The sequence below is a fragment of the Monodelphis domestica genome, chromosome X (genome assembly GCF_027887165.1).
Source record: "Monodelphis domestica isolate mMonDom1 chromosome X, mMonDom1.pri, whole genome shotgun sequence".
NCBI classification, from domain to species: Eukaryota; Metazoa; Chordata; class Mammalia; order Didelphimorphia; family Didelphidae; genus Monodelphis; species Monodelphis domestica.
Window position 1 is genome coordinate 18,732,179 of NC_077235.1, and position 72,089 is coordinate 18,804,267.

Below are 72,089 nucleotides of genomic sequence, written 5' to 3' on the forward strand. Positions count from 1 at the left end.
TTCATATTTGTAATAGAGTAATCTTTTAAAACCCCAACCCCCAATCATATAGCCAATTAATCAAGTGATCAAGCAAATGTTTTTCTTCTGCCTCTCTGCTCCCACAGTTCTTTCTCTGGATGTGGATAGTGTTCTTTCTCATAAGTCCCTCAGAAATGTTCTGGGTCATTGCATTGCTATTAATAGCAAAGCCAATCACATTTGATCATCCAAAAACAAAACAAAACAAAAACAAAAAAAAATAATGAGACAATTTGAGGGCCTTTGGAATCTAAAAGGAATTGGCAATACATGAAGAGGCTGGCTTTGGTGGAGACACGTTGAGTCGGAGATGGTTAGTGTCACAGACGGGAAGCAGAATATCAAGGAGACTGGTTGTTTATTGAAAGGGAGGGAAGATCTTGGTGACTTAGTCCCATCCCTGACTAGAGAAAAATGCCTCCCTTCCAGCTCGAGAGCAAACAGAAGTTTAGACATCTGGGCAGAGGTATGGACATGTGCACAGCTGGATTCTGACTTGCACGGAGGACAAAGACATGTGCCAGTGGGGTGATTTGGAATCAAGCAGGAAATGATCTATTAGGTACTGATTGCCTTCAGCAAAATTTCCAAACATGTTTCTTATCCCTCATTCCCTTTTCATCTGCAGCACCATTGTTAATACTGCCTCCAAGACTAGAAATGCCAGTCACAACATTCAATTCCTGTTAGACAGGAGAAGAACAAAATTGGTTATCCACTCTCTTTTATATACAGAATAGGGGGTAGTTGAGGTATAATTGTGAGAAAGAAATGCAGAGTTTCTGACCCTTTCTTACCGTAGATAAGACTCTAATGGGATCCATTTCCCCTGACCATTGGTCAAGCTTTCCCTTTCCTGGGGGTGGCCTTTTATCTCCTTCTGGAATTACCATATGGTATTCAGTGGTCTCATTGTGCTACAGAGTAAATTTCCTGTTCCCAGATGGATACGTTGAGAATTGGTTGAATTTTTGCAGTAATTGAATTTTCATCCATTTTTAGTCACAAGGGAGCTCTATCAAGTTTTCATTTGGAAATTGGTGGGAGATGAAATTCTATTTTGCTATGACCTAGAGTGGCCATTAACTACCAAATGCATGGGGAATGAAGCCTGTCTTCATAATAGGCACCTCAAAGCAAAGAACAGGTTGGAATGAAGTAGCCTTGTGAGGTTTCCAGTGAGAAGTCTCCTTACAATTTCTCTAGAGATTCAACTTCCAGAACCATTCAGTCTCTTGATCATTTCAACTCCGTGCCTACATTTTAACACTGAAATAAAAATATTTTTTCTCCTGGGTTTAGATATTTCATGCTGCCCTTAGGCTTAAGACCAGATGCTCAATCAATCCACTAAGGCTCAAAGATAAAAGACACACCAAGCTCCAGTGAGATTTAATTAAATAAAAGAAAATGATTGCACGCCTTAGAAATCCACACAGCACAATTAATTTCCCTTTCTCCTGTGTGGGTGTTTTTTGCCCTCTTCTTTTTGTCCAGTGGAGGCTTCCATGATCTTTCACAACATTTTAATTTAAAACCCAGACACTTCTTTGGGTGCCGCAGTACAAGCAATCAGTTAATTATCCGATAAAGATTAAAGGAGGCGTGCAATACCAAATTCAATTAAAATGAGTACGATTGCTTAATATGTTGAGAGCTGTTTCCACAGGCAACCAAAATTATAATTATGTGTAGCTAACAAAGTATTGTTTTATCTTCCATATCCATATTTCCTATTGACTCGCAGTGCTTCTGCTCCTTTTTAATGCCACCTCTTCCCAGCTGCTACCAAAAGCTAGAGCTATAGTCATTCTCTTCCTCATTTGAAGATAATGCTGGCTGGGGGGACCTTGTAGTATGGAAGCCAATGCTCAGTCATCTGGCTATTTCTGTAGTCATCTAATGACCCACACTGAGGTAGGTAGGTAAGAGGCACACTTGTTTACCAACTGATATTTCTTCATGTCTTTTTAAATAGATCACCAGTACACTAAGATTCTGTGCAGTCTTTGGAGAATCTCAACCTCTCTAAACCTGTTTCTCTTCTGTAAAATGGAAGTATCTGCTGTCCTGATTTAAATGACTTCATGTCTGTAAAGTGTTTTGTAAACTTTAAAGCTTAAATTAAATCACAGGATCATAGATTTAGAACTGGAAGGGACCTTAAAGACCACTGAGCCCATTTTCTTTATTTTATATACGAGGAAACTGAGGCAGACCGTAGTAAAGTCATTTGCCTGAGGTCATATAGCTAGTAAGGGTCTGAGGCTAGATTTGGTCTTGGGTCTAGCTTTCACCCTAGCACACTATCCACTGGGTTATTTGACAATTTTGAGAACTCTAAACAGATGTTCCCCATGGTCTCAGGTACTTTTTGTATTGAAAATGAATTGAAGAGTGACTGAGTAGATTTTCTTGTGCCACCTTTAAAGCTGCTGGATTTTCTAGTTTATCTCAAAGTACAGGATGACTCCTGCCAGCCAATCCCTAATGTCATAGAAGGGGAATCAACTGGAGATAGTATCTCTTTATTTATGTTGTTATGAAAAGTAGGAGCCTGTATGCTTGATGCCAGTCTTCCTCTGGTTCTTTATCACAGTGGTACTGAGTGAGCCCATACTAGGACAATTGTGAAGTTGGCAAAGTTTGTATCTGACCCTTTCCTACTCCCATCCTAGGTCACTGGGTCATAGTTGCCAGTACTGTGATAGAGGCTCTCATCACTTCATTCCTAGATTATTGTAGTAGTTGCTGGTGGATGCCCTTGCCATGAATCTCTCCTCACTCCCGTCCGTCCGTCAGTCAGTTGTCATATTGATCTTTCTAAAATGCAGATCTGATTCTGGCACCTCTGTGCCTTGCTCTCTAATTCCTGGAGCTCCCTGTTACCTCTAGGATCAAATTTGAAGACCTCTGATTGACTTTACAAGCCCTTCACAACCAGGCCCCTCCAGTCTTTCCCCTCCATAGTCTCTTCACATAACACTCCATATCCTGTCTTTGTTCCTTACACTGGCTGCTCCTTATTCTAGTAGTGCTCACCCTTCTTTCCCGCCAACTTTTAGAATTTAGTTAAATGCACAGATGAATTTGGTGGCTCCCTTTTTCAGGAAGCTTTTCCTAGTATGCCAGGTGCTAGTGCCATCCATCCATCTAAGGTTACCTTCTTTCCACTTTGTACATCCTGATTTTTATGTTGCTTCTCTGATTAGACTAAGGGCAGAGATGATATTTTGCTGTTTTCCCCCAATGCTTAGCTTAATACCTGCCACATGGTAGGTGCTTAATGCATGATTACTGATTGATTGAAGTGACTTTCCCAAGGTCACATAGGCAGTAAGCAACAGCACTATACTATAGAGCAATCCTCTTATCTTTAGTTACCTGCTTGTTCTTCCTTTCCTCCAACCTAGAGCAATGCACTATACCTTGCCAGGAAGTTTTGACCCCTTCCCAAATTTCCTCCCCTTCAAAACTTATGTGCTCTTTGTCGAATGAAATGACAATGTCTGCTGATGAAGTAGTCAGACAAGCCCCTATGCATTTGTGTGCGACTACATCATGGACTTCCTCTCCTCTGTAACCTGATGCCCTTCACAGTCTGCAGAAAGTCCCAAAGAGGCAGGTCATTTTGGATCATGTAGGGCATGACTGGGGGCAGGGATTTTTGCTGTGTACCTTATGTTGTTTCTTTAAACAAAATTGTACTGCTATATTTTCTTTTTTCATCACCTGTATTTCCCAGTATGTTTCCCCCATCCTTAACAATACTATGAGAAAAATGAAGAAAAAAACTCCACAAATTTAGACAACATATCAGAATAAGCCCGTCGTTTTGTGTGGTCCCCCCTCCCTTCTGCAGAGAAAGTCTTCTGTTTTTTTCTTTAGGGACAAACTTGGTCATGATTTCACAGCAGTTCGTTGTGGTGGTTGTCAGAGATTTTCATTTAGACTGTTGTAGTTGTCGTCGAGAGCGTTTTCCTTATTCTACTTGCTTTCCTTTACATCAGTTCATGGATGTCTTTTCATTCCATGAAGAATACCAAGAAGTATATTTCAAAAGGGAGTTCATGGCTTTATACTTCTAATTTGTAATCTAATTTGTGGTGATTCTGGGTTTTTTTAACTTGGAAAGCCTGATCTTGTTTTTGCACCTCTAACCCTGGAGCCAAGCATAGTGTCTAGTACAGACTAAGTGTTTAATAAAAGCTTGGAGTGAGTGAGTGAGTGAGTGAATGACTGCATGATTAAATGAATGAATGAAAGCACATTTATGGAGTGCTTCCTATGTTCTAAGCACTGCAGGATACAAGTAAAAAAGCAAGACAGTCCCGGCCTTCAGGTAGCTTACATTTAAATGGGGGAGCCAGAAACTAGAGGAGGGTTCTATTGCAAGGTATAATAGTTTATACTTATAACTCACTGCATCTATCTATTAAAGGTGGAATATCTAGAAGGGGTGAAAAGTCCTCTCCACCCACTTTAAGGTGCTCACTAAGTGAGAAAAATCTTTAATTCAATTCATACAGAAAGTCCATATGATAGACTCACAGGAACTTCTTCATTCTAGATCCAGAATTTTGTGGTTATGAATACTATCTTAATACCTGTGAATCATGACCTCTACTTAATTGGCTGAGTACCCCTGAAACTAGCTAGCTAAGTGACTAGCCCAACGTTGCTCAGATAGAGCCAGAATTTGAACCTAGGTTCTCTAACCCTGCCTCCCCTTTTCATAAGTTCATTCCAATGTGCCATGAAAGTGCAAAAGAAAGAGTAGTTAGATAAGTAGATAGGAAGAATGGAGTGATCTCCAGTGTGAAATGGGGCAGTTCAGAGGTGAACAGAGACTTTGGAGAGAGGGGTAAGCATAAGGAAGGAAGGACATCCAGGATTGGGGTGAGAGTCAGGGGAAACCCTTCATTTGGGGAGGAGGATGTGTGAGTGTGGCCTCCTCTTTCTAAAATCATGGTGGTGATGAAGAGGAGAGAGGGAATATAGCCTGCTGGCTACCAGAACCCAGGGAACCATTCAGCATTGGCCATTTTTTAGGCTAGACCCTGTTTGTAGGCAGAGAAGGAGAAGCAATAGAGAGGGAGACATTAAAGATGAAAGAGAGAGTGGGGATGATTGATGGAGCAAATAAATCCTGTCTATTTATGTATCTAGTCTATATTTAAATTCCTACTGTAGGTTCTGTCTGTTCCAGGTTCTGGTGGCTGCCTTGGAGTGCAAGACCCTGAATTGCTCTGCAAAGTACTTTGCCTGGGAGCACCAAACAAGCAGGCCTTGGGATCTTTATTTTCCATCTTGAAAGTGCTGAGAAGCTAGGGTAATTAGGTGCTATGTAAATTCAAGGTGGAATGGAATGCTTAGAGAGATAATCACCAGTTTGATTCATTAGCCTGTTTGCTGGAGGAAATAAATGTATGAATTGAAAAGCAGCCCAGGAGTATTACCTTTTCTACTCGCAGAAATGCACCGATCCCCTTACTCTTGTTTTGAAGTGGCAGGCTTCGTACAGTGAGAGACATTTGAGATCAGACAAATGACATTTTGGGTCCTCAATGCTTTCAGGAGAAATATAAAACCCATGTACTCCTGTGTGTTATTAGATAAAACCTGCTCTGCATCTCTGCTTCATTCTTAGAGATATTCAGATTCGGACTTCCCCATCACATGTGGTTCATGAGCCCTGGGGAGTGGATAGGGACAGGCTGGGGACAATAGAGCTTGGGTCCTGGAGCCCAATTAAGCGAAATGAAGGCTAGAAGGACCCCTCATTTGCTGAGGAAAAAATGAGAGGTAAGTGTAGAGGTGGGGAATTGACTTGCCCAAAGTCACAGAAGTAGTAAGCAGCTGGGGCTAACTTCACCATCATCACAGCCTAAAGCACTGAATCGCCATGTGATCATAGGCAAGTCTCTAAAGCATGGTTTCCTCCTTTCTAAAATGAGGTATAAATAATGACAAATGCATCATCTACCTCAGAGAAGCAATATTGAGAAGGCAGTACTTAATAAAACTACAGTATAACAGAAACGTGAATTATTCACAAAAAGAAGTCTAAATGGGCTGAACAATTTTCCCCAGAGTTTGTCCTGGGAATCCCTCCTAGACATTTGGGTATGGAGTGCCAAGGTTCAACAGAAGCAGTCAGGCACTTGACATCTAGGGAATTCCCCTGAAAGCTCCAGTAGGCAAACTGAGGCATCACTAAGTTAGAAGGGCCCTCATAGGCCCTCTGGGCACTCTGCCAGGCAGTTGACATCTAGGGAATTCCCCCCAAAGCTTCAGTAGGTAAACTGAGGCATCACTAAGTTAGAAGGGCCCTCATATGCCCTCTGGGCACTCTGAGAGACATCTGAGAACCTTCCTCTGAATGAGGACCATCCATTACCTTCCACAGCATCCCATTCCACTTTGGACTAGCTCAAATTGTCATGAGGTAGGTTCAGACATCAAACCTATATTTGCCATCTTGCTACTTGTATTACTTCTCTTCCCCCCTCTGGGAACCAATAGAACAAGTCCAATTTCTCTTACTTTGTCAGCCATTCAAATGCTTAAAGACAGCTTTCTAGTCCCCCCAAGCCTTCTCTTTCCCAGGGGAAACATCCCCAGTTTTTTCTGATTGATCTTGACATTGTTATATTGCCTTGCACTAAAACAAGACTTTGTATGTGGGGCTACAGAAGAACTGGAGGTGTTAATGTGCTGGCCTTGGTTTATGCATTACTATCTTTTCTTGCTCTGAAAAGTCCCCAAAGGAAATGGCTGGGTCTTTGGAGCAGATTTTACACAAAGCTAAAAGGAAGATGGTTTAGAAATATTTTTGATGATGATGAGCTGTGCAGGGGACCAGCACAAGGAGTAAAACTGGAGGCCTGACTGCTATTTATTTGAGGATCTATGGTTGGGGAAAGGAATTGCATGAACACCTGGAATTACTATGGCTGCTAAAGATTGTTCCACAAGCTGTAATAAGCCAACTGGGAAAATGAAGTTCCGGTGGAAATGTATTTTTCAGATAAGTGAAAAGAACAATCATTGATTTCCATTTTTCAATCATGACTGTAATAAGGTGAAGAAGAGGTTGTATATAAAGTACACTAAAAAGTAGAAAGCCCTTACACTTTCACATTAAAGCTATGGCTCCCTGAAGTATCAAATCACTTGTAGAACATAGAGGAAAATTTCTTTTAATGTCTTGTATCGTTCAAGACGTGAATGAGATCTGATATATGTGTACCTGTAAAATGGAATTCTTAGTTCAATAAACACTAACAAATAGCTAGAGTATTGATATGAAGACTCGCTTTAAGTGTCTCTAAGGAGAGAAGCTGGAGGAAGTTTTACCATTTCTGAAGCTAAGTGGTAGGAGTTAACCTCTTTCTAAATTGCCAATACTGAGGACCTGAGTTAAAATCCCCACTTAAAAAAAACAATAAAAAACCTTAGATTTTATCTTAGAATCAACACTGTGTATTGGTTTCATGGCAAAAGAGCAGAAAGGACTACAATGGGGGTAAGTGACTTGCCTAGGGTCACATGCCTAGGAAATGTCTGAGGCCATATTTGTACCGAGGACCTCTTGTCTCTAGGCCTGGCTCTCCATCCAATGAACCATCTTGTTGCCCCCTCCCCAACCTCTCTTTTAATAGTATATATATATATATATATATATATATATATATATATATATATATATATATATATATATGACTTTAGGGAAGTAGTAATCACATTTCCTTGGACTTCTATTTCCTCATCTAGAAAATGAAGGGGTTGGACTACATCAGGGGTTTTTAACCAAGGCTCCTTGAATCCCCTCAGCTACATGGGGATCTGTAAAGGAATTGACATGGGCATTGTAACCCCAGAAGCTCAGGTAAACCATTATCAGGAAAACTCCTTTGCTCATTTACATCCTTGTGACTCCTAGCCTAGAAACATCCAAGGACTCTTAGGTGATTTCCCTCCTTTGATACTCTTTTAGATTTAAGATGGACAAAGAGATGCACCTCCAGGATACACCTCAATTCTATCAGGCTACATATCAGACATCTGTCTGTCCCCTAAAACTAAGGAATCTTTATGAGGGTCATTCCCTATGTCTCCAGGCAGACCCCAGTCAGATGACAACCCCCCCCCCCCACGGAATGCCTGAGTGGCTACCACTCTAGAGTCATGTCCACACTATGACACAACATTTATTGTAAGAGTATAAAATCCCCAGAATTGATGGGTTCTGGGAGCAGCCTTCCATCTTGCTGTTCCACCTGTACTATCCTCCTGGCCATTCTCAACATTACTTTCTAAATTAATAAATTTCTCTTTTTATTTCTAAGCTAAGTTTTGGAGTCTTTCATTCTTGTAGAAAGGTATCCTTCCAAAGCCCCAGGGGTGTGCCTTCTCACCCCCACAACAGAATCTGTAAGTTTGGATGGGGGGAAAACCCTTTATTTTCATTAATCTCTGACTGAAATTTAGCATTGCCTTCAATTAATTAAAAATATTATTTAATAAGGATTTGATAGACTTCATCAGGTTGTCATAAAGGTCCATGACCTCAAAAAGATTAAGAACCCCTGGATTTGAGGAATTGTGTGGTCCTTTTCAGATATAGACCTGTGTTCCTCTGAAATCTGGGATAGTAGGCAAGAGTTTTCAAAATATTTACCAAGTCTTTCAACAACCCCAACATAATTGCTAACAATGAAGATGCCAATAAATGGGGTTTTTGAAAAACATCTACATACTTCAAAAATGCTTCAGTCCTTGCGGATGAATTCAAGTTCCTCTGAATGAGCATGCCCCTGAGCTGGTCAGATTGTGCTAAATAAATAGCTTTGAAAACATTAGCATTATCTCTATTGTACCAATGTGTTAACAGAAGTTTCTATGAACTTCTTTGAACTACTTGGTGAGATCCTGTGACAGCATTTGGCCATATTTTAAATCCTAAAATGTTTTAGCTAATGATTAATGCAAATCTCTCCATTTTTTCAGCTAGAAACTGCAACTAAATACTAGCTTTTCAGATACACATGCTTTGGCAGTTGGGACACAACCAAATAAAATGGTTGCTTCCTGAAACATTGCTTTATTTTGCCAATTCTATTTGGAATTTTGAAATTGACCCCAAAGTGGAAAAATAAATTGTAGGGTTCTGGCAAATGAGCTGACAGGGCTGGGGAGAAGCATGCTAATTTCCAAGAAATAAATGCTTTACCATGACATATGTAGAATAAACCATTTGGTATTTTGTACCCTGTCTCACCTCAGAAGAAAAAATATGTATATGTCTAAAACTGCTGATCAGTACACTACATAACAAAAAGATCGAAATAACCATTTGGATTGAAGAGATCTCTGGGTATCCGAGTTTGGATCTTTTCTCATTATCCGAAATATGAACTCTTTTTTTCAGCTTGGTGCCATCTGCTGATCTATTAAGCATTCCTTCTGCAGTCTTCACCAAGTAACTGATAAAAATTATTGAATAATACTGGTTCTTTGCCATTATCAGAGTCATATCTCCAGGTTAATATTGACCCTATCTTCCAACACTTAGGAATCATTATAGCTATTTTGTTATCCAACTCTCTTTGAACTCTCTTTATGGAGGCGATGATACTGGATTCCCAAAGGTTATAACAGTGGAGTACAAACTTATAGCTTATACCTAACCAGAAAGGCTCCTAGATCAAATGAGATCATATTTGTACAACAGTATAGTTTCTGGCACATAGTAGGTGTTTATTCCTGGAGATAGATGGTGTCAGGTATCTATGGGTTAGCTTATCTAAATATTCAATATTAGAAATATAGCCATAAAGTGATGAGTTTTATTTTTGTTTTACTATGGCCACTGCTAAATCAAATAAAAATGTGAAGTAGTCATAGTATTTTGTTCTAGCGATGCTAGGGAGAGGGTACTAAAATTCCTAATGTCTATTAAAAGTAATTTAACTTTTGCTATGCTTAACACTTGATGGCCATTGAGTTGAGAGACCAGTAGAGGAAAAGGCCCTATATCCAATTGCTATTCTCACTATTAAATGAGCCAAAGGGCATGAAGAAGTTGCAGCAAAAGTGGAAGATTATTCCTAGGGAGGCAATTGGTCGATGGAACTATAGTTACTATTTATCCAAAGGTAGTAAGAAGCATCATCATGACAAAGGACAGATGGTCATTGTCACCTGTATTGCTCAGGAAGAGGCTAAATGTCCAGTTATCCTTGATGTTATAGATGACATCCAAGGTCCTTTCCTGATCTAGAATTTTGATATTCTGCTCAGAATAAAAGAAAGTGATCAATATGGAAAAATAACAACTTGCAGGCCAATATTTGATAATGAAGATAAAAAAGTAGAGAAAATCTTTGAAGAACTTCACAATAACTATTATCCTGCAAAAAACACTAAGTAGGACACAGATGATTTAAGGAATTGGAAAGTAGCATATAGATTTAAGAACTAGGAACCTATAACATAAGAGAAAAGGAAAATGATAAATGACTGGAGTGGATGTAGACAAATAGGAACACTAAAGCACTGTTGGTAGAGTTGTGAACTGGTCCACCCATTCTGAAGAACAATTTAGAACTCTACCCAAAGGGCTATTAAACTGTGTATACTCATTTGATGTAGCATTACCAATATGAGATCTGTATCCCAAAGACATTAAAGAACAGGGAAAAGGACTTATATGTACAAAAATGTTAATAGCACCTCTTTTTGTGGTGGCAAAGAATTGGAAAATGAGGTGATGCCCATCAGTCGGGAAGTGTCTGAATATTCTGTGGTATGTGATTGTAATGGAATATTGTTGTGCTGTAAGAAAGGATGAATAGGATGATTTAAGAAAAACCTGGGAAGGCTTTTATGGCCTGATGCAGAATGAAGTGAGCAGAATCAGGAGAGCATTATACACAGTAACAGCAATGTTGTATGATGATCAACTGTGAACGACTTAGCCACTCTTCAGAAAATAATTATTCAAGATTTTATTGATGCGATTTGGAAAAAAAGAAAGTCTTAGTTACTCTGATCAATATAATACTGCAAGATAATTTCAAGTGACTCATGATAAAAAACGTTATCTAGCTCCAGAAAGAGAATTTATGATTTCTGAGTGCAGATTGCAGCATGTTTTTTTAAATTTCCTTATTTTTCTCTTTTTTGCAACATGACTAATATGCAAATATGTTTTGCATGACTTCAGATGCATAATTGATATATTGCTTGCCTTCTCAATGAGTAAGGAGGCAAGAGACAGGGAGAGAATTTAGAACTCAAAATTTTAAAACATAAATGTTAAAAATAAATTTGAAAAAAGTTCTTTAAGGAAGCATGAGCCTAATATCACATCCAGACATCTGCTGTAATGTGTAAGATAGAAGGTTCTGTTAAATTTGAACTAATAATAGAAATAATAAGAACAAGGAAGTGTGCATTCCCTTCCAATCGCATGACCAATCTGACATTGTAATGCTAAGTACAAATGGAGTGAATTCAGAATCAAATAAGAGGCTATTTCAAACTCACCCTATCTAAAACTGAACTCATCTTTTCTCCCAAACCCACCCCTCTTCCAGATTTCTTTATTTCTGGTAAAGCCACCACCATCCTTCTATTCTTTTGGGTCCTCCCTCTCCTCTCTTATCCAGTCAGTTGCGAAGTCTTGCTATTTACACCTCACAACATCCCTCATGTCTGATTCCTCTCTGCTCTCACAGTCACCACCTTAATTCACCTCTCATCTGGTCTATGACAATGATCTTCTATTGTTTTGAATCTCTGCCTGCCTTAAGTCTTTCTCTATTTGAGACTATCTTCTACTCAGCTGCCAAACTTTTTCCCCGTAAACTCAACTCTGACCTGTCACTCTTCTACTTAATAAACTCCAGAGGTTATGTACAGACTCGAGAATAAAATGTAAACTACTCTCTTTGACTTTTAAAGACCTTTCTGACCTAACCCCAACCTACCTTTCCAGTTTCATATATGACTCCCCTTCCTGTGTTCTATGATTCAGTCTATCTCTGTGCCTCTTGGAATCTCTTGAATCTTTCAGGACTAAACTCAAGCATCCCCTTCTACATAAAGCATTTCCCAATACCTCTAGCTGTGAATGCTCTCCTTCTCAAAATTACCTTATAATTATTCACCATAGTTTTACCTATGTACATGTTATCTCCCCTGATATACTGTATGCTATTTCAGGTCAGGGACTTTGCCATTTTTGTCTTTGTACTATTGCACAAAGTAGGCACTTAAATAAACACTTGTTGATTCAATATACTACTAATAGGAAACACTGGAAAGAAATATCAGGATGAAAAAGCCAAAAAGATCTAAAAAGATTCAAAATGCTAGGCTCCTTTAAAATTTATGATGTTCTGGCCAAATTTTAAGTATGCATATATCGAATAATTCTGTAGCAAAACTTGTGAAGGAAAATCTCACAGCCTTACAAGAAGATATATATTTTTAAAAAAGATAACATTCAATTATTTTAATAGCCTATTGCCAATAATAAATCTCCCCAAAAGATAAAGAACAAATTCTGGATACATGGTGTAGTAAACTAACTAAACATAACAGTTGCGTAGTGAGAACTTAATGATAAAAAGAAAAAATAACCATTTTTGAGCATGCTTGGAACTTACACAAAAATCTGATCTTATGCAAATATAAAAGATATAAAAAGGAAAGATTATAAACACTGCATCCCTAAAGCATAATTCTCTGACACTATTAATAGAAAATGATGCATTGAATAAAAAGAAACTCCAGAAATTAAAAAAATAATGTTAAATGACTAAATCGAGAACAACTCATGCCAGAATAACTGTTCACTAAACTTCTAGATGAAGGAAAATTTTTCTAGAGTTGCCTAGCAAAGCTTTTAATAAAGTAGCATTTACTACTTTTGTGGAGAAGATAGAGGGGTGGAACTAGAGGATAACATAATTAGAACTGGTTGGATGACAAGATTCCAAATGTAGTCATTAATGATTTAATGCCACTGTGGCTGGAGGTCTCTAGGAGAAGTTATCAGGCATATCCTGGGATGTCTTTTGTTTAGTATTTTATTAATGATTTGGATAAAACCCTGAATGCTATGCTTAAGAGATTTCCTTGATTTTTGTTTCTGAAAATGTCACCTATAAAAGCTTGGCTTTGCACGATTAAGAGATTTGAAAACAGAATTTTCTAACCAGAGTAAGAGTCTTCCAAGTGAAAAGTTTCATTTGATTTTGAACCCATTTGTCAAATTTTTTTTCCAAAATGCTGTGCTTTGTTACTTTGTTACTTTGTAAGCATAATGATTAAATCAGGAAATATAGAAGATTCCTAGCCAAAAAAAAACTTGTGCATAATTGGTGGATAGTATAGAAAAAAAATTATCCTGATTGTGCAAATGTAGTCAAAGAAATACTTCTGATTGGAACTACTTATTTCTGTGAGGTATTGTTTGTGACTGTATAAAATCAAGTCAAAACAAGTGTGAAAATAAACTGAGTCTAGAATTAGACTTTGGAATCCCTATATCACAAAGCAAAAAGCTTGATTTTAGAAATAATGAAGCATATTAGACAACTTTACTCCAAGTAAACCTTGTTAATATGATTAATCCCATCATTATTAATAATACCATTTATGAAGAACAAACAAGTTTTATACATTTATAAGTAAAACAAATTTTATTTAATCTTATTTCATCCTTTTAAATTTCATTTTATATATTTTATAATGTACCTAATCAGTTAGTATTTTGGAAATAACTATATGCATATGGAATGTATGCTCACTAGTGGTGATCTGAAATGTCTGTAGACTAGTGAACTAGCACATTGAGCTAAACCTGATAAGACACAATTCAGTAAATTTAAATGGAATGTCTCACTTGGGCACCAAAAAATCAACTTCATCTGTACAAGATGTGGGAAGCATAGAGAGGCAACAGGTTATCTGAAAATGATCTGGGACTTCTCAAGGCTCTGTAGATGAGTCAGGATTATGATGGGACAGCAAAACAAAGGTAATGCAAATGAGGGGAACATAGCATCCAAATATAGCAAGGGTACAGTCCCTCTGACCACTGCCATAATCAGGCGTCCTCTGGAAAATTGTGGCCAGATTTGGGTGCTACAGTTTAAGATGGACATTGATAATCTGGAGAGTATTTGGAGGAGGGCATTCAGGATGGTAAAGGGCCAAGCATGACATTTGGGGAACAGAATATGTTTATCCTGTAGAAGAGAGGAGTCAGTGAAGACATAAAGGCTATAATGAAGTAACAGAATGGTTTGCATGTGGATAAAGAATTAAACCAATTCTTTTTGGATCCAGAGGGCAGAATCAGGAGCACTGGGGGAAGTTTCAGTGACAAATTTAGACTTACTATGAAGGAAAAAGCTTCATAACTATGAGAACTGTTTAAAAGAGTAAAGGACTGCCCTGTGACTTAGTAAAATCTCTCTTCTTGGACACCCTCTAGCACAGACTTGATGAAGACTTTTTGAATATGTTATAGCAGAGATTACTTTTGTATAGAGATTAGGACTAGAGGACCCCTTGAAGCCCTTTCTAACTCCTAAATAATGTGATTATGTAAGTAAAGAGGAAAGTACATTGTGACTGATTACATTAAGATAATGACAATACAGATATTATCTATTGAAATATTTTGTTTGCAGCCAAAACTGTATTCAGAGGCCAATCCATAGTCCTGGATGCTTATATCAATAAAGAAGAAACAGAAAATGAACAAATTGAGTATGCACGTAGAAAAAAAAACTTACAAGAAGAACAAAGAAGCAAACCAACAGAAAATAGAAGAGAAATAATCATGTTTAGAGCAAAGATCAATGCAATCAGATGTAAGAAAAGAACTAAAATGATAAGACTAGAAAAATTGATCAACAATTAGCAAGTCTAATAAAAAGGGGAAGGGAAAAATCAATTACCAAAATTAGAAGAAGAGAAAGGAGATATCACAAATACAGAAATAAAATGATCAATCATTAGTCTATTTAGTCCCTATGCTTATACTCTAGAAGTCCTAAAAGAAATGGATGATTATATACAAAAATTATGGAATAACCAAATAAATGAAAAAAGAATTTCATGGTATAGATTTAAATCTGGAAAGGAGTATAAAGGCTGAGTTCAATTTCCTCCTTTTAAAGATAAGGAAATGGAGGCCTAGCAAAATTACGTGACTTGCCCAGGATCACTGAGTGAAACAGATAACTAGCCTAAGATGAGAAATCTGACATTCTATTAATGAGTTTCTGTCCTACAACACCATATCAATCCCAGATAGATATACATTCACAAGTGAATTCTCTCGGACTTTATTTTATTTTTTTTATTTTTAAAATTTTATTTAGTCAATTTAGAACATTATTCCTTGGTTACAAGAATTGTATTCTATCCCTCCCTCACTCCCGCCACCCTTCCTGTAGCCCACACATAATTCCACTGGGTTTTCCATGTGTCCTTGATCAGAACCTATTTCCATGTTGTTGCTGTTTGCATTAGGATGTTTTTAGAGTCTACGTTCCCAACCATATCCCCATCAACCCATGTATTCAAGCAGTTGTTTTTCTTCTATGTTTTTACTCCCACAGTTCTTTCTCTGGATGCGGATAGCTTCTTTCTCCTAAGTCCCTCAGAAATGTTCTGGATCATTGCATTGCTGCTGGTAGAGAAGTCCATTACGTTCAATTGTGCCACAGTGTATCAGTCTCTGTAGAATGTTCTCCTGGTGCTGCTCCTCTCACTCTGCATCACTTCCTGGAGGTTGTTCCAGTCTCCATGGAATTCCTCCACTTTATTATTCCTTTGAGCACAATAGTATTCCATCACCAACGGATACCACAATTTGTTCAGCCATAAGGCAGAAGAGTAGTAAGGGCTAGGCAATGGGAATTAAGTGACTTGCCCAGGGTCACATAGCTAGGAAGTGTCTGAGGTCAGATTTGAACCCAGAACCTCCCATTTCTAGGCCTGGCTCTCTATCCTTTGAGCCACCCAGGTGGCCCCTTCTCCAGGACTTTAAAAGAAAAACTAAATTTATGATATTATGACAATTTCAAAACATATGAAAAGATGATATATGATTCACCTCTTTCTAAGAGTCATTCCAAATGTCAATCCATAGTTTGAACAAAGATTAAGCTGAAAAATAAAACCATCATTAATAGATATTAGTAATCAATACTCAACATTGTAATGGATCAGTTATCTCTTGGTTTGGGTGTTCTGTCCAACCCATCCACACCTGTCCATGCTGTGCCATTCTTGTCCATGTCCTCACATAAGATGGCCTCAGGCCTTCTTTAGTCTCAGTGCTCTATTCACTATACCAATTAGCTGCCTCATCATGCCCCTTTATGATCAAGGAGGATTTAGAAATGGAATGCAAAGGGTTTTTATTACCCAGAAAACAATCAATATAGCAAATCTTAACAAAAATAAAAACGTTGATCATCCCTTTGATCTTGTATAGTAGTCTTACATTGCTAAGTGGATAATGCTATGCATAGAATCAAGAGGATCTAAGTTCAAATGCATCCTCAGATACTTACCAGCTGTGTGACCATGAGCAACACATTTAACTGCTGTCTTCCTTGGCTTACCTAACTGTAAAATGGGGATCAGGTACTGTCCCTGGTACATAGCAGGTACTTAATAAATGCATCTTTTCTTTCTTCTTCATTTATGACTAAAAAGTTAAAAATATAAGAAGTATCTTTTATATTATAATAAAATACATATTTAAAACTACAAAGTAACACACATGTGTATATATTTATATTATATACATAATATATATATATACATACATATAGAGAAACATTCATCTGCCTCTCTCTTCTTTTTCTGGTCTTCCTTGGATCTTTCTCCTATTCAGGTGCTCACATAGTAGGCCCTACTCAGCCTAGGACTGGTATTAATGCTTTTTTGTTTGTTTGCTAAAATTATTTATTTATTTAGAATATTTTCCAATTTTTTTGCCACCACAAAGAGGGTGGCTATAAATATATTTGTACAAGTATTTTCCCTATTATTTCTTTGGGGTACAAACCCAGCAGTGGTATGACTGGGTCAAAGGGTATGCATCATTTAAAGCCCTTTGGGCATAATTCCAAATTGCCCTTCAGAATGGTTGGACCAATTCACAATTCCACCAGCAATGCATTAGTGTCCCAATTTTGTCACATCCCCTCCACCATTTATCACTTTATTTTGCTGCCATATTGGCCAGTTGGTTAGGTGTAAGGTGGTACCTCAGGGTTGTTTTGATTTGTATTTCTCTAATTATGAGAAATTTAGAACACTTTTTCATATGCTTATGAATAGTTTTGATTTCTTCATCTGAAAACTGCCTAGTCACATCTCTTGATCATTTGTCCGTTGGGGACTGCCTTGATTTTTTGCACAATTGACTTGGATCCTTATAAATTTGAGGAATGAAATCTTTGTCAGAGGTTTCGTTATAAATGTTTCCCCAATTTGTTGCTTTCCTCCTTATTTTGGTTCCATTGGTTTTGTTTGTACAGAAACTTTTTAATTTAATATAATAAAATTATTCATTTTACATTTTGTAGTGTGCTTTATCTCCTGCTTGGTCTTTAATTCCTTCCTTTCCCATAGATCTGACAGATATACTATTCCATATTCACCTAAATTATTTATGATTTTGCTCTTTATATTTAAGTCATTTATCCATTTTGAATTTATCTTGGTAAAGGATGTAAGATGTTGATATAAACCTAATTTAATCCATACTATTTTCCAATTTTCCCAGCAATTTTTGTTAAATAATGAGTTCTTATCCCAAAAGCTGGGATTTTGGGGTTTATCAAACATTACCTTGCTACTGTCATTTACCCCAAGTCTATTACATTGATCCACCCTTCTATCTCTAAAAAAATATAGTTTTGATCACCACTGCTTTATAGTATAGTTTGAGATCTGGTAAAGCTAGGCCTCCATCCTTCACATTTTTTTCATTAGTTCCCTTGATATTCTTGATCTCTTATCCTTCCATATGAAATTTGTTGTTTTTTTTTCTAAATTTGTAAAAAGATTTTGTATAGCTTGATAGGTGTGGCACTGAATAAATAAATTGATTTAGGTAGGATTGTCATTTTTATTATATTAGCTCATCCCAATCATGAGCAATTGATGATTTTCTAATTGTTTAGATCTAGTTTTATTTGTGTGAGGAATGTTTTGTAGTTATGTTCATATAATCCCTGAATTTTTCATGACAAGTAGATTCCCACGTATATTATCTTGTCTAGAGTAATTTTTTGTAGTAATTGGCTTTATTTTTTAAATTTTAATTAATTAGATGATTTAGAATAATTTTCCATGGTTACAAGACTCATGTTCCTTCTCTCCCCTTCTCTGTCCCCCTCCTGTATCTGATGCACAATTCCACTGGGTTTAACATGTGCCAGTGGATGGTCTGTTTCTTTTTTTTCAAATTTAAACATTATTTTATTTGGTCAATTTCAAACTATTCATTGAATGCAAACATCATTTTCTTTTCCTCCCTCCCCTCCCGCCACCCCTCCCATAGCTGACGATTGTCTAGAGTAATTTTAATTGGAGTTTCTCTTTCTAACTCCTGTTGCATGCTAATGATTTGTGTGGATATATTTTGTATCCTGCAACATTGATAAAGTTGTTAATTAATTTAGTTAATTTTCTAGGATTCTCTAAGCATACCATCATATCATCTTCAAAGAGTGATAGTTTAGTTTGCTTATTGCCCACTTTAATCTCTTCAATTTCTTTTTCTTCTCTAATTGTGATTGCTAGCATTTCTAGTTCAATATTAAATGATAGAGATGATAATGGTCATCCTTGCTTCACTCCTGATCTCATTTGGAAGGCTCCTAACTTGTCCCTATTGCTTTATTTTTCTTAATTTCTTATGAAAATAATTAGTTTCTAGGTGGTCAATTCTGATTTTTAAGAACTGATTTTCCTTTGTCAGTTTTTGATTCTCCTTTTTCAATTGGTACATTTCTTCTTGCATCCCTTTCATTTCACTTTCCCACTTTTCCTCTGCCTCTCTTAATTGGTTTTTGAAGTCTTTTTTGAGTTCTTCTAGAATCTATGTCCAATCCATATTTTTCTTTTGGACTTTGCTTGTGTTTCCTTAGCTTTCACTGTCCCCTTCTATGTCTGTACCTTGTTCTTTGTCTCCATAAAAATTCTTTAGAGTTAGGAACTTTTTTGTTGTTTGCTTATTTTCCTATCAAATTATAGGTAGCCTCTGTTTTCTGGGAAATTGGGGTACCTGCTTAAACTTCATTCCTTCCTTGACCTTCTTCTTAGCTTATTTTTAGGTTGGTACTAGTTTATAGATGGTCTGAGGGTTGAGAGCTCTGAGAGTCCCTTCTGCCTGCTGATTCAATGGACTCTTGAGATGCTGATAACTTAAAGGCTTTCCTTGAGCTTGGTATAAGCTTATGTTTTTAAATCCTTACCTTCCATCTTAGAACCAATACTTTAGAACTAATTGGTTCTAAGACAGAAGAGTGGTAAGGGATAGGCAATGGGGGTCAAGTAACTTGCCCAGGGTCACACAGCTGGAAAGTGTCTGAAGCCATATTTGAACCTAGGACCTCCCATATCTGGGCCTGGCTCTCAATCCTCTGAGCCACTCAGGTCCCCACTTGCTATAAGCTTTTGATCTCACTCTGAACTTGATCAGGTCAGGGGCTGATGAAATTCTAGCTCCAGGCTTAGGTTCAAGTTTTTGGTCTCACTGTTTACTTGATCCAATCAGGTACAACCTTCATTTCCCTGTCCTGGAACTCCCACCTTAGTTTTGGGCAAAATAGATGGGGGAGGGGGGACTTATGTTCCTTGTGGATTATGTCTTTATCCCAAACCCAGATTGGTATTTCTGGCTTTCCTCTTTGGCCCACGCAGATCAGCCCACTTCAACCCAGACTACCCTGGGCTGGGACTCTGGACCTCATTGTTTTGAAATTTCAAGGGGTTTGGGTTGGTTTAGACTACTCTTTGCCCAAGGAGGATCTCAGCATCTGAATGTTAGCTTGAACTTAGCTTCAGAACCTGACAGAAGATGTGGGGTTGGGGTGTGTGACTTGCTCTTGGCTTGTTCTTCATTCCTTGCTATAGCTTCTTCCTGCTTCTACTCTCCTCTCAGCCCAGAACCCCCATTGCTGCCTACCTTTTGAGTTTTTCTTTTCATGAAATTTATTTCACTCTGTCTCCTTGTTGGTTCTTTCATTTCCATATTTGTTTTTTGGTGATAATTTAATCTTGGTCAAAGAGGATTCTCATGGTAGCACAGAGCTTCCCTGGATTACTCCACCATCTTGGTTCTGCCCCCAGAATTAATTATTAATTAATAAATTATTAATTATTATGGTATTAATGTTAATGGACATTTTTAAGGATTATGAAATCAAAGAACCTAAAAAGGACCTAAGAGATCATTTAGTCCAAACCCTTCATTTTGAAAAAGAGGAAAATGAGGCCTAAAGAAGTAAAATTACCTTCCCAAAGGTACACAGAGAGTAACCAAGTCAGGAAATGAACCCGCATCCATGGACTTCTGCTCCATAGAAACTATACTGGGAGGGTTTACCCTCAATGACAGGATGAAGGATAGTAGTAAAATCAATAAAAGGACACAGAGTAACTTTTCAGAAATCAATTCACTTCCTGCTTGAAAAGAGGAAGAAGGCACTAGTGGATTCAATGATTAAGTGATATAATTCATAGAAAGAGTTTTGCAAACTTCAATGGGCCAGAGAGCTGTTTGCTATTATTAAAACCCAATATTACCTCAGCTTCTCCCATCACTGACATAGTGGTACCTTTTTCCTCTGGGCAATTACCTTCACTCTTCTGTCCTCTGGGGGACCAAACCATGCACAGCCATTTGTGCCAAGAACCAATTCCTCTTTGTGCCACCCTTTTCTTTAACCTAATTTGTCATTTTAGGGCAAATAAAAATCTTTACAACATTGCACAATCATTGAATGAACATGATGGGCAGCACTCGAAAAAGCCAGAGAGAGACTGAGGGACTGGTGGCTAGAGAAGAGTGCTGCTCTATGGGTTTTTCTTTGAATTCCCTCTAGCAAGATTCTGTGATTTTTACGAATTGATTGCCATCTCAGTCAGTAGAGTCCCTCTCAACTCTGTCAATTTATCTGAGAGGTCAAGACTTATCCACAAAGACCAGGGTTTTCAATCCCAGAAATTTACAGCTGAAATACATGTTCCAGACCCTCCAGTCTCCCAACTCTCCCCAGCCTTTGCTTTACATCATGCAGAAAGCAAAGGGTTTAGGAGTTGAGGCAGCTCCTCCTTTGTATCAAGATATAAAGGCTACTATGTGTATGCGTCAATCACAGAGTAGGAATGAAAGCACGGTTGATGGCAGCTAGTGCCCAACTGACAAATGTGGAGCATCATGAAGGATGTCCTGCTGGGGACCTCCATAATTACAAGAGGCTGTAGAGAGATGCCCTTTGGGTTCATACACTTGTTTGGGGACCCACAATTCCAATTGTGATGGCAAGGACTTTCTTGATTATTTTGCTGAGACTTCTCTTTGTTGTCTTCTGACTTGAATAATCCTGTTCCATTTAATGTTTTTGTCAGATTGCATGATTATAAGGGAGCGAAGAAAGACAGGGATCGAGTCTGCTGTTATCAGGGATTTTCCATGAACTTCGCATTCCAGTCAAACATGGCTGTTTAGTATTAACCTTACATGATATCCCATCTCCTGCCTCCATACCTTGGTACAGGCTGCTCCAGCTCCATGCCAAGGAAGTTCTCCATTCTCAGTCTCTGCTTTCTGAATTCCTAGCTCACTTCTAGGCTCACTTCAAGTGAAATTTGCCACCTGAGGCCTTTTTGTGATTACCCAAGTTGTTAGTATTCCCCATGACATTATTTTGTACTATATTTATTTCAGATTTATTTACCAATGTACCTCCACTTGAATGCGAGCTCTTTGAAGGCAAGAACTGTCCATTTTGGTCTTTATATTTCCAACATGTGACATAGTAGGAACATTAAAAACCCTTGTTGAATTGCAGTGGGGGAGGGCTGTGAAATAAAGATTGTTGCTAGTCAAAACAAGTTTATTCTGTCATTGGGCAGGGAATGACATGTGGGTATTTATACAGAGATGAGGAACCTAATGGCTAGAGCAATTAAGCCCCCTCCCCAAGGACCCTTAGTCTGTGCTCTGGCCTTTTCTCCTTGCACTTCCACCCTCAGGTATCATAACTTACTGACTAAAGGACAGGAACTTTCATTTTCATTGTAGGAAAAAGTTTCATTGTAGGAAAAAGAGTAGAAGAATAAGGTGGCAAGATATATCAAGTAAACAGAATGTTCCTCTCAACTAGGGAAGAGTATGACTATAGGACAAGAAGGACATAGTCAGAAATATGACTCAGTGGGTTGGGGGACTGTGGCTGTTGGGCAGGAAGTAGGTAGATATATTAGGTTGTGAACAGGGAAGGCTGTGACTACAGGTCAGGAAGCTGGGTTACGCATGTGAAGGAGAAGAGTATAGGTGTGGGACAGGGAGTAGATGTTCATAAATAGTTGTGTATGTCCAGGGCTTTGTGTTAAGAAATGGAAGAAGAGATCTAACAAGTGCTTTCTCTATATTTTCTCCCTTGACGCTGGGCAGAAGGTAACCTAGGAAGTTCTTGTTATAGTAGCCTGGTGACTGTTGAAGCTATGAAATAACTCCTTGTTAGGGAAAGTCTGTCAGGTGTCTTCTGCCCCCATGAAAGATAGGTCTGGCCAAGATTTCCTTCTTAGGACTTAGCTCTGGGCAGGCCAGAGGAGTCTGGAGTTTCCATGGCCCTTCCTTTCTCCTTCTTTCTCTCTCCCTCTGCTCCTGTGATCGTAAGACCCTGAAGTTACTGCCACTGCCTCTACTGGGCATTGTCCTGCCAGGAGCCAGTGGCATTTGGGATAGGTTCAGCCCTGAGCCTAGCTTGGGTGGTGTAATCTGTTAGTCAGGTGAAGGTCCATCTTTTGTGGGAGAACTCAGGAAAGGAAAGCAATCAGCTGAAAAGGCAACAAATCCTGTCCTGTCAGTCAAACTGGATATTTGGTGTCAAAGCAGGTACACACACACACACACACACACACACACACACACACACACACACACACATATACACATACGGGCATGCGCGCGGTGGAACACCTGTGATTTAACTGATGTGGGCCTTCCCCTGTGAGGAAAGAACTTCCACTGATTATTACCTCACATATCTGTAGCTTATACTTTAAGGGACACTCAGGTTAAGTCATTTTCCCCAGGGGTATCTCGGAGGTCAGGCTGAATTTTCCTTTAAAACTACAATAGTCATTCAGTGAACACCTGCAAGTGTGTGCAAACAGGAAGGCAAGAAGGAAAGAAAGGTACAAGGTGCATTTATGAAACTCATAGTTCCCTCTGCCCTGCACTACAGTAAGTATCCCATGGATATCATCGCCTTTTGTCCTCACAACAGTTCTGGGATATAGCTGCCATTAGTATTCTCATTTTAAAACTGAGGAAACTGCAGTAGACAGAGGTTAAATGATTTAAGTACTGGAGGCCAAATTTGAACTCAAGTCTCCTGCACTCCAAGGCCAGCACTTTAGTGTTCTATCTAGTCGATTTTGAGCAAGTCATTTTCCTTCTAAGGCCACAGTTTTCTCCTTTGTAAAATGTAAGAGTTTCCCCTGTCTATGCCTGTCTAGTCCCTTCCACCTTTAAATCTAGGAGCCTCTGAGTTAGTTCCAGAGTGGTCTGCGAGATTTAAAGCAGCTTATAAAGGTCTATGCCTGCTTCTGTGGAAGTGCTTTATATTCTGGGATACCGTAATATTCAAACGGACTTGTTATGTCTTCTACTTGAGTTGTTTCTTCCAGGTGCCCCCCTAGGAAGTAAAACTCATGCCTTAGGGATAAGAACTTGAAATCCAAAATCAGAAATATAACACTTGATTACTTAGAAATTTACCTTATTTCCTCTTCTTGTTTTATTTTTCTAAAAATATAGCTATATTTAAAGAGAATTATATACTTTAATTTTATTGAATTAGAAAATTTAATAACAGATTTCCACATAAGTTTTCCAAAGTCATATTTTCCCTCTCGCTTCTTCTCTTCCCTGGAGAGCAGCTCTCCTGGAGCTGTTCAATCTGGTATACACACTTTTAGAACAGCGTTTTCAATTGTGACTGACTGGCTTACACAAAAGTGATATATGTCCATTGAAGTTGATATAAAAATTATAGCTTCCTTACTCATCTTGTTAAAGGGAATCTGAGAGCAAATATGAGGAAGGTATTAGAGGAGAGAAAAGGCTCTGCTGTAGTAAAGTGCCTTTGTGGTCTAATATGATTTCCATATCCAAGAGTAGCCATCTTCCAAGATTCTTTTATTCTGAGAGAGCCAAAGATTAGTTCTTTCTCCTTCATAAAGACTTCTGAACAAAACTCAGTCACATAATGTACTTTTTAGTTCTTTCCAATTATATTCTATTAGGGAGATGCAAATTACAAGTACTCCTCTCTCTGTGTTTCTTAGAAATCTGTAAGGCTTTCTACCTTGTTTGCTAAGGGGAAAGTGAATAGGCTAGAGCTAGCAATATGAGGAATATTTGCTGAGGAAAGAAGAAGTTTTTTAAAAGTTGAAGAACAAAATCTTCAATCTAAATACCAATGATCCTTGTGATCTGAGGTGGAGACCGTTCTTTTATACATTGGCTTCTGTAATTAATTCATATTCACTGCTGTGGTTCTGTGAAGAGGAAAGCCAGTCTTTAGTTCATTTATGAACATATGACAGCTTCATTGTCATTAGATTTTGGGAGTGGGAGGACATACTTGTGATATTCCAAATCACTAGCAGAATACTTAGTAAAAATATACTTTCCTCCCATTAAATCAGTTCCCTGCCTCAAAAAAAGGAAAGGTTTTTATCACAACCTGAGACTGAGAGCTCTCACCAAGTTCTGCTACCTGGGTAACACACATTCCATTCAGACAAAATAGAGGCTGAATGGCGAAACCTAACAAGTATATCATGCATGATCCTCTTTAAAGATTCCCTTGGTCTTATCTACTTTGGCTAAGACAATTTCTTTCTTTAATCAATTAAAAAAGAATGGTGATTCAACTTGTGTATACAGTGATACATAAATTACCTTCAACAAGAAATAATTTTAATATTTCATTTCATCGCAGCTGTGGTCATGCTTATGTACTTCTATTGATAAGATGGTTTAGGATTCCTGGCCTTGACCAAATAGGCTATTTTCCTTATATTAGGTCCTTGTCATTTGCATGCTGAATTTTGTTCTTTACACATGTGTTTTCTTGATTTTTTTGTTGTGTTTTTAGTTCTGTGTTTTTTAAAAGCAAATAACACTCCATGGAAAATAACTCAAAGTATAGATCTTAAAAAAGCATACTTCAATTACTGTTTCATGTATCAAAGAAATTGTTCATACAGGAAAGTTAAATGTTAAGGATCCTTAAAGCTGATAATAAAAGAGGATCAGTTAAAAGTTTTCAGAGATTGCCAGGAGCTCAAAGATTTTGTTACTGATTCTTCTGGTGTAGGCCTCTTGAATTTGTAAGAACATAAAGAAGATCAGTAAAGTAATAAGTATTTGTATTGAATTGCCTTACCCATGACAAACATCTAAACTCCACATCATCAGTTAGATTGGAAAAATAATTTTTTTATTGTTGAAACTCGCTTTTTCATTCAAAGTTTCATCAAAACTGCTAGTAGAAGTCCATATAAACCAAAGGAACTGGAAATCTCCGTCAGACTGAAAAACCTTTGCACTCCAAAAAGCTGAGGGGGAAGAGATTTATTTTTACTTCTTTTTTTTTTTTTAATATATTTTATTTGATCATTTCCAAGCATTATTCGTTAAAGACATAGATCATTTTCTTTTCCTCCCCCCCACCCCCCATAGCCGACGCGTAAGTCCACTGGGCATTAGATGTTTTCTTGATTTGAACCCATTGCTTTGTTGATAGTATTTGCATTAGAGTGTTCATTTAAAGTCTATCCTCTGTCATGTCCCCTCAACCTCTGTATTCAGGCAGTTGCTTTTTCTCGGTGTTTCCACTCCCATAGTTTATCCTTTGCTTATGAATGGTGTTTTTTTTTTTCTCCTGGATCCCTGAAAGTTGTTCAGGGACATTACACCGCCCCTAATGGAGAAGTCCATTACGTTCGATTATACCACAGTGTATTAGTCTCTGTGTACAATGTTCTCCTGGTTCTGCTCCTCTCGCTCTGCATCACTTCCTGGAGGTTGTTCCAGTCTCCATGGAACTTCTCCACTTTATTATTCCTTTGAGCACAATAGTATTCCATCACCAACATATACCACAGTTTGTTCAGCCATTCCCCAATTGATGGGCATCCCCTCGTTTTCCAGTTTTGGGCCACCACAAAGAGCGCAGCTATGAATATTTTTGTACAAGTCTTTGTGTCCATTATCTCTTTGGGATACAGACCCAGCAGTGCTATGGCTGGGTCAAAGGGTAGATATTCTTTTGTCGCCCTTTGGGCATAGTTCCAAATTGCCCTCCAGAATGGTTGGATCAGTTCACAACTCCACCAGCAATGAATTAATGTCCCTACTTTGCCACATCCCCTCCAGCATTCATTACTTTCCTCTGCTGTTATGTTAGCCAATCTGCTAGGTGTGAGGTGATACCTCAGAGTTGTTTTGATTTGCATCTCTCTGATTATAAGAGATGTGGAGCACTTCTTCATGTGCTTGTTAATAGTTTTGATTTCTTTATCTGAGAACTGCCTATCCATTTCCCTTGCCCATTTATCAATTGGAGAATGGCTTGATTTTTTGTACAATTGATTTAGCTCATTATAAATATGAGTAATTAAACCTTTGTCAGAGGTTTCTATGAAGATTTTTTCCCAATTTGTTGTTTCCCTTCTGATTTTAGTTATATTGGTTTTGTTTGTACAAAAGCTTTTTAGTTTGATGTAGTCAAAATTATTTATTTTACATTTTGTGATTCTTTCTATATCTTGCTTGGTTTTAAAGCCTTTCCCCTCCCAAAGGTCTGACATGTATACTATTCTGTGTTTACCCAATTTACTTATGGTTTCCTTCTTTATGTTTAAGTCACTCACCCATTTTGAATTTATCTTGGTGTAGGGTGTGAGGTGTTGATCTATTCCTAGTCTCTCCCACACTGTCTTCCAATTTTCCCAGCAGTTTTTATCGAATAGTGGATTTTTGTCCCAAAAGCTGGGATCTTTGGGTTTATCGTATACTGTCTTGCTGAGGTCGTTTTCCCCCAGTCTATTCCACTGATCTTCCTTTCTGTTTCTTAGCCAGTACCAAATTGTTTTGATGACTGCTGCTTTGTAATATAGTTTGAGGTCTGGGACTGCAAGGCCCCCATCATATGTGTTTTTTTTCATTATTTCCCTGGATATCCTTGATCTTTTGTTCTTCCAAATGAACTTTGTTATGGTTTTTTCTAAATCAGTGAAGAAGTATTTTGGTAGTTCAATGGGTATGGCACTAAATAGATAAATAAGTTTGGGTAGGATGGTCATTTTTATTATATTGGCTCGTCCTATCCATGAGCAGTTAATGTTTTTCCAATTGTTCAAGTCTAGTTTTAGTTGTGTGGCGAGTGTTTTGTAGTTGTGTTCATATAGTTCCTGTGTTTGTCTTGGGAGATAGATTCCTAGGTATTTTATTTTGTCTAAGGTGATTTTGAATGGGATTTCTCTTTCTAGTTCTTGCTGCTGAGCTGTGTTGGAGATATATAGAAAAGCTGATGATTTATGTGGGTTTATTTTGTATCCTGCAACTTTGCTAAAGTTGTTGATTATTTCAATTAGCTTTTTGGTTGAATCTCTAGGATTCTTTAAGTAGACCATCATGTCATCCGCAAAGAGTGATAACTTGGTCTCCTCCTTGCCTATTCTGATGCCTTCAATTTCTTTTTCTTCTCTAATTGCTACTGCTAGTGTTTCTAGTACAATGTCAAATAGTAGAGGTGATAATGGGCATCCTTGTTTCACTCCTGATCTTATTGGGAATGTGTCTAGTTTATCCCCATTGCAGATGATATTAACTGTTGGTTTTAGATATATACTGTTTATTATTTTTAGGAATGACCCTTCTATTCCTATGCTTTCTAGTGTTTTTAATAGGAATGGGTGTTGTATTTTATCAAAGGCTTTTTCTGCATCTATTGAGATAATCATGTGGTTCTTGCTAGTTTGCTTGTTGATGTGGTCAATTATGTGGATGGTTTTCCTAATGTTGAACCAGCCCTGCATCCCTGGTATGAATCCTACTTGATCATGGTGAATGATCCTTCTGATCACTTGCTGGAGTCTTTTTGCTAGTATCCTATTTAAAATTTTTGCATCTATATTCATTAGGGAGATTGGTCTATAGTTTTCTTTCTCTGTTTTTGACCTGCCTGGTTTTGGAATCAGTACCATGTTTGTGTCGTAAAAGGAGTTTGGTAGAACTCCCTCTTTGCTTATTATGTCAAATAGTTTGTATAGTATTGGGGTTAATTGTTCTCTGAATGTTTGATAGAATTCACAGGTGAATCCATCAGGCCCTGGGGATTTTTTCTTAGGAAGTTCTTTGATGGCTTGATGGATTTCAATTTCTGATATGGGATTATTTAAGAATTCTATTTCCTCTTCTGTTAGTCTAGGCAGTTTGTATTTTTGTATATATTCATCCATTTCTCCTAAATTGGTGTATTTATTGCCATATAATTGGGCAAAGTAATTTCTAATGATTGCCTTAATTTCCTCCTCATTGGAGGTGCTGTCCCCCTTTTCATCTTTAATGCTGTGAATTTGCTTTTCTTCCTTCCTTTTTTTAATTAGATTGACCAGTACTTTGTCTATTTTGTTTGTTTTTTCAAAGTACCAGCTTCTTGTCTTATTTATTAAATCAATAGTTCTATCACTTTCGATTTTATTAATTTCTCCCTTAATTTTTAGGATTTCTAATTTGGTTTTCTGCTGGGGGTTTTTAATTTGATCGCTTTCGAGTTTTTTCAATTGCATTTCCAATTGATTGATCTCTGCTCTCCCTTGTTTGTTAATATGAGCTTTCAGGGATATGAATTTGCCTCTGATTACCGCTTTGGCTGCATCCCAAAAGGTTTGAAAGGATGTTTCGCCATTGTCATTTTCCTTGATGAAATTATTAATTGTTTCTATGATTTCTTCTTTAGCTAAACGGTTTTGGAGTATCATATTGTTTAATTTCCAATTGGTTTTAGATTTGGTTTTCCATGTACCATTACTAATCATTATTTTTATTGCCTTGTGATCTGAGAAGGCTGCATTCATTATTTCTGCTTTTTTGCATTTGTGTGCTATGTTTCTGTGACCTAATGTATGGTCAATTTTTGTGAATGTGCCATGTGGTGCTGAGAAGAAGGTGTATTCCTTTTTATCCCTATTTATTTTTCTCCATATGTCTATTAATTCTAATTTTTCTAAGATTTCATTCACTTCTTTTACCTCTTTCTTATTTATTTTTTGATTTGATTTATCTAAATTTGATAATGGTTGGTTTAAGTCTCCCACTAGTATGGTTTTATTGTCTATTTCTTCCTTCAATTCTCCTAGTTTCTCCATTAGAAATTTGGGTGCTATATTATTTGGTGCATACATGTTGATTAATGATATTTCCTCATTGTCTAGAGTCCCTTTTAACAAAATATAATTACCTTCCCTATCCCTTTTGATCAGGTCTATTTTTGCATTGGCTTTATCAGATATCATGATTACCACTCCTGCCTTCTTTCTATCAGTTGAGGCCCAGAAGGTCTTACTCCATCCTTTAATTCTGACCTTGTGGGTGTCAACCCGCCTCATGTGTGTTTCTTGAAGACAACATATGGTAGGGTTTTGGATTCTAATCCATTCAGCTATTCGTCTACGTTTTATGGGTGAGTTCATCCCATTCACGTTCAAAGTTATGATTGTCATTTGTGGACTCCCTGGCATTTTGATTGCCTTCCCTAATTCTAACCTTTTCTTCTTCGGCTCTACCTTTTAGTCCAGTGATTTACTTTGAATCAGTCCCCCTTGTCCCCTCCCTTGATGTTTCCCTTTTTAGTCCCTCCCTTTTTGTTCCCTCCCCCTCCCCCCTCTCTTTCCCTCCCTTTTTGTTCTCCCTCTCCCCCTCCCCCCCTTGGTTTTCCCTTCTCCTTACCCTTGTTGGGTAAGATAGAATTCAAGATCCCAATGGATCTGGATGTTTTTCCCTCTCAGAGTTGATTTCCCTGAGATTGAGGTTTAAGTAACCCCCCCCCCCTCTCTTCCTCTCCTTCTTATAGGAGTTTTCTTCCCCTCCCCTTCCCCTGTGAATCTTTGTGTGAGAACCATTATTCTATTTGGTCTTTCTTTACCCCCTATTTATACATTACATTTTCCCCACATATTAGTATACATAGGTTGATATAAATGTAGTCCTTATAGAAGAGAGTTTGAGTAAAAGAAGATAACATTTTTCCCCTTTCCTTAATATTTACCTTTTCAGGTATTCCTTGCTCTTTGATTTTCGGTATCAAACTTTCCACAGAGCTCTGGTCTTTTCTTTGCAAAAAGTTGGAAGTCTTCTATTTTGTTGAATGCCCATACTCTCCCTTGGAAGTATATAGTCAGTTTTGCTGGGTAGCTGATTCTTGGTTGGAGACCCAACTCTCTTGCCTTTCTGAAGATCATGTTCCATGCCTTACGATCATTCAGCGTAGAACTTGCAAGGTCTTGTGTGATCCTGATTGGCATTCCTTTATATCTAAATTGTCTTTTTCTGGCTTCCTGTAGGATTTTTTCTTTTGTTTGATAGCTTTGGAATTTGGCAATTACATTCCTGGGAGTTGTCTTTTGGGGGTTTAGTGTAGAAGGTGTTCTGTGAGCTCTGTCAGTGGATGTATTGCCCCCTTGTTCTAGAATCTCTGGGCAATTTTCTTTGATTATATCTTGTATCACCATGTCCAGTTTGGTGTTTATTTCTGGCTTTTCTGGGAGTCCAATTATTCTTAAATTTTCTCTTCTCCCCCTGTTTTCCAGATCTATCACCTTGTCGGTGAGATATTTTATGTTCTCTTCTAATTTCTTGGTGTTTTGGCTTTGCTTTATTAGTTCTTGCTTTAAAGCCTGGTTTTCTTTTACAGTTTGGTCAAACTGGTTTTGTAGATGCGTGAATTTCTTTTGCATCATTTCCCACTTTTCCTCCCAGAGGGCTTCCATCTTTTTGGTCCTTTCTGATTCAAATTCTTCATGGGTTTGTGGAGAGTTTCTATTTCCTTTGGAAGATTTTGGAGAATTTTCTTGTATATCTTCTTCTATCTGCTCTGTATTTTGTATTTTGGCTCCATAGAATGTGTCCAGAGTCGCCCCTTTCTTCTTATTTTTCTTGGTATTTTGGGGCTTCTGTGCTTCTGTGGAATTTGTCATCTCTGAACGTGGAGGATTGGCTTTTCTTGTCTTTGTCTGGTGATCAGTGGCTTTAGTCCTGGGCAGATGTTGGTTCTATGAGCGTTCCCTGGGTTAAACTGAATATGCCTCACTGGAACTGGAATGGAAGGGTCGGACCACGAGGCCACACTCTCCCCCTGGCTCGATTTCCGGAAGTTGCCTTCAGAATCGCTGGCCGTGAGGCTGTTTCGTCGGCCTGCGGGGGGATGGGCTGCCGCTTCCCCAAGCTCCGAGAGCACAGACTTTCACTGAGACTTGGATAGCAGGATCCAGCCCGTGAGGCTGTCTTGCCCGCCCTGAGGGTTGCTGTTGTTTTGACCAGCTCTCTGCAGCGGAGGCCCCAGGCAGTAACTTTCACCTGGACCGACAGGCTCTCTGCAGCGGAAGCCCCAGGCAGTAACTTTCACCCGGACTGGGACTTGGGTAGAAGACCCTGAGGGTTGTTGTTCCTCAGACCCTGCTCTCTGAGCCCGGCGCGGCTGCCGCTTCCGGGAGCCTTGGACTCTGCGCTCCTACCCCTGAGGTCCGAGGGATCTCGGGTTCTGGCTTTTAAGGGGAGCCGTACCTTTTGAACCGGGTCCAGGTCCAGGAGGAGGGTTCCCAGGGTCTGTGCTGTTGATCGTTTTGAATTTCGGCGCCTTAGGAGCTTCTAGTTTGAGATCGGTCGGGAAGGGTTTTCCGGAGATCTGAACTTCAGCTTTCTCTAAGCCGCCATCTTAACCGGAAGTCCTGATTTATTTTTACTTCTACTGGGCTTTTGAAAACATGTCTCTATTGAAGAAACGATGGATGTTGATAAATATATAGCTATATTGAGAATTAGAATCATTGTAGAAATTCCTGGGAGGAGATAGAAATACAGCCTTGCACAACAGGTTAAGAAATGTACCCAAGGAATGGAGATAATTATACAAGCTTTGATGGTCTGGACATTCACCTGCTTTATGCCCTGTTGAAAACTTCCAGATGATAGTATCAAAGCTGAAACTGGAAAAATGTTGGGTTTGTAAAAGGTACATTTATTTATCATTGTGAAGTACAATTTCATGAGAACTGAAGAATATATATATAAAAACTTGTGAACTCAGTGCTAATTCACATGAAACGTGGTTGCATGCAAAAGGACATATGACATATTAAAAAACTTTTTAAAGATGTAAAACATTATCAGTTTTATTGAGTAAGTCAATAAATTTAATTATTTTAATTTGTCCCTATTAATTGCTAACCACTGTATTTACAGTTGGAGAAAGGCATATAGTAATTTTATTTTTGCTCCTTTCCTAATGGAAATGTCTCCCTTTAATATTATATTCCTTAGCTAATACTATTGGAATCTTTCTTTCTATCGTTTCAGTCCTGGGATCCAGTCTTTGTCAAAGTTGTTGTTCTCCATGCCTGTGATATAATCTCTCCCTACTTCTGCTTCTTAGAATACCTTGCTTCCTTTTTTTTTTTAATTACATAATTTATTTTGTTAGATTTTTCCCAATTTCTGTATATTATTTTAACAATTATATTTTGAAATTTTGAGTACCAAATTCTCTCCTACCCTTTCATCTTTCCCCCTTCTTGAGAAGGCAAATAATTTGATTTCAGTTATGCAAAATTCCAAAATATCTTTCAACATTAGCCATGTTGAAAATGCAAACAAAATAAAGCAATAAAAATGAAGAAAGTAAAAAAACCCAAACGTTAAATCTGCATCCAGAGATCATCAGTTCCCTCTCTAGAGGTGGATAGATAGAACTTTTCATCATGAATCCTTTGAAATCATCTTAGATAATTGAAAATGATATTGCAATTACTATGTACAGTGTTCTCCTGGTTCTGGTCACTTCTCTTCACATCATTTCATGGATGTTGTCCCTAGTTTTTCTAAAACATTTTGCTCATCATTTCCATAGCACAATAGTATTCTGTCACAGTCATATACCAACTTGTTCAGCCATTCCACAACTGATGGACATCCCCTTATTTTCTAATTCTTTCCAACACAAAAAGCTCTGCTATAAATATTTTGGACAAAAAGTCCTTTCCCTTTTCTTTGATGTTTTGGGGATACAGATCTAGCAGTGGTATTGCTCAGTCGTATGCCCAGTTTTGTAGTCCTTTGGGAAGAGTTCCAAACTGTTCTTCAGAATGGTTAGATCAGATCACAATAATACCAATAGTGCTTTATGGTCCTAACTTTCCCTTGTTCCCTCCAAAATTTGTCATTTTCTGTTCCTGTAATGTTAGGAAATTTGATAGTGTCTCAGCATTGTTTTAATTTTAATTTTTCTAATCAGTAGTGTTTTTAGGATTTTTTTCTATGTAACTACTGATAGCTTTGATCTCTTCTTTTTAAAATTTCTTTTAGTCAATTTAGAACATTATTCCTTGGTTACAAGAATCATATTCTTTCACTGCCTCCCCTCCCCCACCCCTCCCATAGCCAACACACAATTCCACTGAGTATTACATGTGTCCTTGATCAGAACCTATTTTCATGTTGTTGATGTTTGCACTAGGATGATCATTTAGAGTCAACATTCCCAGCCATATCCCCTCGACCCATGTAATCAAGCAGTTGTTTTTCTTTTGTATTTCTACTCCCACAGTTTTTCCTCTGAATGTGGATAGTGTTCATTCTTGTAGATTCCTCCAAGTTGTTCAGGATCACTGCATTGCCCCTAATGGAGAAGTCCATTACATTCATTTGTACCACAGTGTATGAGTCTCTGTGTACAATTTCATCCTGGTTATGATCCTCTTACTCTGCATCAATTTCTGGAGGTCATTCCAGTTCACATGGAATTCCTCCAGTTTATTATTCCTTTTAGCACAATAGTATTCCATCACCAACATATACCAAAATATGTTGAGTCATTCCCCAACTGAAGGGCATCCCCTCATTTTCCAATTTTTGCCTCCACAAAGAGTGCAGCTATAAATATTCTTGTACATGTCTTTTTCCATATTATCTCTTTGGAGTACAAACCCAGCAGTAATATGGCTGGATCAAAGGCAGACAATATTTTAGCACCCTTTGGGCATAGTTCCAAATTGTCCTCCAGAATGGTTGGATCAATTCACAACTCCACCAGCAATGAATTAGTGTCCCAACTTTGCCACATCCTCTCCAGCATTCATTACTTTCCTTTGCTGTCATGTTAGCCAATCTGCTAGGTGTGGGGTGATACCTCAGAGTTGTTTTGATTTGCATCTCTCTGATTATCAGAGATTTAGAACACTTTTTCATGTGCTTACTAAAAGTTTTTATTTCTTTGACTGAAAATTGCCTATTCATGTCCCTTATCCATTTATCAATTAGAGAATGGCTTGATTTTTTGTACAATTGATTTAGCTCTTTATAAACTTGAGTAATTAGAACTTTCTCAAGAGGTTTTTGTTCTGAAGATTGTCTCCCAATTTGTTGCTTCCCTTCTGATTTTGGTTGCATTGGTTTTTTTTAATAGAAAATTTTTAATTTAATATAATCAAAATTATTTGTTTTATATTTTGTGATTTTTTTTTCTTGCACTTGCTTGGTTTTAAAGTCTTTCCTTTCCCAAAGATCTGACAAGTATACTATTCTGTGATCACCTAATTTACTTATAGTTTCCTTCTTTATATTCAGGTCATTCACCCATTCTGAGTTTATCTTGGTGTAGGGTGTGAGACGTTGTTCCAAACCTAATCTCTCCCATACTGTCTTCCAATTTTTCCCAGCAGTTTTTATCAAAAAGTGGGGTTTGGTCCCCCAAACTGGGATCTTTGAGTTTATCATAGAATGTCCTGCTGAAGTCATTTACCTCAAGTCTATTCCACTGATTCTCCTTTCTGTCTCTTTGCCAGTACCAAATTTATTGATGACCACTGCTTTATAGTATAGTTTGAGATCTGGCACTGCAAGGCCACCTTCCTTCGTTTTTTTTTTTTCATTACTTTCTTGGATATCCTTGATCTTTTGTTCTTCCAAATGAACTTTGTTATGTTTTTTCCTAATTCAGTAAAAGTTTTTTTGGTAGTTCAATGGGTATGGCACTAAATAAGTAAATTAATTTGGGTAGAATTGTCATTTTTATTATGTTAGCTCATCCTACTCATGAGCAATTGGTGTTTTTCTAATTGTTTAGATCTATTATTAATTGTGTGGGGAGTGTTTTGTGATTGTGTTCATATAATTCCTGTGTTTGTCTCAGCAGATAGATTCTGAAGTATTTTATATTGTCTAGGATTATTTTAAATGCAATTTCTCTTTCTAATTCTTGCTGCTGAGATGTGTTGGAAATATACAGAAATGCTGATGACTTATGTGGGATTATTTTGTATCCTGCAACTTTGCTAAAGTTGTTGAATATTTCCACTAGCTTTTTAGTTGATTCTCTAGGATTCTTTAAGTAGACCATCATATCATCTGCAAAGAGTGATAGCTTGGTCTCCTCATTGTCTATTTTAATACCTACAATTTCTTTTTCTTCTCTAATTGCTACTGCTAGTGTTTCTAGTACAATATTAAATAATAGAGGTGATAATGGGCATCCTTGTTTCATGCCTGATCTTATTGGGAAGGCTTCTAGTTTATCCCTATTGCAGATGATGTTTGCTGATGGTTTTAGATATATATTGTTTATTATTTTTAGGAAAGGCCCTTCTATTCCTATGCTTTCTAATGTTTTCAATAGGAATGAGTGTTGTATTTTGTGAAAAGGCTTTTTTGCATCTATTGAGATAATCATATGATTTTTGTCAGTTTGCTTGTTAATATGGTCAATTATGTGAATGGTTTTCCTAATATTGAACCATCCTTGCATTCCTGGTATAAACCCTACCTGGTCATAATGAATAACTGTAAAGGGTGAAATTATGGCTGAGACTGAATATATTATTTATGTTGCCAAGGATTTTATTTATAAAAATCCTAATGAAAAACCCAAATAATAAAATACCCAAGTCAGATGTCAAATTTTATGGTGATTTAATTGATATAGTAGAGAAGATTAAGAAGAAGGGAGAAGGAAAGGGTGAAGGATTTTTCCCCCCGCCTGACTGGTACTGGGTGGGAAGATTAGAAGATCTAGAAAGTAAGGGTTTGGAGTGTGAAGGAGGAAGGAATCAACCTGAACTCCAAAAGGGGCTCAGCTAAGATGCCTGAACCTGAATCAGGTCAATAATAAAACTCACAGCCAAAACCTAGGCAAATAACTGCCACCACTCCCAAGATGTTGGAACACCTAGCACGCTGCCAGCCAGAGACACCTCTCTAGGGAAAGAGGAAGGGACAGGAAGTGACAAGCCTTATATGGACATTTATCTCACTTTTCTGTGTCTCATCTGTACCAATGAGGACTTAGCTTGACTTAGAACAGCCCAGAGGTCTGTCCTTTTCTTCTGCACATGTCTTTTGAAGGCCATTCCTTAGATAATTAAATCTTGAGTTTGATGCAGACCTTCAAAATCATGTTAAACTAAGAAGGGAGGAGAAATGTAGAGTTTCCAAGACCTGATTCTGTTATTCCCAGTATCTCTATTGTTATTGATCAGAAAATAGCTAAATCAAATATTCTAAAGAATGGTCTGATTAGGGTGGAATAGTTTTAAAATTCACATAACACTTGTGATCACTTGCTGGAGTATTTTTGCTAGTATCCTATTTAATATTTTTGCATCTATATTCATTAAGGAGATTGTTCTATAGTTTTCTTTCTTGATTTTTGACTTGTCTGGCTTTGGAATCAGTACCATATTTGTGTTGTAAAAGGAATTTGCTAGAACTCCTTCTTTGCTTATTCTGTCAAATAGTTTGTATAATATTGGGATTTGTTGTTCTTTGAATGTTTGATAGAATTCATTTGTGAATCCATCTGGTCCTGGGGATTTTTTCTTAGGGAGTTCTTTGATGGCTTGTTCAATTTCTTTTTTTAATATGCAGTTGTTTAGGTATTCTATTTCTTCCTCTGTTAGTCTAGGAAACATATTTTTGTAAATATTCATCCATATCACCTAAATTGCCATATTTATTGCCATATAATTGGGCATAATAGTTTTTAATGATTGCCTTAATTTCCTCTTCATTAGATGTGAGGTCTCCCTTTTCATCTTGGTTACTGTCAATTTGGTTTGTTTCTTTCCTTTTTAAAATTAGGTTGACCAGTACTTTGTCTATTTTATTTGTTTTTTCAAAGTACCAGCTTCTAGTCTTATTTATTAAATCAATAGTTCTTTGACTTTCAATTTTATTAATTTCTCCTTTGATTTTTAGGATCTCTAATTTAGTCATCATCTGAGGATTTTTAATTTGTTTAATTTCTAGTTTTTTTTTCAATTTCCATGCCTATTTAATTGACCTTTGGACTCCCTAATTTGTTAATATATGAACTCAATGAAATAAATTTTCCCCAAGTACTGCTTTGGCTGCTTCCCATAGATTTTGAAAGAATGTCTAATCATTGTCATTTTCTTCAATGAAATTATGAAATTTCTCTGATTTGTTCTTTAACAGATTTTGGAGAATCATATTGTTTAATTTTCAATTAATGTTTGATTCGCCTCTCTAAGCACCCTTACTAATTATTATTTTCATTGCACTCTGGCCTGAGAAGGTTGCATTGATTATTTCTGCTTGTTTGCAATGTTTTTATGCCCTAGTATTTGGTCAGCCTTCGTAAATGTGCCATGTACTGCTGAAAAGAAGGTCCATTCCTTTGGTCACTATTTATTTTTCTCCACTTGTCTACTAACTCTAATTTTTCTAAGATTTCATTCACTTCTCTTTCCTCTTTTTTATTTATTTTTTGTTTGATTTATCTAGTTCTGATAGAGAAATGTACAGGTCTCCCACTAGTTTAGTTTTTCTATATATTTCATCCTTGAGCTCCACTAGTTTCTCCTTTAGAACTTTGGATGCTCTGCCATTTTGTGCATACATGTTGAGTACTGATATATCCTCATTGTCTGTACTGCCTTTTATCAGGATGTAATTACCTTCCCTGTCTCTTTTGACTAGATTTATTTTTACTTTGGCTTTGTTGATTGAGACTCCTGCCTTCTTTTCATCAGTTGATGTTCAATAGATTTCGCTTTATCCTCTTACTTTTACCCTATGCATGTCTATCTTCCTCATGTGTGTTTCTTGTAGACAACATATGGTAGGGTTTTGGTTTCTAATCCACTCTGCTATTCACTTGCATTTTATGGGTGTGTTCATTCCATTCATATTCAGAGTTACCAGCTGTGTATTTCCCAGCATTTTGATTTCCACTTCTAGTCCCTTTTTTTCTTCTTTCACTATTTCCTTTGACACCAGTGTTTTGTTTTTAACTGGTTCCCCTAATTCCCACCCTTATTTTACTTCCCTTTCTACTCTCCCTCCTTATTTTTCCTGTCTTATTTTCTTTACAGTCTTTTTAAACTACCCCCACCCTCTCCATCTCTTGTATTGCTTCCCTCCCCACCAGTTCATTTGTTTACCCATCTTCTTCCCTATAGGGTGCAAATCAATTCTCTGCCCCAATATATTTGATTGTTCTTCCCTCTTTGAGTCAATTTCAATGCACATCAGAATTCACATCAGGATTGAGTATTTCATATCTCCAAACTCTTTACCCTTCCAGTGAATTGATGTTCTCCCCCCTCCTGCCATGCACTTCTTTGTGACTTATAAATTTACCCCATTTGGTTTCTTTTCCCATTTCTCTTAGTATTAACCTCTTTTCTATCTCCAGTTGTGTGTATATATATATATATATAAATATATATATAACATACATATATATATTTATGCTTACATATATCTATATACATATTTTGTCTTGGGATTTCATCCTATACAGTTTGTCACTCTTCCCTCTAAGTATAATTCTCCTAGCTACCCAGGTGATAATAACAATTTTTAAGAGTTATACCAATATCCTCTTTTCTTGTAGGGGTACATATCATTTTACCTTATTGGGTCCCTTAAGAAAAGTTTGCTTGTTTTTTTTGTTTGTTTGTCTCCCCCCCCCCTTTCTTCATTACCTTTTGATGATTCTCTTGGGTTCTGTGTTTGGGCATCAAATTTTCCATTCAGGTCTGGTCTTTTGTTTAGAAATGCTTGGAATTCTTCTATTTTGTTAAATGACCATACTTTCCCCTATAAGAATCTAGTCAGTTTTTCTGGGTAGTTGATTCTTGGTTGTAGACCTAGCTCCCTTGCTTTCTGGAATGTCATATACCATGCCTTTTGGTCCTTCAGCAGCCAGATCTTGTGTTATCTTCACTGTAGTTCCATGGTATCTGATTGCCTTCTTCTTAGCAACTTGTAATATTTTTTCCTTGGTCTGATAGTTCTTGAATTTGGCTCTAACATTCCTGGGTGTTGTCAGTTGGGCATTAAGTACAGGAGGTGATCTGTGGATTCTTTCAATCTCCATGTTTCCCTCTTGTTCTAGAATGTTGGGGCAGTTTTCTTGGATAATTTTCTGTAGGATGATGTCCAGGCTTTTTCTTTTGTCATGGTCTTCTGGAAGACCAATGATTCTTAAGTTGTTTCTCCTGGAACAATTTTATAAATCTGTTTTGTGAATGAGTTGTTTGATGTTTTCCTTGAATTTTTCATTGTTTTGATTTTTTTTTAGTTTTCTGCTGCCTTGTGAAGTTGCTTGCTTCTAATTGTTGTACTCTGGTTTTCAAAGACTAAATTTCATCCCTGGCTTTTTGGTCATCCTCCTTCTGGTCTGATTTTCTTTGGAGGCCATCTTTTTTCTTCTTTGCCTTATCTTTCAACTCCTTTGCCTCATTTTCAAGCTGATTAATTTTGGCTGTCAAGACACTATTTTCTGGTTCCAGATGACTTATCTTACTTTTAAAGTTCTTTTTCCAGTTGTCTTCAGCCTCTCTTAATTGTGTTTTGAATTGTATTTTGAGTTCTTCCAAAGACTGTGTCCAAATTTCTGGAGTTTCTGTGTTTTTGTTTGGTGTTCCTTGATCCTCCTCTGTTCCATTTGTTCTTTGTTCATTGCCTGGATAGAAGTTATCGATTGTTATTCCTTTTTCTTTTTCTGTTGTTTGCTTATATTTTCCCCTTCTTTTCCTCCTGTAGTTGCCTGCCCACTTGCTCCTCTCATTATGTGTTGAATCTGTGGGTTTGGGCTTTTCTGTTCATTTTTACCCTTGTTGCTTAGCAGGGCTCTCAGAGCAGTCTGTGGGGTAAGGGTGTTGGAACTTGAGCTTCCTTGCCCTCTGAAGCCTTGGTAAGATTAAGCCCAGTGGAATTGAACTTTCAGAGCTGGATGTGTCCTGAGGCCAAACCTCAGGAAGAGGGGGATAGGCAATATGGATTGTCTCAGCTGTGACAAGGCTGCCTTCTCCATACTTCTTTTCCAACTGCTTCCCTATCTCCTGTGTTCAAAGCCCTGAACCTGGCACAGCTTTGCCCACAAAGTACTCCCTCCAGACTATAGCCATTGCCTGCCCAGAGATAACAGCCACTGTTGGGAGGCTCAGTACTGTAGGTGGGGGAGAGGTCCTAGGACCTTCCTTCTTCCTTCCCCTTAAACCCGAGGGTTCTCGTATTCAGGCTTTTGGGCAGGGTGGCATACCTTTTATGTTGAGTCCAGCAGGAGGGTTCCTTGGCTCTGTTCTGTTATTAGGTTTAGTTTTCAGTCTCCTAGGAGCATGTGGTTTTTAATTGGTAAGGAAGGGTTTTCAGAGGCCTGAACTTTTGCTGCCTCTATGCTCCCATCTTGACCTTGATCTTTGCTTTGCTTTCTTTTAAAGTTTGGCCCATGTGCCACCTTCTTTGGGAACCATTTCCTAATCCCCTTCTTTTTTAGGGTCCTAGGTATTATCATTCAGTTGTTTCAGTCATTTCAGACTCTTCATGACCTCATTTGGAGTTTTCACAGCAAAGATACTTCAATGGTTTGCCATCTCTTTCTCCAGCTTGTTTTCCAGATGAAGAAACTGAGGCCTTTGCAAATGATTTGCCTAGGGTCACACAGGTAGGGACTATCTGATGCCCCATTTGAAGTCAGGTCTTCCTAATTCTTTGCTCTGCACTTTATCCACAAAGATATCTACCTACCTTCTTTCTGCCCCTAACTTTCCTCCACTTATCATATATGTTTTTAGCTATTTGTATATTTTATTCCTTCCATGGAATCTAAGCTTCATTAATGAATGAATCTTTTCTCTGTTTTGTTCTTTATCCTTAACACCCAGAACAGTCCATTGCATATAGTAGGGTTCTTGACAAATGCCTTTGGGATTGGACTGGATTTAAAGATTCAAATTGTTCTCTAATTGTTATTCATTTGTCCTCTAGCTTTGGGGGGCTATTCTCAGACTAGTTAACAGGAAAATCTAACCCGTCATTTCTGTTTCCATATTAACAGCTATAGCAAGGCTTAGCTGACACTTTGCTGCTTCAGTAAAAATGAATTACTGTATATTGCACAATGTTGTTTTCCTTGAATGCCTGTAATGCTGTTTGGATGATTTGGGGGGGTTGTTGGGTATTTGCATAATATGGACTCTGCAAAAACACACCTGAGATGATATTTCTTTTGCATGTGTCAATGATTTCTGTGACTGCAATTTCCCCAAAAGAACTCTTTTCTGGTCTCCTGGGTTGCTTTCCTCTTGCCATGGTTAATGTGCTGAACCTGCTTGGAACTTATGAGTAAGCTAATTTTGAAGAATGCTATCTTACATCAAGGCAGCTTTGGGAAAAATTTGGGGTAATTTTTTCCTTTTAAAAAGAGGGTGACTCCTCTTTAACCAAAACAAAATATTTTAATTATCCCTGAGAAATAACGAGGGCTACCTTTGCTTCCCTTTAATATTATTTGCTCTTGTACCACTAACATGGATTTGTGTTCCTTCAGTGATACAGGAGAATGTGCTGGATTAGAGTAGCAGGTTAGAACATTACAAACCCAAGTCACATCTTGGCTTCCATTAAGAAGTCTTTCTTAAAAATACTATCTTAAGGCAAAAACCAGGATGCCATCTTATAGCTGATAATTTTTAGAGAACTTCCTCAGATTCACAGAGATTAAGTGATTCCCCTCCCCCCCATGCCAAGGAGCTAAGTGTTAGAGGTAAAACTTAATCTCAGGTTATCCTGACTCCCATTTCAGTGTTCTGTCTACTCTGCCAAGCTGCCATTTTGGATGCTTTAATAAGTATTCAAAATGTGGCCCTTAGCCAATGTGCTCTGTATGAAATTGACAAAAAAGAAGTAAAATCCATTTAGGAAGCAAATTTACATAGTGGCCTAATAAGACTATTCAACTGGCCATTTTTTGCTGGAGAAGTCTTGTTTTGTACCAGTAAGATACAATCTTCAGTGGGTCTTTGAACTTTTGTCCAATAGGTCTCGTGCTTTTGGCAAAACTAGAAACATTTTTGAGTATGGGACCCTTTTTATTATGGAAAAATGTTGGGACTTTTGGCACATTCTCCCTTTGTGATTCTATTACTAATATCTATTGACTGAGAAAATATACTATGTAAAACTAATATGAATGCAGTAATGCTTTCTAAATGAATTTGAATTATATTAATCATAGCAGCATCTACATATGTTAGGAAAGTATTAATATATATGTGAGACATCATTCAGTTTACAGAAGGCATAGCTGCTTATTTTTTATTGCACTGAGTCTCACTGCATATTTTGTTGCAGCTAATAAAAGATCCAAATGCCAATGCTTGGTGCATGAATAGATTCATGGACTCTTTGCAATAACTCACTCTTTCCCTACTCCCAGGGTCTGGAGCAACTGGACTAGAAGATCTTTACATTCCTTTCCATCTTAATCTTTTAAGTTTTATGAATTATTTCACTTTATGCTTAGACTACCCTACAAGAATAAATTAATCAAGACCCCAGGTAATCTTACTGAGTATTGGTAAGCAAGTAGCACAAGAGGTGAATGCTTTAGCATCAGTTGAAAACAAATCTAATGAGTTACATTTAAGATTTCATAAATATCATCTTGAGTACTCTTTTACAAATATGAATAATATGGAAATAGGTTTTGACCGATAATACATTTATAACCCAGTGGAATTGCTTGTCAGTTCTGGGAGGGATGAGGACAGAGAACATGAATCATGTAACCATGGAAAAATAATTTTAAAAATAAAATAAATTTCATATTATTATTATTAAAACCATTATATTCTGTCTTGGCATCCATTGATTCCAAGACAGAAGAGTGGTAAGAGCTGGGCAGTTGGGATTCAATGACTTGCCCAGGGTCACACATGTAGGAAGTGTCGGTGGCCAGATTTGAACACAGGTTATCCTGACTTCAGGTCAGGAGATATGCATGTCCTCCTGGAATTGACTTCCCACTGTGCCTAGCTCTTAAATATCCTGAAAGGGCAATATTCTTTTGGGATTGGGTCACCAGAACCAAAGCATTCTTCACCACAATGTATATTCCCATTTCTCTTGAACAGAACAGATTTGCAAAGGCCTTTCATTACTATGGTTTGTCCTCCCAGGTGCTAGTGCTTTCCTTCCCAAGATTATCTTCCCTTTACACTGGATATCTCTTGTATGAACCTAGTTAGTTACATGTTTTCTGTATTAGAGAGCAAGAACTGAGCTTTGTATCCTCAGTGCTTAGCTTGGCGCCTGACACATAGTAGGGGCTTAATCAATACTTCTTGGCTTGAAGTAAATGAGGCAAGTGACATCGTATCTACTTTAGAGGTGAGGAAACTTAGGCTTACAGTAAAGAAGTGACTTGGATAAGGCTCACCTTATTTTAGGGCTTTCCCACCCATATCACGCTGCTGCTAAAGCTATGGGGAAATTGTTGAAAGACAACTGAGCATTTTGACATTTTAAATCTGGATTATCTATAGTCTGTCTTAGAGATACGAGAGAGGAAATGATAGTAAACTGACTGGTGGTAGGGAGCAGCGCCAGGCTGTGGACAGTGTGCAGTGGAAGAAAAATACTAGATTAGGATTAGCTTCTTTTTCTTTACGAGTCAATAGAGTAGCCATGTTAATTCAACAAGCATCCTGTGAGATGCTGCAGTGAAAAAAGCAAGAGAGAACTAATCTCCTGCTTTCACTGTGCTTATATTCTAGAGGTTTGGGCTGAACAACAACATGTACACAAATAATTAAATGCAAAGGTAGAAGCACAGACAGCAAGGGGTGCCATGGTGTAGAGAGCAGAGAGTCTTGCATCAGGAAGATTTGAGTTTAAATTCAGCCCCATATGACACTGGAGAAGTCACTTAACCACTACTACCTCTTTGAGGATGATGGGGATGAGGAGGATGAGGAGGATGAGGATGGTGATAATTAGGATGATGATGATTATATCAATGATGATATTCATTCCAGACCTTTTGTTAATTACTTTTCCTATATAATATTTTATAGACATAGAGATAATCTGGTCTATAAAAAGAAATTCAGTTTCTAACTTGTAAAAACATACTTATTTTTTCAATTCATTTTTAAAAAGATCCAAATTAAGAAGAAAGTTAGGAAATACTACTACATACATACTAGGCAACATATGCTTGGTCCTTGCCGTATTGTAAAATTGTTGCTTTGTGATTTAGAAAGGTATAGTAACCTCTCTAGGTATAAGCCTCTTCAGTGGTCTATTCCAGCCCTAGATTTAGGACTCTCCAAACTAAAGATTGTGCCCATTGTAGTAGAGCTATAGTCTGTGATCCAAAGAATGTAGCCTTTACTTCTAAATCAAGAGGGGAAATACCCTATAGCAAAATAAATTCAAAATGTGTAAATGACTTAAATATAAAGAGGGAAATTATAAACAAATTAGGTGAACATAGAATAGTTTACCTATGGGAAAGGAAGGAATTTAATATGAAACAGGAGATAGAGAATATTACAAAATGTAAGATGAATAATTTTGATTATATTAAATTTAAAAGATTTTATACAAACAAAACCAATACAACCAAAATTCGAATAAAAAAGCCACAAGTTGGGGAAAATTTATAACAAAAACCTCTAACAAAAGTCTGATTTCTCATATGAAAAAGTGTTCTAAATGCCTCCTAATTAGAGAAATATAAATCAAAACAACTATGAGGTATCACCTCACATTTAGCAGATTGGCAATATGATAGTAAAGGAAAATAATAAATGTTGGTGGGGATGTGGCAAAATTGGGACATTAATGCATTGCTGGTGAAGTAGTGAATTAATCCAATCATTCTGGAGGGCAATTTGCAATTATGCCCAAAGGACTTTAAAAGATTGCATGCCCTTTGATTCAGCTATACCACTACTAGGTTTGTACCCCAAAGAGATCATAAGAAAAAATCCTTGTACAAAAACATTCATAGCTGCACTCTTTGTGGTGGCAAAAAATTGGAAAATGAGGGGATGCTCTTAAATTGGTGAATGGCTGAACAAATTGTGGTATCTGATGGTGATGGCATACTATTGTGCAAAAAGGAATAATGAATTGGAGGAATTCTATGTGAACTGGGAGAGCCTTAATGAACTGATGCAGAGTAAAATGAGCAGAACCAGAAGAACATTGTATGCAGAAAGTAAAACATTGTGGAACAACCCAAGGTAATAGACTTTGCTACTAGTAGCAATGCACCAAGCCTGAAGGACTTATGGGAAAGAATGTTATTTACATTGAAAGAACTATGAGAGTAGAAATGCAAAAGCAATCATATGACATCACTTATCACACACACACACACATATATATATATGGATATGGATATGTGATTTGAGGTTTTGACTTTAATAGATTGATCTATAACAAAAATGAATAACATGTAAATAGGTGTCAAGTGAGAACATTTGTATGACCCAGTGGAATTGCTTGTTGGCTTTGGGTGTGGGGAGGGAAGAGGGAAGGGAAGGAAAATGAATCATGGAAACATGGAAAAATATTTTTAAAAAATAAAAAAAAATTAAAAAGAAGTGAAACATGGCAACTAGGAGAGTGGGGACCCAGCAGCAAGACCCTGAGAATGATAGAGAATCATGACATGACATGAGACAGGTAGTTGGAATTTGTAGTGGGGAGGTTTTGGCCCTTCTATCTGTAGGAGTTGAGAACTAGCTCTCATTCTAGTTTGTTGCTGTTGTTCAGTTGTCCAACTCTTTGTGACTCCATCTGGGGTTTTCTTGGCAAAGTTACTGCAATAGTTTGCCATTTCCTTCATCATGTCATTTTATTGGTAAAGAACTGAGGCAGACAGAGTTAAGTGGCTTGTCTAGGGTCACATAGCCAGTAAGTATCTAACACTGGATTTGAACTCAGTAAGGTAAGTCTTCCTGACTTTAGGCCTGGCTCTCTTTCCATTGCGGCACTTAGCTGCCTCTCACTATGATTATAGCTGAAATTTGAGACTGATTGAAAGGGGAAATCCAGAATTTCAGAGGTAATCAAATGGCCTTAATGAAATACCCTCCCCATCTCAACCACATTTGCACCACTGGAACTATATTAAGGAAATTACTTTTTTTCCTTGACTCTTGTGAATAATGTCACGATTAGAGTACTTTTATAGAACTGATACCTCTGAGGGTGACACCTGATTGGAACTAATGTCAAATGGATTAATTCTTGCTTGGTCTGTACTTGCCCACCAAGCACCTTTGCTCACAGTTTATTTTTGTCCAGCACAGTCAGAGACCAGAAACTAATTTGTGCCTCTGTCCCTTTGCCCATCTCCTGGGTATATCCTTCTACCCTTCCAGGCCACTTCAGGCCCTATTCTTTACCAGGCCAGGCTCCCTTCCAAACACACAGAATATTAGAGCTGGCCAGAGCAGCAGAGGGCATTCAGATGAACATGCTGGGGATCCTTAGTATTAGCCTTTGGCTAATACTTTAGTTCAAATTGTGACTTTTGGTGAACTCTGCTTACCTTCTCTCATTTAAACCTCTCCCAGATTTCCTAAGGTAGTTATTGCAGAAAAATTTCTCTTTAGTTTACAAGTGAGGATACTGACCTTCAAAGATTCTGTGACTTGCCTATGGCCACACAGCTATTAAGTGTCAGAAGCATCGTTGTCACCCAAGGCTTCCTGACTCCTGACTTTTATTCAGGAATGGTGGTTTTTTCTTATTAAAGAATTGAAATATTATATATATATATATACATATATATTATATATTGTTTTAAGGAAATAATATCTTTTCTTCACTCCTTGGGTAAATGTCCATTTTGAAGGTACCTGAGTGACCTGGATCAGAGACAACAGAGAGGGTTTGAGCAGTGACACACCTCCCAGACCTCTGTCTAAGCCCCATTCCATATTCTCTGTCCCTCTGCTCCAAGGCTTATATGCTAATGGCAGCCCACTTACCATTCTCCCAGTGTCCTTAAAGCTGGGCCTACCCACCTGTCACCCCAATGCTTGTTTTTAATACTACTTTGAAAATTGCTCTCTTGAATTTGATATACTTAGAGAGGCTGTGTGACGCAGTGGAGAGAGTTCATGTAACTCCCCCACACTTGCTAATTCAGTTTCTGGCTCCTATTTCTTTAGGCAGCTGTTTGAGAAATCTTTGTCCACTCATAGAAAAGGACATACAGCTAGTTAAGTGGCAGCCCTAAGACTTGAACTCAGGAGTTAGATGTTTAGAGATCATCATAGCAATTGGCCCATTTTACAGAGGATGAAACTGAGTCTCAGAGAGGTGAAGTGATTTGCCTAAGGGCACATACCTAATTAATTGGCAGCACTTGTTCTTGAACTCAGATCTTCTCTTTCTCCTTATCCACTCCCCTTCTTCCAATTTACCTACTTACTGTTTTTCATTTGTCTAGGTTCCACTTTCTCCTACATACCTATGTAGAATCATGGGATTTGGGTCTCATTTTTCTATGTTTATTTTAGAAATAGTAATTTTCTTTATAATATTAAAAAGGACTCAGCAAAATGGGGATAATAATGCACAAGCTTCCCTGCTTCTTAGGTCTACATGTGAGGATAACTTCTCCATGAAATTTTCTTTAAAAAAATCTCTAAGGACAAAAGTAGGAAATGAATTCTTAGGAGCTCATATATTACGTGTTTTTATATTCATATTTTTGCCTTCTCTCTCTCCCTTGTTTTATGTACCATGGGCAAGCAAAGGAACGTTATATTGCATCTTTTTCATTTCTTTTTTTAACATCAAATAACCAAGGAGATTTTCCATATAAACAACTATTATTATTTTATTAAGGTCTTGGACCCATTCACCTGAACCTTTGATTATATTATCGCATATGTACAATCTTCTTCATATCAATTCCCTTTTGCGTTCTGTGCTTTATAAAACAAAACAAAAAACCCCTTACATAGGTACACACACACACACACACACGCACACACACACACAAATGAAAAGCAGGGGGGAAATATATGTATGACTGTGCTAAACTGAATTGAAAGCACTTGGAATTTTGACCATAGATTTCTCTCAGTATAATAGTCCACTGCGTATGTGCATAATTTTATTTTTTAAGCCCTTACCTTTTGTCTTAGAATTAATACCAATTCCGAGGCCAAAGAGTAGTAAAGTCTAGGCAACTGTCCAGTCACACAGCTAGGAAGTGTCTGAGGTCAGATCTGAACCCAGGGTCTCCTATCTCCAGGTCTGACTCTGTCCACTGAGTGTGTACAGTTTTTAAATGCTTTAAATTTTTTTGGGTGGCTCAGAGATAGTGGAAATGTTACTTAGGTGGTGACACAGGAATGAAAATATTAGCTGATTTCTGAAAATTATGAAGCCTGTGAAAGAAAGAAATATGACTCATCTCTGTTGTTGTCACACACTCCAGATTTAATGAACGTTTTTTTGTGTGCTATGAAAGTATTATCATAAAAATTAATGCTATAAATATAGGTAGCAGCTAAGTGGCATAATGGATTAAGTATAGATTTTGGAGTCAAGAAGCCCTGAGTTCAAATGTACCTCAGACACTTACTAGCTGTGTGACCCTGGGAAAGTTGCTTCATTCTTTGTCATAGTTTTATCCTCTGTAAAATGAGATGGAGATGGAAATGGCAAACCACTATAATAGCTTTGCTAAGAAAACTCCAAATGGTGTCACAGAATCAGACATGACTAAAGGGACTTAACAACAATATAAAAATAATATCTGTAAATCTCTTACATCTCGAAGTAAAGCACTGCCAGCTTCTCTGGTTTTCAGACATGTGAGCTAGAGTCTATTTTGTTTTTATTCGGAACTTTGAAGTGTATCCCCATATATATGGCAGAACCTATAAAAAGGGTTGTATATGAAACTATGACCTTTATTTCCAATTGTTTGCAATCTAGGCATTACTTTCAGAATTGTCCTTGAGAAGCACTTGTCTGTGCTTCCTTTTTAACTTCTGTTTTCTAATGTGTGTGTATGCATGTATGTGTATATGTATATATATATATATATATATATTTACATATGTATAATTATTAGTTTTGGCCTCTGTAACACCCTTGCCATATTAGTCTGAGCTCTGCCATACTACTTGCCTTGAACCTTCTCAGTATAGGCTACAAGCCCCCAGTGGCCAGAAAACTCTGTTTTCTCAGGGAACATTTTTCTGAGCCTTTTAAAAAATAGTGTACCTTGTCACTTTTATTGAACATCTTATTGTCTATTATAACCGTAGTATTGAGTGTAAAGTATCTTGTATTTACATTTCCTGCTCAATAACCTATAATATTTCCACTGATTTTTCTAAGTTTATTTTCAGCCAACATGTGCATGTACATGTATACCTGCATATGTATGGGTGTATATATCTCATTGTTCCTTTATTTTGGAGCATCTCTTATAATCTCTCTCACCTCTACCTTGCCACCCCACTCCTGAAAAAAAGGAAGAGGAAGAAAAAATAATCCATGGTACAAGTAAGCTTATGCAGGTTATACTGCTGGCTGTGTTTTGGGATTAGGTAGTTGTCCTGACTTGGTTTCACCCAGGGTCCTCTGTTTTCTTGTACTTTACTATCCTTTGTCTCCCAGGTTTAGACTCCCTTGGATCTTTGTGAGTCAGAGTGATGGATCTTTTGGGTCCACTATGGCATCTCACAATGGTGTTAGGGAAATCAGGGCCTCTAGGCATTACTGCTCTGAGCACTGGCATAGGACATGCCTCAAGTGTTCTCAAACTAGGCTTTGAATCCCCAGTGGCCAGAAAATTCTGTTTTCCCAGGGCATATTTGTCTAAGACTTCAATGGGAGATCAGTGTTCAGGCAAGAACTTGGAGCACTTCTATTTTCTTTGGAAGGACAACGTGAACTGTGTAGGTATGTTGAATCTGGTGATGTTTTCATAGAAGGAACCTCCATTTTCTAGTCAGTTTTTTGAATACATTCTGTAATTTGTAACTGTGTCTCTTCCTTGGACACATAGTAGGGGTGTGGGTATGGAGGGGATTTCCTCAGGTGGTTGGAGAGAGAGGGTGCCATGCACTGCTAACAGGGACCCTTTGCTTTCACCAATATTCTCCTTCACTTTCTAAGTCCCCATTTTGTCCCACAACTAACATCACTATCCTTCCATCTGCCATTATGTCTATTGCAATGAATTTTGGAATGAAAACTGGACAGATGAAGTAACAAATACAGATAATGTCTATGTGCCGCATGCCAGTAACATATTTCATTGTACTCCATAGCAGCTTAACAGAGAAAGCATCTGTCTTCAAGGAAATATTTTGGTTTTGTGGAAACCTGTTTTTTTCAGGCATAAATATTTTCAAGTTCAGATGCGCATCGTAGTGCAACAAAGAAGCTTTAGGCACATGGGATGACACGTATTCATGAAATTCTCAAAGGCAAATAACATGAACTTGTTACTCAAAGTTTGATGAACCTGAAATTCTTTAAATAAGGATATTCAATCAAGTTCATTGAGCATTTATTAAATGCTTATTATATGTTAGTCACTGAAGATACAGACAACAATTAGGCAATCTTTTCACTCAGGGAACGAACAACTGGGGACTTTAGGATAGACCTCTTGTTGGATGTGACACTTGGCCTGGGCTTTGCAGGGAGAGAGAAGGATTCTCTGAGGTGAAGGTGAGGGCAAAGACTGTTACAGGATAAGTGGATGATGGAAAATACTCAATATTGCCCAGAGATGCCATAGGGAATAATGATTTAAGATAAATCAGCCTTGTTCTCTAAACCCTGATTACCACCCCATTTAGCATGAATTCTATGGGAAACTAGTGATAGACACAGGAAAATGAGATCAAATTGCATTTCTAGTATTTCTTGAAAATCAAACAAATGTGTTTATACAATCTTCCATTAGACGATGTAATTAGGGCTTACGTAACTAAATATATGACAGTATTTTAAAGGCAGCTCCATTTATTCAGCATTTATACTATTAAGTTTTCCCCTACAGCTTCTAGCATAAAGCCTCTTTTTCACATTAGTTGCTCAATAAATATTTAACAGGCATGATAGTTTATGAAATTTATTTTAACTCTATATACCTTGTATTCTCATTGACTCTTTGGGCTGACCTAACCTTTGTTGTTGTTCAGTCTCATCCAACTCTTTATGACCCCATTAAGTTTTTTCTTGGCAGTGATGCTAGAGTGATTTGCTATTTCCTTTTACAGATCATTTTACAGGAGAGGAAACTGAGGAAAACAGAGTTAAATGGCTTGCCCAGGATCCTACCGCTAGTGTCTGAGATCAGATTTGTACTAATCAAGCTTTCCTGACTCCAGGCCTTGCATTCTATTTACTGAACCACCTAGTTGGCCCAACCTAACTTTAGAGACTGTCTAGTTCAAGCTACATATTTTTCAGATGAGGAAACCAAGGCCCAGAGAGCAGATAAGATTTCTGAAAAGTAGAATGGGAGGTTCTCTTTCACTGCATTCCCTCATGGACTTCTCAGGATCATTATAATAGGGTTCTTGTTCAAGTACAGGTTGAACTGAAGATCTCTTGTGTTACTTCCAACTGTAATTATATGACTTTCAACTCCTCTTTTCTCCAAACAATCAAAGACTAATCCTATTTTTTTTCTATTTTGTCTGTTCTTTATGTTTACTTTTCTTTTTTGTCTGCTGGAAATTACTATGAATCTCAAATTTTGTATAGGGAATGGATTGGTTTTTTTTTCCTTTCTTTTTTCCCCAATTTTTAAATTGTATACTTTATCATATACTACTACCACCACAAAATTTAAATAACCATATATGTAAAAATTATGTTTAAAACCACAAACTCCACATCATTTATAATTTGTTTAAAATGTAAAAATTATATATGTGTGCTAATATAGACATCCTCTACTTTTGAGTTCCTTTTGGATTTGTTTTAGTTGTATACTTTTTTTTCTCTAGATTGTGTGGCTGTTATTTTTTAATGGAATTATGGCATTTATTATTCATATTCTTTCTTCTCTTTTCATCTCTTCATGTGGTTCCCTTATTTTCTTTGCATTTCCAATATTTGTCATTTCTAATAACATAATATAATCCATTACATTCTAATATGATGATCTATTAAGCTATTTCCCTTAATCATTGCATTTATGTTATTTCCAGTTATTTTATTATTACAAACAAAGCTTCAATACACACACACACACACACACACATATATACATATATATATATATATATATATATATATATATATATATATATATATATATATATATATATATATATATATACAGCTTTTTACCCTCTCAATAATGCTCTTAGGGCCTAATCCTAGTAATGGGATTCCTAGGTCATTGAGCAGGAACAGCTATACAGATCTTAATATATATGTATATATATTTCCATCTTGTTTTTTTAAAAAACATTCACAACTGATCTATCAATATAATATAAAGTCTGTTTCTCCATGTTCTTAGCAGCATTTAATTTGATTGATGTAACCCTTCTGATTCTTAGTTAACATATATCATCAGAGCTATATTTACTATATTTGTCCTTAGACATGAAATGCAATCTGTTGCCAGGACCATACTCTTTCCAAAACCAAGTCTTTCCAGTTTGAACATACCCGAAACTTTTGTTCCAATGCCACAACCCTTCAGGAATGCAGATTTACCTCTATGGTATGATGAGCGTTAAAGTAGAACTTTTGCAGAATATTTATTGTTTTTAAACCAATTTTGTTCCATCAGAAATTATGTTTGAAATTTATGTCTGCTCATATTTAACTTATCTAAGGTTCTATTCATCTCTTTAACTTCTTTCTTATTTATTTTTGGTCAGATTTTTCTAGTTCTGAGAGGAGAAAATTAAAGTCCCCAGTTATTATTAATTTGTTTTTTATTTCCATCTGTATCTTATTTAGCTTTTCCTTTAAAAACATGGATGTTATAACTCTTGCTTCATACATATCCAATATTGATAATGCTTCATTATCCATAGTACCCCCCAACATAATATAGCTACCCTTCCTATTTTTTATATTTTATTTCCCCAGCCTTCTTTGAGTCAAACCCCATTCTGTGATTGACCCCAGGTGTTCCAACCAAAGATATGGAAAGTCCTGTCACTGCAACTGCAAGCAGACAGTCAACCTTCCCCTGTGGCAGCAACCAGAGACTCTATTCTCCTGGGAGTGACCACAGCTGACAGCCCTACTTCCAAAGCAACCACACTCACCTGTGTGTGCTCCTTCCTTACTCCTCCTCTCCTATTACTTCAGCCTGGGGTGGAGTAGGTCTCTAGTCTGCATTCTTCAGAACTCCAAAGTCCCTTGTTTATCTAAGCAGTGTTTAAGGTTCTGCCCTTAGGGCCTGGTACCCATAGACTCTGTGGAATTCACTCCTTCAGTCTCTAGCTATGGGCCATTGGGGGTTGCTGGAGCAGAGGCCACAGCAGACACAACTTCTCCCAGGGCCCTCTGCTTAGTATCCTCATGGTTTTAAGCTCCAAGGGTGAGCAAACAAGATGAAATTGCCAATCATGCACCTAGGAGGCTCACTTCTTGATTTCACTCTGTTTGCTCTGTTCCAACTCCCAGGGCCTAGGGAGCTGGAACTGAGGTCAGGAACGTCAGAAACCTTCTTCCCTAGTTATCTTTGGTTGTTCAGCTTCACTCCTGACATCTGTCTGCTTTTGTTGCTTTTAGCATTGATTTTATGGAGTTATTTTTGGTTGTTCATGGGGGATATTAGGAAGTTAAGGAAGCTTCGTTCTCTACTCCTCCATCTTCCCTGAAATGGATTGTTCTTAAATCATTCCACAAACATTTATTAAGGGTATTTTGTATGGTACATAATAGGTATTTCAAAAATCCTTTATGAATTCAATCATGTCTTTGTGTTAACCACTGGGATTGATAAAAAAAAATGATAGAATACTGTTGCTACCTTCAATGAGCTTACCATATCACAGGGGAGTTATAAGCAATTAACTTGACTACTAAGTATTTCATAATTGTATTTTTAGACATTTATGAAAGAAAATATGAGGAACAGGATATTTATTGTCCCATGGAAGGGAATCAGGACACTTTTTCTGAAATTTTTAACATTTAAGATGAACTCTGAAAGATGGATAAGGATTCAGCAAGCAAAGAGGTAAAAGGATTGCATTCTCAACATAGGGAGTAATATGTACAAAAGGACAAAGTTTGGAGAGCAGAGGATGTGTTGGGAGAAAGGAAAGTTGTTCCACTTTTGCTAGAGTAAAGAAAGAATGGACAAGAACAGTATGAAATAAGGTAGGAAAGTGGTAGACCTAAGGAGCAGTTGATAATACCTCCATGCCAGCATAACTATAAGACTCTACTAAAATAACCAGGAATCTGTATTTGCTTTTGTAATCTTATATATATAAATATATATATATATACATACACACACATATTTCAACCCATGAATGTAAGATGGAGGAAACATGAGTAGACAGCAGTTCTAAAAAAGGTTTTAATGGCCTACAAACCCAGTGTGAGTCAGCAATGTGATATGGCAGTCATAAAAGCTAATGTGATCTTGGGTCACATTAGAAGGGGTAGGATTTCCAGGAATAGGGTGGATAGAATCCCATTGCACATGAACTCATCTAAGAGACTACATTCAATCTTGGGCACCACAGTTAAGCAAGAACACTGATAAGCTGGAGACTGTCTAGAGTAGGGCAACCATCATGGTAAAGGGCCTTGAGTTGATAACATATGAGGACCAGTCAAAGGAGCTGTGCATATTTAGTGAGGACTGATAAAAGAAGATGGGAGGAAGGGGATATTATCTATGTTCAAATAAAATATTTGAAGAGTTATCTAGTGAAAGACGGATAAGACTGATTGATTTGGCCCTAGAAGGCAGAAACAGAAATAGTGGGCAGAAGTTACAAAGATACCAATGTTTGACTTGACCTCATGAAAAAAAACCCTCCATAATAATTTACACTCTTCTAAAGTGTAATGGCTTTCCTTGAGTTTTGAATGGTTTCCTTCCCTGGAGGTCTTCAAGCAGAGTCTAGACTACTATTTTCAGGTAAGTTGTAGTGAGATTTCTGCATGTATAGGTTGGACTAAATTCTTGCTGAGATCACTTCCAAATTTGCAGTTTTGTGATCTGTGAAAGAACAAATAATTTTAGGTTGTGGAGGGCCTAGAGCAGTGATACCAAACCTTTTATAGGGGCAGGTAATGTGAGAAATGTCCTCAGGAGGGTGTGCAGAGTGGAAGGAGAGCAGCCCAGCCCTACATCCCTCTGGCTTTTTAGTAAGGAACTCTGGCTAACTTTGTGCCAGGACAATGTTGCACGTGACCACAGAGAGGACTCTGAGTGCCCCCTTCTGCCACAAGTGCCATAGGTTTACCACCACAGGCCTAGAGAAACTTGATAGGGAACCATGGAAGACCTTTGATATCAAGACTGATGTAAGACTAAATGGCAAAAGTATAAAGGACAGATTAGAAGGAGAGAGCAGAAATGGTAAACCCTCTGAGGGTCTAAATTTAGCTGCTGTTGTGTCAATAGAACCAAGATAATGTGGAAACTGCATATGAGATATGAAAGAAAGGTCATAATTCAGCATCACAGTAAGGTAACAAAAATGAAAAAAATGAGAGACACTGTGGACATTGCAAGCACAGAAACAAATATTGAAGTGAAGCAGTGGAAGAGTATTAAGAGAAAAACCATCTTGGTTTTGGACATGTTGAGTTTGGTATGCTAGTGGGTGGTCTCGATGGAAAAACTATGGAGGCAGTTGGAGATAGTTGATGGAGCAAAATGGGGCTAATCTAACTGAGTAACCAAAGCAAATTATTTAACATTTCTGGGCTTAAGTTTCTTCTTTAGTAAAGTGAAGGAGTGACATTAGGTGTAAGGTCTCTTATGCCTCTAAATCTATATTTGAAGACGTCATTTCAGTTGAAAAAAAAATAAAACAACAACATGCAGGCAACAGTTATTAACTTTGGAACCTGGCAGTCACAGCCTCCGGTCCAGCTTCAGCTGTGCCACTGGCAGCCACTACCTGACTGATAAAACAAGTTGAAGGCCTAAGATGTTTCCAAGTACTGAGGATCACGTACACACCACTGTTAGAACTGTTCTAACTGCCTATTTGAATTTTTGAATGCTTCTAGTCCAGCTAAATAAGCTCTACTCCATGGGTATCTTGAGTAACCAATAAAACCAATTCCACCAGCTTATTGTAACAGCTAAGTGGTGCAGTGGATGGAGTGCTGCACCTGGAGTCAAGATGACCTGAGTTCAAAGCCAGTATTAAATGGTCACTTAACCTCTGTCTGCCTCAATTTCCTCAACCCAAAATGGAGATAATATATAGCATCTCCTTCCCATGAATGAAATGATATTTATAAAGTGTTTAGCATGGTGCCTGACACATAATATGTACTTAATAAATGCTTCTTTCTTTCCTTCATATTTATAATAGTAACCTCTCCAAAGACAACTTGAAGGACCCCAGTCATGATTCAGCTCGCTCATGTATTTACTATCCAGACTTCTCCTTCCACTTCTACTCTTGCTAGCTCCCTTTTGTTGCAATCTAAGGGCCTCGAGGGTAGGAGTCTTTCTGGTTGGCTTGGATTTTTATCCCCAATATTTAGCACAGTTCCTGGCACATAATAAGTGCTTAGTAAATTCGTTTTCTCTCCCCTCCACCCCACCCAAAAGTTTTCAAAGCATTTTAAATGCTTTCTTCTTTTATTCTTACAGCAACCTTGTAAATTAGGTGCTATTATTACCTTGGCTTTTACTGTTGTGGAAACAGACTGAGGTTAGGTAAATGACTTGCCCAAAGTCACACAGTTAATAAATGTCAAAGGCAACATTTGAACTCAGGTCTTCCTGACTCCAAGTCTAGAGCCATATCCTGTTTAGTTAATTCTCATCTGATTAAGAGTTTTGACCAATTAATTTATATTCCATATAATCAAACCTTCCTTCCATTTTATCCCTTCATTGGTTATTGCCAAATGAGAATTTACCAGTCCATTTTTTAAACATTTATTGTAAAAAAGAAAGGTAGTCTTTTGAGGCATAGATACACAAAAAATGTGGGCTAGCTCTGAGATCTCACCTATTTCTCCCCAAACATTTATGAGAGAAAAAGTCTATCTTTCTAAGCAAATGTATGTAATCAAGGAAAATTTAGGGGAGGTCCATTGGAGTCATGGTGATAGCTCTATAGATACGCTCACTTGGTAGGGAAAGTTGCTCTTCTAACTGAATTTCTTAAGCTTGTTTTATCTTCTACATGTAGCCGCATTCATTATGAGGGACAGACTGGCATAGTGGAAACTGACCATTCTTGGAATCCAAAGACCTAAATTCAAGTCTGAGTTATTTAGTGCTGGACAAATAATTTATTTTAAGTTTCAATTTCCTTACCAGTAAAATGGGTATGATCATACTCAGCTGAGTACCTCACAGGATTATTGGTAGGAAAGTACTTGGTAAGTCTCAAGGCACTTTAAATTTTGAGCTATCACTTATTCTTCGTTAGGAATATTAGACACTGACAGCACAAATCGACACTTTTTCGGTGTTTGAGGTTTTTACACAAAAAGAGAATCTTTTATTTTGCATGAATAATAACTGGCAGCTGTCTTCTGCTACCTCATCATCTGTTTTCTCCTAAAATTTAAATATTTCCTCTTGCAAAGAATTTCAATTGTAAACTCTAAAGATAAACAACAGGTTGTTTCCGTGTGTTGAGAAACTCACCAGAAGGAAAGAAGGAACTGAACAAAAGGACACACCACAAAATAATCACTGAGTTTCTTTCCCAGAATTTTTAAACACAATTGACTTTATCCTTGAAACTTTAGATTGACAAGTCCCTGGCCATGAATTTATCACTTATGCAAGGAGAAGGGATGAATTCAATTGATTAAGCATCATTTTACTACTTTGCTAGGTAGAATGGACAATATTTTTTCTACTAGTTAGGTTTACTATTCTCCTAGGTTTTATGATCCAGAAAAGTAGGGAAACCCAGTCGACTTGAAAAATAGAATTACCAACAAGCATTTATTGCAAACACACACAACTGCCATTCTGAAAATGATTGTAATAGGAGGATAACTCACAACATGAGGAGGTGATTATTAAGCAAATCCTGAAACAGCAATGCATAAGCTATACATAAGACCTTTTTTGCTTCCTCTATCCCCCAAGTTTTAAAATTATATTTAGTTTGTATATTTTTATATTCACTTCTTTCTATGTCTTCTTTCTCTATAGTGGAATAAAAGCTCTTCAAGGTCAGGGCCTGCATCATGGTTGTTTTTTGTATCCCAGGCCCATAATTACTTATTGTATTAAAGAAGTATTAATTGTTAGAATATTCAGCTATTGAACCCCAATTCACTGCCTGCAGTATCTCTGCTCTATCTCTCATATAAACTTGGATTGGATCTGGTCAATCCATTAACTCTAGAAATGCCTGAATATGGACATACAAGGAAATTTGTGTTCAATTTCCTGGAAAATTCCAACTGTACTATAAATACCATAATGTTAATGTTCATTCATTCCATAAAGACCCAGCCCTTACATTAACTGTGAAGGTCTAGACTTCAAGCCTTCTCCATACATTAACTGTCATGTGGAATCTAGTGTTCACATACTTAGTCCACACTATTGCCTTCTATATACAATCTTTTTAGTTCAGGTACAAAGGACTTGGGAAAATTTGATTGGGTAGAAGTTATATTCTTCAAGGTCCAGAGCAGTTTCTGGCTCTGATCCTCTTTCTGTTTTCTAATGGACTTTTAAGGAGATGGGAATAAGCATTTACATAGTACCTACTTGTTGGTTGTCTCTCGAACCGAGGATGACGATTGTCTTTGTGCGTTTTTGCGCACAAAGACACCTGTACATGAAGATTTAAGTGGAAAAGTCGGTGCACAGAGACAGACCCACTCTCTCAGCATTGGAAGCCTGGGTCCATTGGCATGAAAAGTCGTTACACCTGGAGACTTCCTCAGCTGCATTGGATGGCTGTGTTGTCTTTTGTGCTCCATCATGCCCTAAGCACTCCACAGTGCCTTGCTGCATCGCCATCTCAGCCGTTGAACCTTCTTGTTGGTTTCTTCCGCATGTTCCGCCGAAGCAGTCTTCACATGCTGGGTGAGCAAAGCCCTGGTTCACCAGGGGTCCACAACGACCCGATGGCTACCCTCACAAGGTTTAGCTGGCCTGTTGAAGCCGTTGCCCAGGGTGTGGCTGCTGCCACATGCTAGCAGCTACTAGGAGCCACAAGTGAGAGCTGGGTGTCAGGTGAGGGTCAGAGGCTGGAGAGCTGCCCTAGAAGGGCACGACAAGCCCTCCATATTAAAGATATTACCCCTCCCTGAGCACCCCATACACCCCAATAGTACCTACTATATGTTAAGTAACGTGCTAAGTGCTTTACAATATTCTTGTTTGATCTTCATAAAAATCCTGTGAAATTTCATTTGGAAAAACTGAGGCAGGGGCTAAGTGACATGTTTGGGGTCTCACAGTTAGTGTTTTAAACTGGGTTTGATTTCAGATATTCCTGACTCCAGGCCTAGAAAGGGCTTTTTCAATTTCTAGAAAAAACAATGTCTGATTTGCTTCCTAATGCCCATTTTGTTCACAGTTATAGCAAAATACCACCTTTGTTTGGTTATACACATTCAGTTCCATTCCAGAAGAGCTGAATCTTGAGGAGAAATGTCTCTGAACAATAATCTTGTAGACAACAAGACCTCTTCTAGATCCCTGATCATTTCTAAGTAACAGGGATGTGATTTCTGTTGCTTAGGCAACCTCTGCGACATTAGTAACATGCTATTATGTACAGTTCCTTGATTACTTGCATGAGCCTAATGTGATTCCTATGCTCTGTAGCTATCCTTATCTTATTTCACTGTACCAGAATCTCTGTTAGCAAAGATTTGGTGGTCTTTTCCATGGGAAAGTATATTTGAACTTCATACCTATATTCTTGACTCTCTCAGCCCCAAGGCTGGCATGTGGGAGTGCTGTATCTTCATTGTGCATATAACATCAAGAATAAGACTCCTGAGGCTTTATTGCAATCATTTTTATTTATCAGTCTTCTGAGACTCTTGTATTATCATATCTGTGGCATATTCTGGCCAGGGGGTTTCTGTTATATGCTTGTGGAGCCTCTCTCAGATTCTTGTCACCCCCCTGAGATATTTTCAGTTGTAAATTACTTTTTCTGGTTCAATCTTGAAGGCAGCAGCAGGGATACTAGAAGTACTCAGTGCCCAGAAACAGTAAGGGGATTGGACACCTAATCAGAAAGAGGTTAGAAAGGACTCCTGTGCTAACACTGGGCACAGTATCAAGCACCATTTGGCCATACTGTTGACCATTACCCAATTCTAGGTTGCAGTTTAGAATCTGAACCTATTCCTAAAAGACTATAAAATTGTGAGTACCTTTGACTTAGCAACAGCACTACAAGGTATGTATCCCAAAAGGATTTCCAAAAAAGGAGAAAAGGAACTTTAGGTACATAAATATTACAGTTCTTTTGTGATAGCAAAGAATTGGAAGTTGAGGGACTGTTCATCAACTAATTGGGAAATGACCAAACAAGTTATGGAATATGATTATTTTGGAATATTATTATGTGGTAAGAAATGACAATTGGAATGCTTTCAGAAAAGCCTGGAAAGACTTACATGAACTGATGCAAAGTGAAGTGAGCAGAGCCAGAAGAACATTGTACATAGTAAGAGCAGTATTGCATAATGATCAATGACTTGGGTATTCTTAGCAATCAAAAGATTTAAGACAATTCTGAAGGACTCAATAAGAATGCAAATTAAACCATCCTTTTCAAAAAATCTTTTTGGTTTTGTTTTTGGTCTGTGCTTCCTTTTACAAAATGACTAATATGGAAATATGTTTTGAATCAGTACACATGAAAATCTATATCAAATTTCTTGCCTTCCCAATAAGGGGGTAAAGAAAAGGAGGGAGAGAAGGTGAGAATTTGGAAGTCAAATAAAAAAATGTTAAAAAAGTTTGATATGTAATTAGAAAAATAACTTTGTACAATGGATAATATATATCCTTACTCCTTATTCTTGGCCTCACTGGTTGAGGGAGATAGTAGATGGAATTAGAATTATGGTTTGGAACTGAAAATTAAAATATTTTTTAAAAAATAATTATTAAATTTCTAAGTCTACACATTCTTACCAGCTCTTTTTAGTTAGACTCCATCTCTGGTGAGTGGGGTATAATTCATATATTTCTAAGCCATAGCCAAGAAATTCATATTCCATTCCCAAATATCATCTTAATCAACTGTTTAATCCCTAATCCGCCTCTCTCTTCTGAAGTCTTTGCCTTCATTCATTTATCAGCTGGAAGGGGAGTATCTATACCCCTAAAGTCTTTAGTGTTCATAATTTTATCATAACTTCCTACCTTTCTTCTAGTCGTTATTATTTGGGCTCCCCTAAGTCACCAAAAAGAGAATAGTAGTAATTATCTATTTTTAAAAATCTTGAGAGTTTATGTGTTCTCACTGGACCCTATACCCTGGGAATGACAGACCTCTTTTTTATTATTTGCTTGTCAAGTTGCTTCCAGAGTAATTGTCAGGAAAAAAAAGCTATCAACCACCACTACTTTTCTCTTCTTCCTGTACCAAGTACTGAGTAAATCACCTGACATTCCATATCATCATTCTCTAGCAGACAAGTAGCTGCTTTCTCCTCTTGGGGATGAGTTTTATCTCTGTCACTTGTTTCCAGTGTTTTCTGATCCTTCTTCTCTTTCTTTTCTGTCAGATTCTTCCACCTTCTAACATCCTGACACAGACTCAGAACTTCCTCTGCTTCCTCATACCCATTTTCTTCATATATTAATACTTGTCTTCATTTAAAATACAAGAAGCATACTATTCTTCCTGATTACCCAGAGACTGTAGAGGCATTCAAGCTCCTCTGCATTCCCTCTAGTAGTGAGAAGAGTCTGCACCCAAAATGTAGAGAGTAGTTATCGGCCATGACAACAACATAAACACAGCATGTTTTATAGAATTCATTGCCAAATTCTTCCCTGCACCTTTCTGGAAAGGAGCTCTTCGGGTTTAAGTGTTCCTGTTAGGGGCTTCTCCCAAGAGCACAAGAATTCAAATTAATAATTTTAGATTTCACTGATTGTGTTATAAATGGTCAGGCTTTTGTGAATTGTTCAATATGTTTCCTACCCCTTACCAAATGCTAGATCAAATTTGTTTTCTTCCATCACCTGCCTCGTGCAGTCTATATTTCAGACCAATCTCAATGAACTTCTGTACTCTTGTTCATCCTGACTTTCATTTCTTTGTCATGATCTGACTTTACTGTCTAGCCCAGTATCCTAAATGCTGCTTTAAATATTTTACCACAGATATTCAATGAGAGCGTGGTATCACTGGTTGCCCCCTGCCCATCCGTTATTAACAAAAGTTTATTATAAAATTTCCTTGATGCCTAGGTACAAATAGAAAACAACCCACAACAACCTTCTGGCTAGTGTATTCCTAATGAACATTGTGACCTATAAAAATATCTAAGTAGTCTTGATTCTAACAAGAAGATAATTCAAAAATATCTATGTCGTCTCTGCCAGTGAACCACCCTAAGGGGTTAGTAATTTTTAGTCTTTTCTTACTTATTGTAAAATACACTGAGGATGACCAGGTTCTCCCAAAGCTATCTTTAAAAGTGCCATACTGCAGCCCAATTAAGGCAATATTTTGGTTAGAAATTATTGTAAATGATAGCTGCTCAGAGAAACTCAATTGCTAATTTTGTGTTACTGGCAGTCATAGTAGTGCTCTGGGCAAAGCGATGAGAGGGCCACTGCCATTCCTTGCTCTAAAAGATCAGAATTTCCATTCTATTAAATGACTTTTTTCTCCCAACAAGTAAAATATTTTGGATCAGAATCAGTGCATTGTGTAGGCGCTTTGCTATTCTTGCCCCTGATCTCTGGCCTAAGCAGCAAATTAATATTTGCCATTGGAAAGTATGAATATTGTATAAAGGTCCTATATGTTCTGGTATTTCTTTAGCTACAGCCCTTACTGACTTCTGTGCCTGGCATGCATCACTGTCACTTTTACATTAGTGTTGCTACCATGAGCATTTATGCTAATTTAGTATATGTGCCAAAGTTATTACAGTTAGCTTCTGAACTGAGAATTAAATCTCATAAAGTCAGCTAACTGTGTAGAATATTTCACTATATCACTGTCTATGAATCTTAAAGACCAAGGCCCCCTTAGTGTTTTGATTATCTTAAGGAACAGGGAGCTATTTTCATTTACATAATAGTTGGGATAAAAATGTGCTTTATATGGGGCACCTATGGTGCTCGGGAGCTCCTCAATCAAAATGCACTCAACTTTTTCTAGGCAGTGGTCACCATTTCCCATTGTTACAATTTATTAGAATCTTTTGGTGTATATTACATATTTAGAAAGATTTTCTGCTCCTTTAAGCTACTTAAGAAACCCTTAAAATGCCAAATGTAGATTTCTTTCCAAGAAACCAGAGGTAATAAAAGATCACCTGAGTTTTTTACTTCTACCACTTATTACCTCAGTGAACTTGTGTAGGCTCTTAGCTTCCAATCCTTAGTTTATTCATTTGTTAAATGAGGGGGTTAGACTAAATGATTGGCAGAGCCCTTTCTAGCTATAGATCTATAATGTGGAGCTCTGTTCTTTTTTAATGGTGTCTTAACTATATATATATATATATATATATATATATATATATATATATATATATATATATATATATATATAACATGTTACCTTAATTAGGAGTTATCTTCTTCGTCAGGAGTGTCAAACACGTGGTTCACAAACCACATGTGTTTGCTGAGTGGGCTCAAACCAGATTAAAACATAATTGGGAAATATTTGGCAAAATAATTAAGAATATTTTAAAAAACTAAGTCAAATGCTATCTACAGGGATCATTATATTAATTATGATTAATAATAGATTAATATTTCTCATTTCTGTTTGAGTTTGAATACAAGATAAGATATGTAAGTTCCTTCATTCTTAGAGTCAGGAATTAGAGCTAGAAGGGACTTAGGAGATCATCTAGTCCATTGATGGCAAACCATTTAGAGATGGAATGCTGGATCCCCCCCCATCCTTCAGACTGAGTGCCATGCCTGTCCCCCACAGAGACCACATGATGTGCCCTCCCACATGGTGAGTATGCCCACATCCCCACCTTACCCTACACAGGGGAGGGTGAAAGCACTTCCATTGGGCTACTGAGAAGAGGGATGGCGGAAGTGAGGAATGTCCTCAGAGAGTATAGAGGGGGAGGGGAGTGGTCTGCTCCTTTCCAGCTATGCTGCCTGTGAGCCACACACCTTACCCCCTGTGTTCTCCCTTTGGGCTCCTGGGTAGAGGGGTAGGGGATGTGAAGAAATATCCTCAGGTGGTGCAGTGGAGAGGGGGAGGGGAGCAGCTCTGCCTGAGTCCCTCTGCCTTTCTAGTAGTGAACTCTGGGGAGGGGGTGATCACATGCTCTCAGAGAGTGCTCTGAGTGCCATCTTTGGCACCCATGCCATAGGTTTGCCATTACTGATCTAGTCTGACATCCTCATTTAATGTATGAGGAAACATATATCCATGGGTTGCAAATTGCTCAGTGTCACAGAGGTAATACACATCAGCTTTGGGATTTGAGCCAATTCCTCTACACTCAAATACTATCCACTTTGTGGATAGTTTCATACTATTTCAAGGGGGTACAGCTAGATCCTAAGAATATCTAATAATAAAACAAAAAAGGACAATGGTTGCATGATTAGTGTGGTTAGGCTTCACCATAAAACAAATGAGAAACTCCACAGAAGACCAGGAACAACCGATGGCACCGGAGAAATAGATGGTAAAAAAATGATGGTCTGTTCTTATGGTACAGTCTAAGTTCCCTCCTAGTATCCTTGTGATGTCAGGCAAAGTAAGAGGGACCTCCAGCCTTTTGAGAGGACATCAACAAGAATCTCATGGGATGGGCAAGCAGAGATGAGATGCCATATGCATCACTGAAAGAAACATCCTCATTGTGGAGGTCAGAAGTCCATTTGAGTATCATCTGTTCTTGGCATGTAGTAGGCACTTAAATGTTTCTTGAATTGAATTGAATTGAATTCCTCAGTTGCCTTCTAGGCAAGTCCTTACCTTTCCCAAAGTATAGCAAAAACAGTCGTCTTCTTATTAATTTATGAAGCTTTGCTCCTGGTTATGTTGGTCCATAAAAATATTTTGTAGTATGACTACTAAATTGCTTTAATCTTCATATCTAATTCCTAAAGAAACTTTTAAATAAAATGCTCATTGTAGTAGCTGTTGGATACTGAAAGATAAGATTGGGATAGAGTGCAATATTTTATCTGCAGGTTTTCTTTGTTGAACAAAACCAACACTAGTATGGAACTTAAATCAACTCTTCACAGAACAATACTTAGAATATATTCCATCTTTATTGTTCATAAACATTTTAGCAACTGTCAAACTGTTATTTCTATAGTATAGAATGCAATAACTTGTTTACCGGAATCATTTCCAGAGAATGCTTATAAGTCAGCATTCTTCCTTAATGGCCACCCAGAGCAATTTATACCTAGTTCTTTCTGCTTTTTCTTCCCTACCATCCCTATACACATTTTGACAATGATTGTTTTCAATCACAGAGTAAATCATATGAGGTATATACCACGTGGCATTGGCCTACCAACAGAGGGCAGTCTTCCCTCTAAGTAGGGTCTACCACATTGACTCTTTAGAGAACTAATGAATGCTAAATTACTGGAAATTAATTCTTTCTGAGTAGCTTTTAATTGAAGTCCAGGAAATACTCATTTTTTTTTAATCCAAGGAAACCAGTTTCTTGCACAGATCCAAGGACTGGCCTTCCTCACCTATGATTAACTATTTCTTTTAGATAGACTTGGAATTAAAACTGTTACATTACAAAGTAAAAGGATGTAGAGTCTTTGTATCACTGAAACATTGGCTATGTCAGAATGGGCCTCATTTCAGATGGTCATGTTGAAAGAAAATCTTTGTTCACGTCTTCACTCTGATTAAAGAAGCAGAACTCAGGGAGACAAAATTAAAGAACTTTTCACTGGATGAAGTATCCGTTTGTTGGTTTTCTTCACTGTGTCCCCACAGAGATTGTTTGCCATTTATGTTTCCAATGCTTTTGTTGGTGCAAAGAACTGATCCCGAAGCCAACTCCCACATTTGCAGGCAACAGAGATTGGGAAGACTGAACATGTTTGTGGGATGGTCATGAGAGACCAACACTGACCTCAAAGTATTAAGAGCAAGCCCATCTGGATAGATACCCATTTAAAGAGGGGGATGAGCTAATGCTATCTCAGAGATGAATTTACAGTCCATGTAGATACAGATTTCTAAAAGGGGATTCCTTACTGCCTCCTGAGATTACAGATAAAGGAGATGGTGATGAAAAATTTTGTGCTTTCAGAGAGGATAGCAGTACTTTATTTCCAGATATAAGATATTTACAAGTACTATTTTTATGTTGCTCTCTGGTAGTTTTAATCATATCTGACTCTTTGTGATCTCATTTGAGTTTTCTTGGCAAAGATAAAATTAGTTTGTCATTTCCTTTTCCAGCTCATTTTACAGATGAGAAAACTGAGGTACAAATAGGGCTAAGTGACTTGCCCAAGTCATTTAACTATTAAGTGTTGAGGCCAGATTTGATGTCAGGAAAATGAATCTTCCTGACTCCTGACCTGTTACTCTGTTTCCTTTGTCAATATTTATCAGTTTTCAAACATTTTTACTATATTCCTTAAACAGTTCAATTCACAATCTAACAACATCCAAATTTAAAGGGCAGTACATTTCTAACAGCATTTCAGATACAATGGTTTTCCTAATTTCATGATATAAGAAAATGTTTAGAAACCCAGTAACAATATGGACAATAGCATGTATTTCAAATAGGAAACAAAACTTATTACCAGTCGGACATCAATTCAGATGAATACATTTCTAAAATTTACTTAGAAAATCATTCATCTGATCACTTATGGTATTCTCTATATATCAAAACCCAGTATAGAGTAATCCAGTATAAGGTAATTATATTCAATAGTTAAAGTATCTCTGGTATGGAGGGCTTGTCGTGCCCTCCTAGGGCAGCTCTCCGGCCTCTGACCCTCACCTGACACCCAGCTCTCACTTGTGGCTCCTAGTAGCTGCTAGCATGCGGCAGCAGCCACACCCCGGGCAACAGCTTCAACAGGCCGGCTAAACCTTGTGAGGGTAGCCATCGGGTCTTCGACCCCTGGTGAACCAGGGCTTTGCTCACCCAGCATGTGAAGACTGCTTCGGCGGAGCAGGCGGAAGAAACCAATAAGAAGGTTCAATGGCTGAGATGGCGACGCAGCAAAGCACTGTGGAGTGCTTAGGGCGTGATGGAGCACAAAGGACAACACGGCCATCCAATGCAGCTGAGGAAGTCTCCAGGTGTAACGACTTTTCGTGCCAATGGACCCAGGCTTCCAATGCCGAGAGAGTGGGACTGTCTCTGTGCATCGACTTTTCCACTTAAATCTCTTTCACGCACAAATATCTTTGTGCACACTCATCTATCCTGACCCCATCCACCCTCTTCAAGACCTGCGGCGATGGGGGAGTGACGACGCAACAGGTGGAGGTGACCACTGGCAGTTGTAGTCACGATCCTGCACGTAGGCGCCCCACGGACCAGTGGTTGTTCGGCCCTGTGGGCAGCAGGGACGTTTGGCAGCATACTGGGCGACTGAGCAGCCCTCTCTAGGACAGCACTGCTCACCCTAATCAAGGGAGGGGACTAGAAAAGGTGTCCCAAACATTGCCTGCCCTACAAACACCCAGTCAGCACACCACGGCTGGTGGGTCATCCCTTTAAGCGGTTGAAATCAAAGTAAAAATACAAAGAAACTCCTGCTAGGAGCATGGAACATCAGAACATTACTTGACAGAGAGAATACCCCAAGGCCTGAGAGAAGAACAGCTCTAATCGGTAAAGAACTGGCATGGTATAACATTGACATCGCAGCCTTAAGTGAAACATGCCTACCAGAAGAGGGATTACTCAGCGAACCCACCACTGGATACACCTTCTTCTGGAAAGGTAGAGCCACAAATGAAGACAGAATCCACGGTGTTGGTCTGGCTATCAAGACCAGTTTGCTCAAACAGCTGCCATACTTGCCTGTGGGCATCAGCAAGAGGCTCATGAAGATCCATTTACCTCTCAGCAAAGACGGATATGCCACAATCATCAGCGCATATGCCCCAACACTGACCAGCACAGAGGAGACCATCAAGCAGTTCTACTCTGACCTGAGTGCCATCCTGCACTCAGTGCCCACCAATGTCAAGCTGATACTACTGGGAGACTTCAACGCCTGTGTTGGCCAGGACCATGAAAGATGGAAAGGAGTGCTCAGCAAACACGGTGTGGATAAAATGAACAACAATGGCCTACTGCTACTCAGCAAATGCTCAGAATTCAAACTCACAATCATGAACACTGTGTTCAGAATGGTGAACAAATATAAAACAACGTGGATGCACCCACGATCAAAACAGTGGCATCTCATTGACTACATCATTGTACGCTGGCAAGACATCCGAGATGTAAAGATCACCAGAGCCATGAGAAGAGCTGAATGCTGGACAGACCACAAATTGGTTAGAGTGACTCTTCAAATGCGCATTGCTCCTCGCCATCCAAAATGAGCCCACACAGTTCGCGCATTTTACAACGTGAGTCGTCTTAGAGATCCATCTTATTTGCAAACATTCCAGTCCTGACTGGACGACAATCTGTCTGCCAAGGGACCACTCACTGGAAGCTCAACCAAGAGATGAAACCAGTTCAGAGACGCAGTGAAGGAAACATCAAAGGCAGTCCTAGGCCCCAAACAATGCAACCACCAGGACTGGTTCAAGGAGAACAACGCTGCTATTGAAAACTTATTGAGCAAAAAGAACAAAGCGTTTATGGAGTGGCAAAATAACCCAAACCCTGCTCCTAAAAAGGACAGATTCAAGTCTCTCCAAGCCACGGCACAGCGTGAGATCAGGAAGATACAAGACCGATGGTGGGAAAAAAAGGCAGAAGAAATCCAGCGTTTTGCTGATATGAAAAACTACAAACAATTTATCAGTGCCCTCAAGACTGTCTATGGGCCATTAAAACCCACCACCACTCCCTTCCTATCCTCTAATGGTGACACTCTCATAAAAGATAAAAAAAGGCATCAGCAACAGGTGGAAAGAACACTTCAGTCAGCTTCTCAACCAACCCTCTTCAGTTGACCAAAGCGCCCTTGACCAGATCCCCCAAAACCACTCCATTGAACAACTTGACGTCCCTCCTTCAATAGAGGAAGTCCAAAAAGCCATTAAACAAATGAGTGCAGGCAAGGCACCCGGTAAAGATGGGATCCCAAACGAGGTGTACAAGGACTTAAATGGAAAGGCGCTCCAGGCATTCCACATAGTGCTGACCTGCATATGGGAAGAGGAAGACATGCCCCCAGAACTCAGAGATGCCTCCATCGTAGTCCTATACAAGAACAAAGGCTCACGAGTAGCCTGTGACAACTACAGAGGCATCTCACTACTCTCCACTGCTGGAAAGATCCTCGCCTGTGTTATACTCAACAGACTCCTGTCATCTGTTTCAGAGCAGAACCTGCCTGAATCCCAATGTGGCTTCCGACCAGATCGCAGCACCATCGACATGGTCTTCACGGTGAGGCAAATGCAGGAAAAATGCCTTGAGCAGAACCTAAGTCTCCACATTGTCTTCATAGACCTGACAAAGGCGTTCGACACAGTGAACAGGGACGCATTGTGGGTGATCCTCAGCAAGCTCGGTTGCCCAGCAAAATTCATCAAACTGATCCAGCTCTTTCATGTCGACATGACAGGGGAAGTCCTATCTGGTGGAGAGACTTCAGATCGCTTCAACATCTCCAATGGCGTGAAACAAGGCTGTGTCCTCGTTCCGGTACTATTCAGCCTATTTTTCACCCAAGTATTACGACATGCTGTGATGGATCTAGACCTGGGCGTCTACATCAAATACCTACTGGATGGCTCACTCTTTGACCTTCACCGCCTGACTGCAAAAACAAAGACAACAGAGAGACTCATCTTGGAAGCTCTCTTTGCAGATGACTGTGCTCTCATGGCCCACCAAGAAAATCATCTCCAAACCATTGTGGACAGGTTCTCCACCACAACAAAACTGTTTGGCCTGACTATCAGCCTCAGCAAAACAGAGGTGCTGTTCCAACCTGCACCAGGGAGGCCAACGAACCAGCCATGAATTACAATCGAAGGCACGCAGCTTTCTAACGTCAACACTTTCAAGTACCTGGGCAGCACCATCGCCAACGACGGGTCCCTAGACCATGAGATCAATGCCAGGATCCAAAAGGCCAGCCAGGCACTCGGGCGGCTGCGCTGCAAAGTCCTCCAACACAGAGGTGTAAGCACTGCGACGAAGCTCAAAGTGTACAACGCAGTGGTCCTTAGCTCACTCCTATATGGTTGCGAGACATGGACACTGTACCGGAAGCACATGAAGCAGTTGGAGCAATTCCACCAACGCTCCCTCCGGTCAGTCATGAGGATCCGATGGCAGGACTGAATTACCAATCAGGAAGTCCTTGACAGAGCCAACTACACCAGCATCAAAGTCATGGTCCTCCGAACCCAGCTTAGATGGTCTGGACACGTCATCCGCATGGACCCACAGCGAATACCAAGACAGGTATTCTACGGTGAACTGTCAGCTGGACTCAGGAAACAAGGCCGACCAAGGAAAAGATTCAAGGATCAGCTAAAGTCCAACTTGAAGTGGGCTGGCATTACACCAAAGCATCTAGAACTTGCTGCCTCTGACAGAAGCAGCTGGTGAACCCACATTCACCATGCCACCACCACCTTTGAAGATGAGCGACGTCGACGTCTTGCCGCTGCGGGTGAAC